The sequence below is a fragment of the Tenrec ecaudatus genome, chromosome 1, assembly GCF_050624435.1.
Source record: "Tenrec ecaudatus isolate mTenEca1 chromosome 1, mTenEca1.hap1, whole genome shotgun sequence".
NCBI lineage: Eukaryota > Metazoa > Chordata > Mammalia > Afrosoricida > Tenrecidae > Tenrec > Tenrec ecaudatus.
The window spans coordinates 27,214,634-27,284,864 of NC_134530.1; the positions used below are offsets into that span (position 1 = coordinate 27,214,634).

The 70,231-nt window shown below is 53.4% G+C and overlaps 2 protein-coding genes across 2 annotated transcripts; one reads left to right on the forward strand and one right to left on the reverse strand.

The window, feature by feature from the left end:
* Positions 1-21,088: 21,088 nt before the first annotated feature.
* TPRG1L (tumor protein p63 regulated 1 like) lies at positions 21,089-24,128 on the forward strand. Its single transcript, XM_075550347.1, has 5 exons — positions 21,089-21,372; positions 21,492-21,583; positions 21,955-22,131; positions 22,758-22,911; positions 23,697-24,128. Exons 1-5 carry the CDS (start codon positions 21,181-21,183, stop codon positions 23,889-23,891), a joined length of 810 nt encoding a protein of 269 aa, XP_075406462.1. The 5' UTR covers positions 21,089-21,180; the 3' UTR covers positions 23,892-24,128.
* Positions 24,129-25,272: 1,144 nt separating this feature from the next.
* WRAP73 (WD repeat containing, antisense to TP73) lies at positions 25,273-40,579 on the reverse strand. Its single transcript, XM_075550336.1, has 12 exons — positions 40,288-40,579; positions 37,788-37,940; positions 37,121-37,237; positions 31,147-31,219; positions 29,216-29,319; positions 28,421-28,507; positions 27,977-28,111; positions 27,788-27,865; positions 27,416-27,521; positions 26,418-26,543; positions 25,671-25,862; positions 25,273-25,536 (listed from the first exon to the last, which is right to left on the reverse strand). The coding sequence occupies exons 1-12, from the start codon at positions 40,354-40,356 to the stop codon at positions 25,424-25,426; spliced, it is 1,353 nt and encodes a 450-aa protein (XP_075406451.1). The 5' UTR covers positions 40,357-40,579; the 3' UTR covers positions 25,273-25,423.
* Between the last annotated feature and the right edge of the window lie 29,652 nt (positions 40,580-70,231).

Genomic DNA, 70,231 nt, shown 5'->3' on the forward strand with positions numbered 1-70,231 from the left:
AAACTCCTGCCTAGAGCTTACTTCTCAATGCTATCCTGCTCCCGCCCACGCTCAGTCTGTGTCTGCACAGGCTGAAGTCATAGGGAGAGGCCAAGAATGATTGTCTAGAATCTGAAATGTGTCTGCTGCACAGGTGACCCACGTGTCACCAAGCAGGGCTGAGACTTCAATCCAGATAACAATGAATACAAGAAAGAAGAAAGGGTTCTAAAATTGACTGTGGTAACGATTATACAACTATGGTGGTCACATAATCTGTCAACTTGCGAAGGGGTGGAGTCTAGCCTGTCAGTCAGGTCATAGTCAATGAGGCCTCTGTGTGGGTATGGCCTTCTCCTGAGGATTCTGGGAACTCCTATCTTCCTCCCTTGGGGTGGGACACACCCTCTCTCTGCTTCACCTTCCTGCTGACAAGACACATGGAGCTACACTGATGGAGCCAGAGCCTTGGAGTTGAAGGACCCTCGGGGAGACTCACACCAGTGCTGAAATGCTTCCACCGCCACTGGATCCACAAGACTTTCCACTCACTGATCTGTAATCTTCCTGCATTCGGCTTCATTGCATGTGTTGCGTGAGTCTAAAGAGGAATTTACAGACTTATATTAGGACATATGGGTTAATATTAGACTTACAGACTTGATCTGGAGTAGGCTTGGATGTTTCTTAATATACAATTTCTCTTTATATAAAGCTCTTTCTTATATGCATATGAGTGTCCATGAATTTGTTTCTCCTGTTCACCTGGACGAGCTCAACAACTCTTCTGGATGTGATTGAACTATTGACTTCTAAGATATGTGTAGCATGTGCCAATAAACTGTTTTTTTAAATAAAATAAATATGTACCAAGAAACAAGCCACCAAAGGTTCTATGTATGTATGCATACATGTGTATGTATAATACACTTTAAGAATTGCATTTAATTCACAGCAAACAGGGTTTCTTTTATAATCAAACTATCAGGAATACAATAACTCATATCTGAAATCCAGGATAGGTCAATCTTAGAGACAGTAACTGGATGAAGAATTGCTTGGGGGTCTAGAAGGGAATGTTGGGAGGAAAGGGTGAGCTAATAGCAATGATTGCAAGAAAGGAGAAAATGTTCTAAAATCAATTGGGGTGGTGACTGTACAGCTCTTCTTGATATGACTGAACTGTTGACTTGTATGATGTGTGGCTGACGGGCCAGTCAAACTGTCTTATAAAAAGGTTCTGAAAGAATACAAGAAATTTTTCTGAGACTTGTCTAGTTTTGTCCATTTTTATAACGAAATAAGTGGAGGCGACAGGGGCGTGCTCATGTCTCCAGTGTGAAATCTCAGTTTTAGTACTGGTCATGATACTTTTTGATTATGTATGTTTCTTTTTTTTTCTAAATCATTTTATTGGGGGCTCATACAATTCCCATCACAATCCATACATACATCCATTGTGTCAAGAACATATATACATTTGCTGCCATCGTCATTCTCAAAACACTTGCCTTCCACTTGAGCCCTTAATATCTGCTGCTCATTTTCCCCCTCCCTCCCCACTCCCCCCTACCTCATGAACCCTTCATCATTCACAAATTATTATTATTCTCTCATATGTTACTCTGTCCGACGTCTCCCCCTTCCCTCCTCCCTATCGTCCATCCCCCAGGGAGGAGGCCATACCTTGATTCCTGTAATCAGTTCCCCCTTTCTACCCCACATTCCCTCCACCCTCCAGGCATCGCCACTCTCACCACTGGTCCTGAAGGAGTCCTCTGTCCTGGATTCCCTGCGTTTCCAGTTGCCATCTGTACCTATGTACATCCTCTGGTCTAGCCAGACTTGCAAAGTAGAACTGGGATCATGATAGTGGGGGGACTAAAGGAAAGTTACATGCTTCATCGTTGCTACCCTGCACCCTGACTGGCTCATCTCCTCTCCACAACCCCTCAGTAAGGGGGTGTCAGGGTGGCCACCAAAGGGCCCTGAGTCTCCACTCCACACTCACCCACATCCACAATGACATGATTCTTTGTTCCTTGATGCTTGATACCTGATCCCTTTGACAGCTTGTGGTCACACAGGCTGGTGTGTTTCTTTCATGTAGGCCTTGTTGCTTCTGAACCAGATGGCCACTTGTCTATCTTCGAGCCTTTAAGATCTCAGACCCTATATCCTTTGATAGCCGGGCACCATTCAGCTTTCTTCACCACATTTGCCCATGCACACGTTTGTCTTCATTGATCATATCAGGGAAGTGGGCACCCATTGATATGATGTTTAGTTCTTTGATGGCTGATAACTGGTCCCTTCTGCACCTTGTGGTCAGACAGGCTGGTGTGCTTCTTCCATGTGGGCTTTGAGGCTTCTCAGTTAGATGGCCTCTTGTTTATCTTCAAACCTTTAATACTCCAGACGTAATATCTTTTGATAGCCAGGCACCATCAGCTTTCTTCACCACATTTGCCCAGGCACGCATTTTTCTTCAGCAATCATGTCGGGAAGGTGTGCATCCTGGAATGCCAATGTAATAGAACAATGTGTTCTTGCATTGAGTAAGTGCTTGAGTGGAGGCCCAATGTCCATCTGCTGCACTAATACAAAACCTACAAATATATGCACATAGATCTGTTTCCCCATAATCATATTAACATATTTACATATGTACATTCCAGTCTTTAGACTTCTATAAATACCCTTTGTCACCTAGTTCTTTCCTTTATTTCCTTTTACTCTCTTTTTGTCCCACTATCAAGCTCAGCCTTCATTTGGGTTTCAGCAATTTCTCTCAGTTACCTTGCCCTTGCTGAATCCCTACCAGGCCTCTCACACCCTCCGTGCTACTGATTTTGGATCACTTGTTGCTCCCCTGTCCCTGGGTTGGTCAGCTCCACCTCCTTGCCCCCTCCTCCCCCTCTCCCGCGTCCCCCCGGAACCATTGGTCCCGTTGTTTTCTCCTCCAGACTATTCATCCAGCCTATCTTATCTGGAGAGATCTGGAGAGATAACAATCTACACCAAAAATCAAGTCACAGCAAGATAGGCGATGAGTGAGAACACAGCGATGACAACAAAAAAGGAAACCAATCACCAATCACTGTATTAGTTTCTAATTTTACATACTCAAACATATATGGTTTTTCACTCTGCAGTTTCCACCCTGGCTTGGAAACACATAAACGCTTAGCTTGGACAGACGGTGAATAGTTTGTTTTTTGTACTGTTGTTGGGGTTCTGTTTTTTTGTTTGCATCTATTTATCTCCCGTGACAGTGACCCTGCAAAGATGTCACTTGCATGCCTGGCCCGAAACACAGTCTTTCCAATGGCCTCCTGTGCACGGGCGAGGAGACAAGAAGACCTGATGCGCGTGGGCCGCCGGTGGTGATCAAGGATCCTGCGTGCGCTGCGGGCTCCCGGACCAACGAGCAGCTCCATCCTAGGAGAAATAGGATTGCTTAGAGGAAAGGCGACGGACGGCTCCGTAGACGTGAGGGTGACAGAGCTGTAGCTTGCGTGCTTTGGACAGGCCACACGTGAGAGCTGAAATTCTGAGCACCCTGGTTGCAGAAGGCTGTGGTGACAGTAAAAACCCAAACTCCATTAGCAGAGTCCCTGCATGCATTCAGCCTCCTCTGAGTTCCATCTGACAGTGGTCAGGATGCGAATAGTCTTGCCCGTAAGCTAAGTGCATTGGGAACAGATTGCCTCCAGTCCTGCGCCAGCAAGCTCAGGGAGGGGCAGACTCCCTTAGGGGCTTGATGGAGATCACCACTGGGGGTGCTACTGGGGTCACACAGCCGTCTCACTGCCTTAGTGGAAAAGCCCTGGACCGATCATGAAAGCTCGTCAGCCTAACATAATGATCATGGCCCCATCTAGCACCCACCTGTCATCGTGATGGTTGATGTCCTGCTGCCAATCATGAATGCGCGAGCTTCCTTTGTGTCCCCCGCTTTGTCTAAGTGACGGTGTGACCGAGAGTCCTTGGACATCATTATGACCTCGGGCTCATCATTTCCCTCATCCAGTTATGTGTCTTTGTCCTGTTTTAAGACTGAATCGATGTTGCCCTTAAATTCTACTGGAGACCAGGGCCTCTTCTGTACCCGGAAACAGCCACCACAGGAGACCAGTCACTTCAAAGTGGGGACCAGGATTGGTGACATTGACAATAGCCCCACCACGGAGCTTACCCGGACACCAGCAGCCCTGAGGATGGCACAGGGGCGCGGGAACCTCTCGGAGCTGCCCATCCGTGTCCTTGAGTGCCATCAAGTCAGCTCTGACTCACAACCACCTCGTGTGGAGGAGAAGGAAGCCTGGCTCGGTCCTGCACCCGCCGCCTTCGCCACCTGGGCTGTGTATGAGCCCATTGCTGCAGGTGCGCGTCAGTCCACATCGGAGAGTCTCTCCCGTCCTTGCTGATTTTACCAGCCATGATGTGAGCGGAGACTCGTACTCACCTTTCTTTTTTTTTTTAAGAGAAGTTATGAATTTTAATTTCATTTTTCAGAAGTAATTAGAATGTTTTCTCTATTTCTTTTTTTACATTTTATTAAGAGCTCATGCAACTCTTATCACAATCCATACATATACATACATCAATTGTATAAAGCACATCTGCACATTCTTTGCCCTAATCATTTTCAAAGCATTTGCTCTCCACTTAAGCCCTTTGCATCAGGTCCTCTTTTTTTTAACCCCTCCCTCCCCACTTCCCCTCCCTCATGAGCCCTTGATAATTTATAGATTGTTATTTTGTCATATCTTGCCCTATCCGGAGTCTCCCTTCTCTGCCCCCCCCCCCCCTTCTCTGCCGTCCGTCTCCCAGGGAGGAGGTCACATGTGGATCCTTGTAATCGGTTCCCCCTTTCCAACCCACTCACCCTCTACTCTCCCAGTATCGACCCTCATACCCCTGGTCCTGAAGGTATCATCCACACTGGATTCCCTGTGCCTCCAGCTCCCATATGCACCAGTGTACAACCTCTGCCCTATCCAGTCCTGCAAGGTAGAATTCGGATCATGGTAGTTGTGGGGAGGAAGGATCCAGTATCTGGGGTGGGGGAAAGCTGTGTTCTTCATCTGTACTACCTCGCACCCTGACTGACCCATCTCCTCTCCTAAAACCCCTCTGTGAGGGGATCTCCAGTGGCCGACAAATGGGCTTTGGGTCTCCACTCTGCACTTCCCCCTTCATTCACTATGGTATATATAGCATTTTTTTTTGCATGATGCCTTATACCTGGTCCCTTTGGCACCTTGTGATCACACAGGCTGGTGTGCTTCTTCCATGTGGGCTTTGTTGCTTCTGAGCTTGTTTACCTTCAAACCTTTAAGACCCCAGACACTATCTCTTTTGATAGCTGGGCACCATCAGCTTTCTTCACCACATTTGCTTATGCACCCGTTAGTCCTTGGCGATCGTATCATGGAGGTGTGCACCCAATGATAAGATATTTTGTTCTTTGATGCCTGAAAACTGATCCCTTCGGGACCACGTGATCACACAGGCTGGTGTGTTCTTCCATGTGGGCTTTGTTGCTTCTGGTCTAGATGGCCGCTTGTTTATCTTCAAGCCTTTAAGACCCCAGACGCTATCTTTTTTGATAGCCAGGCACCATCAGCTTTCTTCACCACATTTACTTGTTCACCCACTTTGGCTTCAGCAGTTGTGTCGGGAGGGTGAGCATCGTAGAGTGCCAATTTAATAAAAGAAAGTATTCGTGCATTGAGGGAGTGCTTGTCATACTCACCTTTCTAGAGAACTCACCAGTTGACCAGATCTCTGTTTGCCAGACCTTTGCTGACCGCATCCCCACCCTGAACTAACCACCAATGGGATGCGTCTCTGGGCACTCCCACCATCTGTTGCTCCAGCCCCTCACAGGTCTACCTCTGAGCCCGGCCCCTCTGGCCCACTGTGAGGGCTGGATCCGCATATATGCCTTTATTCCTGTGTCGGGCTTAGAAGAAAAACGATGGCGTCAATGAAGCAAGAAGGCTTGCCTAGCACAGTGTCTGTCCTACAAGCAGGGCTGCAAAAAGCGTTGGCCCTGGCTGTTCTATGAGAGCTTGTTGCTAACCTGCTTAAATGGCTGTAAAGCCAATCCCCCCCACCCTTTTTTTTGCTTCTTCCCCTCAGGCTGCGCTGGTCTGTCTCCCCTGATCATTCTCCCAGATGAATTTCACCTTTCATCCACTTTTGTCAAAGGTGCGCCGCCAGGCTTTTGATTGGTCTCGCCTCCCACTCCGACTTGGACCTGAATTTAAGGACAGACATCTTCACAAAAATCCAACTTTGAAAAATAAACCAAATCAAATGGATAAAGCTTCACTTTCAGGTTGGTGAAGGAAGGGAGGAAGGAGGTCAGGTGAAGTGGCTTGCGGTTGTCAGGCTTGTTGGGACAGACTGCCCCCTGGTGTGGGCTGGAGGTATTAAGACCAGGTATCCACGCTGACGAATCCATTGTGGTTGGGTGCTGTGGCATCAAGTGGATTCCAACTCATAGAGACCATAGAAACAACCGAACCAAACGCCGTCTGATCCTGCACCATCCTCACAATTGCTCTTACGTCAGAGCCCATTGCTGCAGCCACTGTGTCCATCCATCGTGTCGAAGGTCTGGCTCCTTTTTGCTGCCCCTCCACTTTACCAAGCATGATGTCCTTCTCCAGGGACCAGCCTCTCCTAATAACATGTCCAATGAACGCGAGACCCAGTCTCAACATCCTTGCTTCTAAGGGCCATCCTAGCTGTGTGTCTTCCAAGACGAATTTATCTGCTCTTTTGGCAGTCCCTGGTACTTTCAATATTCGTCACCAACACATCATTAAAATGCATCAATTCTTCTTCGGTCTTCCTTATTCAAAACCCAACTTCCACATGCCGATGAGGCCATGGAAAATACCATGGCTTGGGCCAGAGGCTCTTTAGACCTCAAAGTGGCAATCTTACTTGTTAACCCATTGAAGAGACCTTATGCAATAGATTTTTCCCAATGTGATGTGTCGCCTGAGCTCTTGACTTCTGCTTCCATAAACACTGATGGTGGATCCAAGAAAGATAAAACACTTGACAACTTCATCCCCACCCCCATTTATCACGATGTTACCTACTGGTCCAGGAGGTTCAGTAACAGATTCCGGCTCACAGGGCCCTTACAGGACAGCATGTAACTGCCCCTGTGGGATTTTGAGACTGTCCATCTTCACAGGAGTAGAAAGCCTCATCTTTCTCCTGCAGAGTGGCAGGTGGTTTCAAACTGCTGACCTTGCGATTTATGCCCGGGGCATTACCCATGATGCTTCCTCTGGGCGTCATCCTACAGGAGTCCTGGTGGTGTAGTGGTTACACATTGGCTGCGATCCATGTGATTGGCCATTTGAGACCACTGGCAACTTCATGGGAGAGAGACGGCTTTCTATCCTGTCAATGTTGACGGTCACTGTGACTCAGCGCTGTCTCGGTGGCCGTGAGCGTAGTTTGACTTTAGGTGTCGACATGAGGAGTCCAGTGGGCCTCCAGATTGTCCTCTTTCAACATGGTGGTTCTCCGTGACTTCAAGACACCCACTGAGTCAGAGCTGGACTCAAGGGGGATTGTCCGTGTCTGGTCTTAGATCCTAGCCTGAATTGCTACCCCCAAAGCCTAAAGTGAAACTATAGTCACTCATCTTCATTCCACCTTTGATGTCGAACCAAAACCCAAACTCCAAAATCCATGCCGACTCATCGCCATCCTCCAAGACAGGTAGAGCTGCCCCAGTGAGGTTCCGAGGAAACTGTCATTTTATGGAAATCGAAGGCCCCGTCTCTCTCCCAGGGAGCGGCTGACGGCTTGGGGCTGCTAGGCTTACAGGCAGAAGCCCAATTCATAACGACTGTGTCTGTCCGGGTAGACGAGAGAAACAAACCCAGAGCCACTCCTATGTGGATAAGAAAGAGCTTTATATCAAAGAGTAATTGTCTATTGAGAAATATCCCAGCCCCATCCAGATCAAGTCCATATGCCAGATACCAGTCTGTAAATTCCTCATTAGACTCATGCCGTCATGCAATGATGCCGAATGCAGGAAGATCACAGGCCAGTGGGTGGAAAGTCTTGTGGATCCAATGGTGGTGGAAGCATCTCAGCACTAGTGTGTGTCCCCACGTGGCTCCAAGGTTCTGGCTGCCGTCAGCATAGCTCCACCTGGCTTGTCAGCAGGAAGGTGAAGCAGAGAGGGAGTGTGTGCTCCACCTCCAGGAAGGAAGACAGAGTTCTCAGAATCCTCAGGAGAAGGCCATGCCCACACTGAGGCCTCATTGGCTATGACCTGATTGACGGGCTAGACCCCACCCCTTCCCTCCAGTTGACAGGAGATGATGTAACTGCCACAACTACGATGCCAGTAGGGCTCGCCCACCGGCACAAAGCTAACCAAAAGATTCACCAAATCTGTTTATGTGGCAAGTGTGTTTTGCTCGTGGGGAGAACATGAACTGGGAGGGAAGGCAAATGTGTTATGTCCACAAAGTTTTATGTCCAAGTGCTAACCACTGTACCTGCAGACATAAACCTGATTGCAAATAATAGAGCCATAAGGAACCCTGGTGGCGTCTGACAAGATTAGCAGTTCAAATCCACCAGCCACTCCGTGGAAGAAAGATGAAGCCGACTGTTCCCATAAGGATCTGCAGCCTCGGAAACTGTATGCTGACTGGTCACTGGGTGTGGGAATCAATTCAGCGGCAGTGTCTTTGTTGCTGTCATTGTTTTTAATGGCGGCGTGTCCGAGTAGGATGGATCCTAAACCGAATCACTTCTGAGTCAAGAACAGAGCAGATCCGAGACAGAGACAGCCGTACGGGTGTCAGGATGGCTGGCGGACACCAGCAACAAGCCGGGGGACTGGCAGAAGGAAGGGAGATGGCCAAGACCTGATTTGAGCTATGAGAGAAGACGCGGGTCTGTCCTTTAACGGCATCTGCGCGTGGCCTCTCTGCAACAGCTGCGTTTTCTAACTAAAACGCACGACACAGCCTGGATGTGGTGATCACAGTGCTGCACCCAGCAAGAGGCACCCACACCAGGAAGAGGCCCGTGGACAGCAGGTGTGCAGATAGAGTGCCAGGCGCCCTTCCCCGCAGGCCTGCTCCATACCCTCCTACCTCCTCTCCTCTCACTTCAAAAGCGCCCCAAGTCTGAGAGCCCCTGGCAGTGTGGAGCTTCATCCCAGGAGAGCAGGCTACCAGCTGCAAACGCGCCCGGCTGCCAACTGAAAGGTTGGAGGTCAAGCTCACGCAGAAGTGCCTCGGCAGAAAGGCCTGGTGACTCTGGACAGATCAGCCACCGACAACCTGTGGCATGCCAGTCTGCTGGGGGGCACACAGGATCCCTGAGGAATCGGGTTTGGTTTGCGCTTGAACTCAAGCGCCCTTCTGTCTTGGCGTCTGGCAAGGGAGCCCTCTAGTGTGCGGAGAGCACTTACACACACGCACACACGTGTGCACATGCCTTTTCACTGCCTTTGTCTCCACCCTCTGCTGGAAGTCATACAAATGGCCCTGGGCCCAGAAAGCACATGGAAGGAGCAGCATCCATGCACTTGGTTGAAAACACCTGGTGTTCAGTCCCAAAGCCAACCACCTCCCCGCTTCCCTGGGGCCTGGGGCCCACTGGCGGGAGCAGCAGGCTGTGTCTTCCCTGCCATCTTGCTCTTATCTCCCAGAGATTCGTGAGCTACTGTCCCAGGGTCGCACAGAGCAGGTTCCAAGCAGTCCTTTAAAATCCTCCTGAACTGAACGGCAACAGTTTGTCCACCCAAGAAAATTCCACAGCTGGCGTCTTCCTGGCATTCTCCCAAGCACTGCTCTTATCCAGCCTGAGAGCAGGCCCATTGACCAACACCAACGTCTCAGACCCTCCTGGAGACGGGCAACCTAAGGCCACCGGCACGGGGGCCGGGGTGTCCCCCACATCAGTCCCCAGATGCCGGCATCCTCCTTAGCAAGGGCCAGAGAGAGGGGAGCCACTGGCTAAGAGAACCATCAGAAACACTGAGCAAATTCTCTCAGGGAGCTGATTCTGGAAGTTCGTCGGTGAACCTCTTAATGTGCCGGTGGCCCTCGAATCTAAAACCAAAGCACCAGTCTCTGCTCCAGACCCCTGGTGGCACAGCATTGGCGCACTCGATCCTAAGCAGAAGATCACGGCTTAGAACAGACTTGGCATTCCAGGGGAGACAGACCTAGAGCTGCGTCCACAGATCCTAAGCCGTCAAACGGGGAAACGTGGAAAGAACTCAAGATCCTAAAAGCAGCCCGGCTGACAAGTCAGCTAGAGACGGGTAGGACCCCCCCATGGCTGTGGCCCTTCGTCACCTTCAGGTCTAGAATGGAGCTCACCCCGGAGTGAGGCTCATCGCCTCTGTAAGAGGCCAAGGGCAGCATTTGCCCAAGGACAACACTCAGAGGGTTAACCACAGGCATGAAGGGGGCTCCGTGCTGGCACACGCGGAGGAGCGTAATGGAAGAGTTGGAATAAAACGCATAGGGAGTTTGGTCTATAAAACCCGCGATCTGCTCTGGAAACTTAACCTAATTCACAGTATAAAGTTTAAACCAAACTGTCGCAGCCGACAGAAATTCAAGTTGCATTCAGAGGAGTGCATGAAACAAGGGACATCCCTTCTGCTGGCGTGTGTGTTACTGCGTCCGCTCCGATGGTGTGGATCGTAACAAACCACGGATGACACTGTCGAACACGGCAACTGGGGACATTTCACGGCGCTCACGCGGAACCCGTACACAGGGGGGGGGGGGTTGTTTGAACAGAACGAGGAAGTGCCGCATGATTTAGAATCCAGAAAAGTGTCTGTCGAGCCTGCGTCCTTTCAACAAGTGTGTTCAGTCTGTATCCTGAACAGATGCACTCTGCAGAAGAGGCATCGGGATTGGAGGAAAGGCCCGCCGACGACCTGCAATGTGCAGACAGCACAGCCTGGCGGTTGGAAGCCGGCTCGAAGCGCTTGCTGGAGAAGACCAGTTACTACGGCCTTCAGCGTGGATCGCAGCTCAACGTGAGGAAAGCACGAGTCTTCACAACCGGACCAACCGACACCACCAAGATGAACGGAGGGAAGAGTAACGCCGGCCGGGATTCCGTGTGACTCCGTTCCCCAAATCAGGCTCATGGAAAGAGCCGCCAAAGAGTCAACCCGCATTGCATTGGGCGAGTCTGCTGCACAAGACCTCTTTCACGAGCGAAAGAACAAAGGTGTCTTTCTGAGGACTCAGGTGCCCCTGCCCCAGGTACCGGTATGGTTAACTACCTGGTGGTGTGTGTGTGTGCATGTGCACGCGTGTGTAAACTGTACCAGGAGTCGGGAGGAGAGAAGAACAACTGATGCCTTTATGATGCTGGCAAAACAATATATTGACTATTATCCTGCTGAGAGAATGAATACATCAGTCTTGGAAGTGAATGAGGGGAGGGCAGAGTGGAGACCCAAAGCCCATCTGTAGGCAATTGGACATCCCCTTACAGAAGGGTCTCAGGGAATTAACAAGCCAGTCAGGGTGCACTATAGCACCGATGAAATATCCAACTTTCCTCTAGTTCTTGAATGCTTGATCTCAATTCTACCTTACAAATCGGCTAGATCAGAGCATGTACAGGGTATAGGTAAGAGCTGGAAACACAGGGAATCTGGGGCAGATAAAGCCCTCAGAGCCAGAGTTGAGAGTAGCCATACCAGGAGGGGAAGGGGAAGGTAGAGGGGAGAAAGGGGAAACCGATCACAATGATCTACACATAACCCCCTCCCTGGGGGATGGACAACAGAAAAGTGGGTGAAGGGAGACATTGGTCAGTGTAAGACATGAAAAAACAATCCTAATTTATAATTTATCAAGAGTTCATGAGGAAGGGAGGGAGGGGAAAATGAGGAGCTGCTATCAAGGGCTCCAGTAGAAAGAAAATGTTTTGAAAATGATGATGGCAACAAATGTACAAATGTGTTTGACCCAATGGATGGCTGGATGGACTGTGATGAGTTGTACGAGCCCCCAGTAAAATAATTTAAAAATTTTTAAAAAATCAGTCTTTGGAGAACATACAGGTGGATGGCTGGTCGGGAGGGAGGGTGTTGAGACTTCGTCTCATGTACATGGGACATGCTGTCAGGAGGGACCAGTCCCTGGAGAAGGACATCATCGTTGGTAAAGTCGAGGGGCAGTGTCAAAGAGGAAGACCCTCTATGAGATGGCTTGGCACAGTGGCTGCGACAGTGGGCTCAAGACACAGCAAAGGCTGAGAGGATGGAGCAGGAGGGGGCAGTGTTTGGTTCTGAGTCGGGATTCTGAGTAGGAATCAATCCAAGGACCAAAATCAAAAGCGATAAGGAAAGAGACATCCAAACCCCATCTCCGTGTGCTCAGGACTCCGACCTTCTTTGGGAACAGGGTCTTGGCAGATGTAATCAAGCGGAGGGTCTTGCGAGCAGATTGTCCTGCTTGTGGGGGACAATGACTGGCATCTTTATCAGAGAAAGAGGAGGGAGATTTGAGACACTTCTGCGTAGAGAGAGGGGAAAGTCATGTGAAAAGAGAGGCAGAGATTGAAGGAACGCGTGGTGAAGGGACACTCTAGATGACAGGTAGCCTGGAGAAGCGGCGGAAGAGGCCTGCATCAGACGCTCTCAGAGTCTCCAGGAAGAACCATCCCAGGATGCACCTTGAGTTTAGACTTCTGACCTGCAGAAGGTGAAGGAATGCTATTTTAAGTCACTGGTTTGTGGCAATTTCGTATAGCAGCCCCAAGAATCTCATACAAGGGGAGAACCAGCCTTGTATGGGGACCTCCCTGGGCCTTCTCAGCAACACCAACTTGGGGACCAGAAAGAGGTTTCCCAAGAGGGAGTCTGGGAAATGCAGAATTCTATCACTGCAGGGTTGGCTTTGAGCAATTCCCCAACAGAGCCAGTCCTGCGGAACGCATTGTGCCAACATGGCTGGACTAGCATTCCCATTTGTTTGTTCAAACACTTGACAGTTGCTAGAATATATGTCTGATTAAATTGATTTGCCTTGGGTTGAGCAGACTGCCTTCTGTCATGCCAGGTGACATGTTGTTGCTGTTGTTGTGTGTTGTCGAGTCGTTTCTGACTCCTAGCAGCCCCTTGGACCACAGACCGAAACACTGCCCAGTGCTGCACCAATCTCATAATTGTTCTGCATGAACAATTGTGTTGCAGCGATTGTGTCCATCCATCTTATCGAGGGCTTTCCTCTTTGTCCCTGGCCCTCTACTTTACCAACCATGATGTCCTTCTCCAGGGACTGGTCTCTCCTGACACACGCCCAAAGTCTGTGAGACCAAGTCTCACCCTCCTAGCTTCAAAGGAGCGCTCTGGCTGGACATCCATACTATAATTTAAATATAATATCATATAATCACGTTTCATAATCAAATCTAGCCTGAAGTAATCATCAATTAGTGGTCATACCAACGTACTGTGGGTCCCAAACCTAATCACTTCTGAGCTATAAGAAGACCAGACTCAACGCAGAGACATTGACAGGGGGAAGACAGATGCCACATGAGGGCCCCTCTGTGAGTGAAACACCCCTGAGGGACCCATAGAAGGAAGCACTGGGGCCCTGACGTCAGCTCTCAACCTCAAGTGTCAGGAAGAAAAGGCTTCCTCTTTCTGGAAACACATGGACACCTGGACTCCCACAAGACATCCCACCCTCTGCCCCGCCCCCAGATGATGTTCTCTCCAAGACCCCTTCACCCCTAAACTGAAGCTAGTGGCCTGAACACCCTCCTGGTCCTACTGGTTGCAGGGAGGCACACCAACTTCCCCACTGGATCACCCCATTGTATCTGTAGCCCTGGTGCAGTCCCTGGGACAGGGAGGGCACCTTGGGGAGGCCAGCCCACCGTGAGCCCCCTTAGTCGGTCCAGAAAGTGAGGGGAATCAGCAGAGAACCATCTGTCTTGAAAACCGCTGATACTCCTGAATCCTGCTCCCTGCTCTTGAGCCTGAAAGCAGAGAGGGAGAGGGAGAACAGGAGAGAGAGGGGGAGAGAGAGGAAGAAAGCAGACTGCCTGCTTGTCCAAGATAAACAGCCCCCCTGTCTCTTTCTGGGAGCTGTCTCTGTTGGAGTTGCCTCTACTTCTGCCTTGACTTGCCGAAGTCAACTTGTGAAGCTTAGCACCAGGTTGTCACCCACAGGGGAACTAGCAAACTCCAGACCTGTGCTGGCAAAAAGCTAAGCCGCAGTTTATTAAAGCACAGCATTGCTTTAGAAGCAATGAAGCAGGTGCCCCTCACTTCCCAGGGGAGGGTGCGCGGCTCTGTAGAGGGCCAAACAGCTTGCCCTGCGTCTCTTCATTTCCTCTTGCACCCCCCTGTCCCCCCCCACTCTGGGTCACCCTGCTTTCAGGTTTCTATCCAGCGACAGTCCTGTGTCGGGATGTTCATTCGGGCCTGGCTTTAAGGTTAACACGTCTGCCAAGCCTGTTCTCCCCAGGCCCCCTTCCAGCCCCTGGTAGCAGGCAGGGCAGCCACCCCTGCTCTGTCCCCTGCTTCAGGGGGACAAAGTGGGCACTTTAGCGGTGCCATTAATGGCTCCCCACACCACCCACCACAGCCCAGCCTCGCTCCTAGAGCAGACCAAGGCCCAGAAGCAGCCTCTGACATCATCTCTGGGAGGCCAGCCTCACCCCTGGACCCAGAGGCGAAACAGATTCAGTCACCTTCTAACCTAGGCAACCATCCCCAGAGGGGCTCCCATTCGGCATGTACCCCACCCTGTGACATTGCATGGCAGTGACCGCTGCCTCGGTCTGCTCACAACACATCGGCCCCGAGGAACAGAAACGTACTTCTCTTCCTGCCACGAGTCCATGCTGATTCAGGGCAGCTCCGTGCCCGCAGGGCAGATGGCTCCCGAGGGTCCCAGGGAGGCTGTGTGGCCTTCCGACAGCAGAACGCCAGGTCTGCCTTCTGAAGGGTCTCTGGGTGGGTTTGAACTGCTAACCTTGCAACTTACGGTCAAGTGCTTAACTGCTTACACTGTAACAGCAAAACTGTGACTTGGGAATCACCAGGCGGCACTCTAGGAGAACTTGAAAATTTTATTAGCCGGCAACCCAGAGGAACTAGTATTCAGGAAGATGTGGACACCGAATGGCGGGCGGGCATAGCTCTGTCTGCACGAGCGAGGTCCGGAAGCGGAATCGGCCGGGATTTCTAGTGCAGATGGGGTCGTCAGTAAAGGAGGTAGCGGGCCCGGGGCTGGGTGCGGTCCAGGGACGAGGACGTGCGTGGCGTGAGACAGTGCACCGGGTTTCCTTTCCAAGGGTGAAAAGTCCCTGTTAGGGTTCCCCGTACAACATCATCTGGATACTGCCAAACAAAACGACTCTCACTGCCGTTGAGTCGATCCCAACTTATAACCACCCTGTAGGACAGAGTCCAACTAACGGCCTCTAACTATGTATGGCGCTAGAAAGCCTCATCTTTCTCCCATGGGGCAGCTCATAGCTTCGAACTGCTGACCTTGTGGTTAGCAATTCGATGAGTAACCACTCCGCCACCAAGACTCCTCTGGGGCACTGTAGTGGTGGCTGAATGTATGCGTGTGTTTCCTCACAGCTTTGCAGGTTAGACATCTAAATGCAGGGGGAGGCTCTAGGGGGTGGTCCTTCTTTGCCTATGTCAGCTCCTCTGAGCTGCCAGCAAGCCTTGGTGTTCCTGAGCTTGTAGATGTCTCTGTCTGCATCCTCAGATAGCATCTGTCCTAATCTAATCATGCTGATATAGATGGCCTCATTTGCATAGCAAAGAAAGTTCTCAGTTGCCCTTATACCTAACACACCATTTGGAGGCACATACTCTAACCCCTAGCACTCCCCAGCCATCCCACCATTCCTCAGGGGGGTCAGATGTCAACAGCTGGGACACATTGATTTCTGTAACAGGAGAGAAAGCACAACATCTGCAAGTTAAGATAAGAGCCCCGCTGAGATTTCCCCTGTCTGCCCCAGGAAGAGAAGATAAAGAATAATGACTTCATCGTCTTGTGCTTAAAGAGGCCCTTCTTTAAGCATGGCCTGGGGCTTGGAAGGCCTGTTGGTGGAGGGAGGAAGGTGAGCGCTGCTGCCCCCTGATGGGCATGAATGGAAATAGCCTTGTAAACCAGGCTCGGGAGAATGCACGGCTCACGAAGAGTCCCTGTCACAAACCCTCACAAGCAAGGGGTGTGTGTGGAGAGCAATACTTCCAGCCTTTTTTGTGTCGCACGCACTTACTACTTCTCATCTGCTAGTTGTGTGTCATCTAGGGACCCGGGCAGCACCGTGCAAACCCACTGGCGACTCGGCAGGCAGGCGGCTCCCTCTCCGTCCCTCGCTTGGCAATTCCCCAGCTTGTGGAGCCCAGGGGGGTCTCTCCTGCACCCCCACAGAAGGGTCTGCATAACCATGCCTCCTCTTGCCAGTATCCGAGGGACCTCAGCCCCCGCCCCCCCACTCCCATGTACACAGACAGCTCTGGGCGCCCTCTTGCCTCAAACTCTTCCTTCTGCTCACTGGACACCGTTCCAAGACCTCAGCTCCGTCGAGGGAACACCATCTCCAGAGTGAAACAGTGAGGAGAAAACACAACTTTACCTCTCCGGCGTTTGCCTCGGAGAAAAGAGATGGACTGACACACAGGTGTGTTCCCTTTATTCGGAGTTGGTTAGTGATCAGTTACTGACAACAGAGGAAATGACATAAGCAGTAGTTCCTGCAAACCTTTGGCAAAGTGGGTAAGCGTTGGGCTGCTATCCACCAGGTCGACAGTTCAAAACCACCAGGTGGGGCTAACAGTTACAGTCTCAGAGTCAGCATTGACTGGAGGCAGGGAGGGAGGGAGTTATGAAGAAGAGTCAGGAGAGGTCTCTGTTGATCCATCAGGTCAGAATTGGAGAAGGGAAAGTCTCCGTCCAGGCATGGGCTCTGCTTTTGTGCCTCGCCCCTCTCCGTGTAGGGGACAAGGGCACAGGCTGTTGGACTTCAGGAAGGCCCAGGTGCACAGTGTTGACACCAACCTTCAGGACTCACTTCTCTCCTCCCCAGAAGGCAGGAGTGCAGGCGAGGGGATACAGAGCGCTTCCCAGGGGCTCAGTTAATAGCATTGATGGAGCCTGCACTGGTGGCAATGTGACACTGGGCGTAAATCCCTGCAGAGCCAGAAGCATGTCAAAAAGCACGGCTGCAAGACCCAAGGACCCTCCATGCAACAGACGCGAAGGCCCTAGTTCTCAGCATAGCTTCCACCGCGGCGCATATCCTTCTGAAGGCGAGGTCTCCACCTCTCTAGTCCCCAAATTCGAAATCACCAGCCGATCCTCAAGAGAAAGATGAGGCTGTCTACTGCTGTGGAGAGTTACAGTCTTGGAACCCACAGGGGCAGCTCCACTCTGTCCTGGAGGGTGGCTCTGTGTCGGCGTTGATGGCAGTGACTGCTTCATTCTGGGGTTTGGCGTTGACCCCTCCCCCAAAGTATCCTGTGTTCTTCCATAGCTGCCACATCAGCAGGGCAGTTTGAACTTAAGTCATCTTCCTTTGAAAAGTCCTTTGAGTTCTAGGAGCAAAAAGAAGGCAGGAGGGTCAGAGCAGAGCTGTAAGGTGGAGCAGGTGAGGTTTCCCAGTAAACTCAGAGGCTAGCCCAGGCTCCTCTCAAAAGACCGAGCAGGTGCATGGTCGTGGTGAGAAGAAAACTAAGTCAATAAATCCCTCAGCACAGCTTCCCTGGCTTTTCCTCGCCAGTAAAGTTTTCAAGGTTATTAAAATTTTCTTCATAATAAATAGCCCCCCATGATCATACTGTGTCCAAGAAAACCTATCAATGTTCTCCCCTGTAGTCCCCCCCACCCAAAGCAGTCACTGTAGCCTTCTGAGTTGGCCTCTCTGCCTTGAATTTAACTGGCCTGGCCAGCAGATCCCTTGGAAGTCACTGTTTAGAGCAGACTTTTTAAAGGTATCCGACTATGTGAAAAAGCCCAGACGTGTGCCTGAGGTGATGGCCAAATATATCCTGAAGCACATTTTAGACAGTGTTGAAGGAAGGGTCCAGGAGCGTGGAGGCAGGAAAGCTTTGGGGGCGGTGGGGAAGCTGGGATGGGGCATGCCTGACTACAAGATGCAGAATTCAGAGACCCAGCTGGGCGAGGGTAGGGTGGGGGGAGGTCACAGGAAGTGACTGCAGGGTTTTGAGCACCATCCACTCAATGAGGTGACCCCGGTAAGCTGAGGCACCTGGCAAGGAAAGCCAGGACCCACAGGAGCATCCAGTGCCTGAGAGGAGGCCACTGGCCTGGGGAAGCTCAGACGAAATTTCCGTGCCCCTGAGGACAAGGAGCTGGGGAGCTGCTATAGAATGACTCCCCCTCATTGGGCCCTTACTAGTGTGACTTTGGCAAGTGACTGGACCCCCAGAGCCTCAGTTTCTTCAGCTGGGAAGGAAGGTCCTGAGAGCAGGGCTTCTGAGGTTGACCCAGAGCCACCACACTGCTACATAAAGTGAAACCCTGCTGTTATCATTCAGGTACAAGGGCTGGGTCCATCCAAGGGTGTCCCTGGGCTCCATCCATGAATCTACATCACTTGGGGGGAGGCTAAGCATGTTTAGCTCACCTAAGGAAGCACGTATGGAGCAAGTCGCATCCCATCACCTCAGGACCTCACAGGAAATCGCCCTCCGCCCCAGTGGATGTGTTGCGGGTTCGAATAAATGACAGCCGCTCTTAATGTCTTGATAATTTCGAAGAGTATTCGGTTATAACCGGACTGCTAGGATCTAAAAGCGATTCTTTGATTGCCGTCCCAACCCAAGTCCATATTTCAGTTCATCTTTAAAGGGGAAAAACTCATTTGGGTTGAAGCAAGCATGGACAGAAGCAGAAAGCAAAATTAATGTTATTGTTCTTTAGGGTTGGGAAGCATTACAGGTACAGCAGTGATCACAACATTCTAGTAACTTCAGGAAGAGCAAGCATGCCTTACAAGGTACATGTCTAATCATAAAAGAAACAAAACCAAAATTGACTATAACATCCTGGCTACCATACATAACAAGATTAACGATGCCAGAGTATAACTTCAAAAGGAACAATATTAAAACAAACGATATATTGAAGAATAGTCAATACTAATTGCAGTGTCCAGAACCTGGGTACATGAGAGTACATTCTAAAATCAATCACTAATGGGACTTTCCAAGATGGGAGGGGAACGGAGGCAGGTCATTCAGCAGCTGAAAAATGGGAGTTTCTTTTGCTCCTCTGCTTCAGATGGCGCTGCCCCTTCCATAGTCTGGGCTGCAGGATTTTCCTCAAAGTACCCAGGCCCTGGACATCACCATCGCCTTAGTCATCACCCACGACCCCCACCAGTTATGATTGGGGGGGGGGGTGTTCCAAGGCGCACACACTGTACATGCACACATATGCATGCACCCCTGTGGTAGTCACCTAACCTGGTGTCAATTTAAGGATTAAGAGTGTAGGGGTGGAGTCTAGGTTGTCAATCTGGAGATAGCCAATGAGACTCCTGTGTGGGCCTGGCCTTTCCTAAGAATTCCGGGAAATCTGGGACTTCCTCCTTAGAGGCAGGAGACTTCTCTCTCAGCTACTCCCTGAGAGACATTGTAGAAGACAAGCCACATGGATACAACCAGACCTCTGAAGCCAGAGAAGCCACAGAGAGACCCCTGCCAGCGCAGAGATGCTTACAACAGCACTGGACCCAAAGGCTTTCTACCCACTGGCCTGTGATTGTCCTGCATTTGGCGTCATTGCATGTGTTTCGTGAGTCTGAAGAGGATTTTATAGATTAGTATGGGACATATGGGCTAATATTGGACTTATGGACTTGATCTGGACTGCGTTGGGATGGTTTTCTCAGTGTTCAATTCCTCTTGTATATAAAACTCTTTCTTAGACACATATGTGTGTCCATGGATTTGTTTCTCTAGTCTATCCAGATTAACACAACTCCCAATACATACATGCATGCACACACTCAACCCACACAGTCCCAACTGGAATAGCTGCACGCACTCCCCACGTCCCCGACCCACACACGTCCACACTCATTCCATTTCACACACCCATTAATAATGGGGCATGACCAAATGAGCAGGTGGGGGGGGCGGAGAGCGGAGTCAGATGTCAGGGCGGCGTTCACCCAGGTCGGGTAGAGGGGAGCTGCCTTGAAGGGTGCTTTTCGGAAAAGACACTTTGAGGCCGAAACCGCTGCAGGAGATGCGTTTTAACTTGCTGAACGACCTCTCTTAGCTGGCCACGGAAGCCGCGAGGGCCAATAGAGAGTGTCCGCCGGCGGCCCCTCAAGCGGCGTCCAAGCCCAGTTCCATTCCAGCCGCCCCCCCCCCATCCGCCCCAGCCTCTGGAGGGACGGTGACTGCGGTCATATCTGTCCATGACGGGACGCGACGTGCAGGCAAAACGGGACTACTCAGGAAACGTTCGCCAATTCACAATGAAAACTGCTTGAAAATCCACCCAGAGTCCGTCTTTCGTCCGTTTACTGCACTTGCCCACGCTCGGGAAAAGGTCGTGCGACGAGAAGCGACCGCGGGAGTCGGGGAGAGGCGCGTCGCTGCTCCCGACCTCGGCCCCTGTCCCAGGCCGCCCCCGGGCGCGCCCGCGGAGGCCCGGCGCTCCTTTTCCCCAGGTGCAGAGCCTGGATCCGGCTCCGGGCCGGGGACTCCGGAGCAACGCCCCGAACCCTTCTAGCCCCGCTCCATCTTCTTGGCAACACCCCTTCCTTCTCAGCTCCGCCTTTCCCCGGCTCATAAACAGGAAGTGGACCCGAGCCTGGGGGCCCGTTTCCGGCCCGGCGAGGAGCCGGAGTGGTAGCGAACAGTGGAGGAGCGCAGCCAATCGCGGAAGACTGCTGGGGAAGAGCCAATCCCGAGGGGTGGTGGGAGGGGCCGGGCGCGGAGGCTGGGGCGGAGCGGACTGAGTTTAACCAATCGGAGAGGTCCTCAGGGCGGGGACGGGACGGGGCGGGGCGGTCCATGGGGAGGGGAGGGGCCGGGCCAGCCTCCTGGAGCCGCTGACGGCCGGGTGGGAGGTGGCGACGGCGACGGCTACAGCGACGGCGGCCGGTTTAGGGCCGCGGACGGGTGCGGCGATGCTGCAGTTGCGGGACTCGGTGGACTCGGGGGGCACGAGCCCCACGGCGGTGCTCGCAGCCGATGAGGACGGCGGGGGAGGCGGCGCCGTCCGGGCGGGGGCAGGCACACCGCTGCGCCAGACGCTGTGGCCTCTCAGCGTCCATGATCCCACGCGCCGCGCGCGCGTCAAGGAGTACTTCGTGTTCCGGGTGAGGCCGGGGCCCTGCGGGCGCGAGGAGGACTTGGGGGCTAGGACCCCGGGGGAGGAAAAGTGCCTTGGGCATGGCCCCCGCGGAAGCGTGACCCCTGCGCCTTGCCCTGTGCCCAGCCCGGGACCATTGAGCAGGCGGTGGAGGAGATCCGCGTGGTGGTCCGGCCTGTGGAGGACGGCGAGATCCAGGGGGTGTGGCTGCTGACCGAGTAAGCCTGGCCGCCTGCCCGCCTGGTGGGGGGACGGGGAGGCCGCCCTGGGAGCCGAACTCCACGCCCAGGTGCTGGCGCAGGAGGGGCCGCCTTGCAACCGGATAGCAGCTGCGCCTCCGTATGTGGGACGACCTGCAGGCAGCAGGAAAGCTGGCTGGGACTTCCCGAGTTGAAAACAACTCCAGGAAGGTCTCGCCTGCCTCCGGAAGCCCACTAGGCTCTCCTGAGCGGGGAAGGGCCTTGGCAGTGCCTACTTGCCCTTACTGGAGAAGAGGCCGACGCCCTGGCTTGAAGGGTGGGCTGGGGCGCAGGTCTAGCCCTAGCACCCTCTGGGAAGAGTGTGGCAAACTTCTCCCATCGGCCTACAGGGTTGACCACTGGAACAATGAGAAGGAGCGCCTGGTGCTTATCACGGATCAGTCCCTGCTCATCTGTAAATACGACTTCATCAACCTCCAGTGCCAGCAGGTGGTCAGAATAGCCCTGAATGCCGTGGACACCATCTCCCATGGAGAGTTCCACTTCCCCCCAAAGTCCCTGAACAAGTAAGTCAGCTCAGGGAAGCCAGTGCGCACAACTGTATCTGGAGAGAAGTTTGTAGCAACTGTCCTCCCATCCCACCCCCACCAGCCCCTTCACAACCCCTTCGCCCCAGTGCTTTCTTTGCCCGTGAATCAGGTAGCATACATGCACACACAGCCACAAGGGCTGGGGCTTCAAAACGCAGTGGGGAGTTCTCCAGACCAGAAGCCTGTGATGCCAGTACCCCACAAGGCGTGTAGGCACAACACACGGTTGTTGTGAGGCCTGTCTCTTAATCAGCAATCTGAATCAGCATCCAAGAACGGAACTGCAGAGCCGCTTGTTTGGCTAGGTCTTCTCTGAGGGATTTTTCTTCCCGGAATAGTTTCATAAAATTTCAAACCGCGCTGAATCAAAAGAACGTGTTTTGTCCGTCTCCTTACTGTCTTTTACGTGCAGACCCATTGGAATGGGGAGGGGAGTTCTGCCGGCTGTGGCTGTGAGTTCCCTGACCGTTCCAGCCACCAGTCAGTTTACCAGTGTGGCTCTTCTAGGTCCTTAAACATGGGCGGTTGTTTATAACATCCCCTCGTGGCTGACTAGCGAGGCTGTCTTAAAGCTGAGTGGCTGGTTTCTTCTGACCCCTCAGGCGAGAAGGTTTGGGGCTGCGCATCCAGTGGGACAAGCAGAGTCGCCCGTCCTTCATCAACAGGTGGAACCCGTGGTCCACCAACATGCCTTACGCCACCTTCATCGAGCACCCGATGGCCGATGCCGATGAGAAGACTGCATCCCTGTGCCAGGTATAGGACAGACCGTGTGTCCTTAGAACATATTGCAGCGGTGGGATCCCAGTTAGAGCCGCACTATCCAGGACTAGCTACTGTAGCCTGTGACCCGTGTGGGGTTTTACTGGATTACATTTAAATGGTCCCATGTGGCCAACGGCTTCTGGTCAGCGGCGCTCTACCACGGTGCTTTGTCACGTCAAAGGGCCCAGAGAGGCACTGGGCCCCAGGCCTCTGCTGGAAGCCTTGCAGTGTGGGAGCGCAGGCTGTGTGTGCTGGTGGTTAGAAGCGGCTGGCACCAGGGGTCCACCACTTGCTGGTAGACACTGTAGACAGTGCCCTCAGACAGATGAGCAGTGGCAGCTCTGCAGGAAGGTCTGTGTCCTGTCCCTTGGCTCGAGGGTGATCTTCCTTGTGCATGGGCCCTGCTTCCTGCCGTCTCTGGTGACTCCTCTGGCTTAATGTGCCCTTTTTCTCCCGGGAAGGTGATGGGCTGAGGCATGCTCCACACTGCTCTGGCCTCTTAACCTAACTAGGAGAACTCCTCTCCAAAGGGGCTGAGGACCAAAGGTTGGGATTCACAACAAGAGCTTTGGGGGACAGAGGGGAGGGAGATACATCTTATAACAGACCCCCACAGTGGACCTGCCAATGAAGCGCATACCAGTGAGGGTACTTGGGGGCTGCAGCAAAGACTGGGAGAGTCTGAATATCGAAAGGTCCCCAGAGACGAATCTGTCGTTGATATGGATGCGCTCATCCAGTCGGTTAAAGCTTGATGTTTTTCTGTCTTTGAAAAGTTGGAGAGCTTCAAGGCCCTGTTAATCCAAGCGGTCAAAAAGGCCCAGAAAGAGTGTCCTGCCCCCGGGAAAGCAAACGCGGTGCTGGTGCTGGAGCGCCCCCTCCTGATCGAGACCTACGTGGGCCTGATGTCTTTCATCAACAACGAGGCCAAGCTCGGCTACTCCATGACCAGAGGCAGGATCGGCTTCTAGGCAAGATCGGCGTTGGGGAGCACCTCTCGAGAGGCCACCAGCCATGCCTGCCGACTCAGCCAGAGCCGGTTATGGCAAAGGGCGTGTGCGAGCTGGGTGTGGACACTGGTTACCTGAGCAGCTGGACAAAGGCAAATGGATTCTGGGTCGGGACTTCCCTTCCCCTCCGTGTATCTCTGGCTGTCTGTGGTCACTCCACCCCAGCCACTGTTGCATGTTAATAAACGTCCGTGAGCCGAGCGGCACGCTGCATGTCTGCTGTGTGGGTGGCATGCCCAGGGAGGACGCAGTGCCATCCGAGGAGGGGCTGTCACTGCAGACAGGCTTATGAAGCCACTTTGTATTTTGAAATGGGGCCTCTCCTTTTTGAGCAAGACATTAAAGAAGCCAGCAGCAGCTCGGTCCTGCCAGCCTGCCTGCCCGAGCCTCTCAGCTGCAGGGTAGAGTCCCTCCTGTTTTGCGAGCGTTTTCTCAAGTTTAAACATGGGACTGCCTCCTTGCTAGCCCAGAAAGGCTTACAGAACACTCGGCTTAAAGAGCAGCAGTCTGTGGGATGGTCCCCTGGCTGGCTCTGCAGTTGAACTGGCCTCATCCTTCATACCTTGCCCACTCCTGGGAGTCTGCACATCACCTGGGGCCCGCCCCTGTTACTGGCTTGCATGCAGACTCCCAGCTCTGGCCCTGGCCCCCCAGGCCCCTGCACAGCTAGCTGGAGCCGCTGAAGCCCCATGTTCTCTGGCATTCCGATCCCCAGCCTGGGCTGCTGCCTGGCTCTGCGTCAAGTGAGTGGATGTGCCTTTGTTTTTTTGAAGTTGTTATTAAAATAGATGCAAGAACCAAGAACACGCCTTATGTGATGAGTGACAGGCAGGCCTGGGCAGTTTTCTGTGGGTGCTGTGTGAACCTGCTTGCTTGCTAGGCACTGGGCACTTCCCAGTTCAGAGGGCGGCACCTACTTACTGGACAGCGAAGCCTAGCCTGGACCCTCAGTCCCCTGGTGGAACCGTTCACCTTGGTGGCCTGGCAGAAACACCAGAATGGATAAGAGGTCAGGGAGGGAGCTGCTTGGGCTATGGCTGGGTGCAAGTTCCCACGAGCTCTGGAGATGCCACCCAGCTGAAGCAGCAACCGGGGGTGCTGGACCCCTCTCTAGCCCCGATGAACACACACGTCCCGGGGAACTGACTCAACAGGGACCCACATTTGGCGCCACGCTTGTGAGGAGTGGCCAACAGCTCAGGTCCAGCCTGCATCCCAGCGCTCCCCGCTCCCCCACCCCTCCAAGGCAGCCCCAGGCAGAGATTTCAGCGGACTGTTTGCCTTTGAACCAGAAACAATAGCTAAACCGGGAAAAACATTCCGAGATGAAAACAAGTGTCATGTTATGAGCTACAAATATTTATTTCAAGCAATAAAAATCCATTTCTTTCCATACATATTTACAAAATGTCTCCCTATAGAAAAATAATTTAACATAGTCTATCAAGGTTGGAAGCCAGGGTCCTGTCCTGAGAGGTCACCAGGCCTTCAGGTTATACAGGCCCCTCCTGCGTCTCCAGGAAACACAAACAGAAGTGGTCCTTGCTGAGAAGGGCCAGGGAATCCCCGCTCAGATGCCAGCACAGGGCGAGCACGTGGAAGTCACCTGCAGAGACACAGAGTCGGGAAGCCACTGAGCGCCCTGGGCAGCCCTTCCCTGGGGGTGAGCAGGTGACCAGTGGGGACCTAATACCAGGCAGGGCCAGTGAGCCCAAAGCTGCCCAGTCTGAGCCAACTCACCTTCCACAGGCACCTGCACTGACATGCAGCCTGCCGGTGACCACAGGTAGACGTGGCCCCCTCCTGTACCGATGGCCAGGCGGGTCTGCTGGGGGTCCCACTGGAAGGTGCGCACAGGGGCCAGCTGCTCCAGCACCACGAAGAGCCGTAGCTTTTGGACGTCCCAGATCCACACAGCATTTGGGATGTTGTCTGACAAAACGGACAGGGCCGCTACCATTCCAGCCTGCCCGTGCCCTCCCCCACCTCCCTGGCATGTGGCCTACACTCAGTGGAAGAACCGAGCTGGAACGGAGCTGCGGCCTTGCAGGGAGAATGAGCAGAGGCCCTGACGCCACATGGCTGAGCTGCAGCTGCCACTCCTCGGACGGGACAGGGACAGGGACAGCCTGCTCCTCTGAGGAATGGGCTCTCCCAAGGGTGGGGTGTGAAGCCTGCACATCTGCTTCCCTGTCCGTGTCTGGGAATGAGCGCGTCTCTGAGCCCTGCATCCCACCCCACCCCACTGGTTTGTTCAGCCTCCCCCAGGTCTCAGGAAAGTGACTCCTGGCAAGCTCTCCCTACCCGCCTTATCAGAACAAATGGGACTGTAAGCACAGGCCGGGATTTACTGCACACTGTGTGTGTGTGTGGGGGGGAGGGCCCAACCACTACTATATCGTCATGGGATTCTTGTCCAAGTGGAGTGTGCGCCTGGCACCATGGGCACCAATGACCAGCCCTGAGGTATGCAGCCCACACACTGACCATTCTTCGTGGCCAGGAAGTAGTTGTCGGGGCTGAAGGCCATGGTGCCCACGCCGATCCTGGGGTTTGCCCTGTCGGTGACTGGCTTCAGGGTCTGCAGGGAGACCGGCATGGAAGCGACCTCATCTGGAGAGTGAAGAGGAGTCACTGTTGGTGCCACCCAGAGCCCTTCTGCTGTGGGACAAGCTGGCCGATGCAGTCTGCTTAGCAGTCAGCCAGACAGGGAGCCTGGCATAGAGGCCTGCCCACCCTCCCCCAAACCTAGAGTCAGAGCTGGGAAGGGTGCCCCCAGTGCCCACAACAGCCTGGCTCTAATGGCTTTCGAGAGCCAGACTGAGTCACTCTGGTGCTTGGCTCCTCTCTCCTCCTCTGACCCCTTAGTGCACAGTCTGCCTCAACCTCCCTTCACCTGTCTGATTTCAGGCCTTCCCAACGTAGACAGGCCCGTCCGACGGGAAGTGCAGGCTCTGGTAAGATCTGATGCTGGTTCCGGGAGGCATGCAGCAGTGCTCCAGAGCCTCTCCTGCCCTCGGAGGTGGCCAGGGGCCCAGGAAGGCCAGCTGCTGTTCCAGGTGCTCCCTATCGAGCCCCTTGCCCCCAGCGTGTTCTGGGGCAGGTCTCCTGTCAGGCCCCCTTTCCAAACGGGGAAGCAGACTCCAGCATCTGGGCAAGGCCACACAGCCCAGTCTGACCCTGCACCCCTGGTGGCTTCCTGACCTCTCCCCAGCTCTCCCAGAAAATCCTGTTCTGCATTGAAAAGCAGCTCCCACGGGTCAGCTAGCAAATCTGAGTTTCCAGAGCTTACATTCAGCCAACAAAACAGTGCCCCGGGGGTCTATTGGGTCCTTCAAATGCCACAGAGTCTCAAGGTGAATAGAGTGAGGCACCTGCGAGAGGTGACACAGGACAACAACACTGTGTGCTTAAATAAAGCCCCTTGGACTGTCCCTGGACAAGGACTCATGTACCTACACACAGCCCCTCCCTCTGCTGCTTACATTTGGTCTCTGTGGTGGAGAGAGGCCTGGCCGCTGCTCTTGGGGCTGCGAGGGGAAGGCCCCCCAGCCCTAGCTTCGGACTCTTCTCTGCCTCCTTATAGACAATCTGAAAGACAGAGCGCAGCCAAGCTTGGCGCCTGGCAGATGACAGTGCCTGCAGAAGCACCCGGCAAACCGCCACCCCACGAGATGCTGAGCCCACCCTATTTTAACTTCCAGGCCGCCACCACTGCTCAGAGAGGGGGCCCGGGCCTGAACCCTCACAGGGAAGCTGGACTGTGTCCATCCAGACGCACAGAGACGGCAGGTGCCTTTCATGGCTCCTACCTCCAGGTGATGAATACAACCAGGAGCGGACTGCGCCTCACTTACGATCTTTGGGTTGTTGATGGTGGCAGGATGTGCAAGCTCTGTGATCATCTTCCAGGTCACGTGGTTCAGAATGCGCACCTGGTGAGGGAACAGCACCAGGGAGGCTTAGCGCCAGGTGGCAGTTGTCCCCCCCGCTCGTGTGGCCAGTCCTGAGGGGCAGGTATGAACCGGGAGCACAGCTGGGCCCACCTTTCCGTCGTAGCTTCCGACGGCCAGGAACTGGCTGCTGGGGCTCCAGGCCACAGACTTGACGCCCAGGGACCACTCGTACGCACAGTAGCTTGCCAGCAAGCGGCCATCCAGGGAGTAGAGCAGGATCTTGTACTAGATGAGACAATCCAGTCATTATTGAAACGTCACGTGACCTGAGGCGGGCAGGAGGCTGCCCCGAGAGCGAGGCCGCCTGGACAGCCATGCTGTCCTCTTGCGCATGTGTACGGGCACTTGGCCAGGGCACTGCCCTTTGGTAGCAAATCAAAGCCAGCAGGCTCTGTGGAAAGGAGCACGGCTGACCACAGGTCTCCCAAGCAGCATGTGGGAGACAAAGTATCCAAATGGCAGCGTGCCAAAAGCATTAGCTAAACAAGGCGCGGTATCGCGCTGAGAGCATGTGCTTACTGGGCTGTCTCCTACCTCCAGGCAGGTGTCCCACACAGCCAGCACACAGCCGTTGGGCGCCCACTCGATCCCGACGAGGTCCTGGGTGTCGGCCTCAAAGTGCTTGCAAAGAAGAGGAGGGCAGGTTACAACCCGGCCTCTCTCAGGCAGACTACGGCACCTACTTCATAGCTGTGGTTTCAACACATCTGGCCTCTGGCTTTCCTACACAGGAAGGGACAATGACACCGACAGATCTGGCCAGCCGGGGCCAGCTGCCCCGACTCTGCCCTGCTGGCCACCAGCCTGGCTGACTGAGCTGTCTTCCTCCCGAGGGCCCAGCTCAGGCCAGGTGCCCTCTAGGAAGACCTCTCTAGACCCGGGTGGGTGGGGGACCCCTTCTGTGCACCTGCAGCTGTCCAGAAGTCTCTGGAGTGGGCCACTGCCCTCCCTTCAGATTACAAGTCCCTCAGGACGTGGGACTGTGTCCAGCACACAGTGGACACTCAGTCGAGGTCAGTTCAGCTTTGCCCCTTTGAACAGGGCATGCATGCTTGCAAATGCCAATGTAAACTCATTGGAACATGGGAATGGCTCAGATCTGATGCCACCTGAACTTGTGAAGGCACCTGCGTACCCCATTTCCACCATGTCCTACAAACCCTGGGTCAGCAGCAGGTGTTTGAGCAGAGGTTAGGCACTGCACTCTTGTCCTCAGGAAACAGGAGAGCATGCTGTCCCAGTGATGCCAAGCTCCCCTGGCATCTTAAAGACACACCCCCACCCCCACCCCGAGCTCCTCCCCAGATCGCAGGAGCCCCTGGCCCTCACCCTCAGGAGCTGCCAGTCACTGCAAACGAAGACGCTGATGTAGTCCTTGCAGTCCCGCCTCTCGGCCAGCGCCATGTAGCGACCATCCCTGGTGAAGGTGATTCCTGGCGGAGATGAAGATGTGCTGAGCTCAAGCAGCAGCTAATCCCAGGAGTCGCTTTCAAAAGGAGTGAGGAGGGCAAGCAGAGGCCGAGGCAGAGCAGATGCAGAGCCGAGAGACAGTGTTTCCAGAGAGACCACTGAGGCAGCTGTGGACTCGCTTTTACAAGACGGGAGAGCGGGAATGTTCTAGTCCATTACACATTCACATTACACTATGAGACAATGCTGAGTAATGTTAATACCGGCTCATCAAATCCCTGAGGAGTCCTAAAATATCACCCCAAGTACAAAGTTTTGGGACCCCGCTGCCATCAAGTCGGTTGTGACCCACAGTGCTCCCTCAGGACAGAGCAGAACTGTCCCCGAGGGTCTCCGGACTGTAAAACCCCAGTGAGCCGAAGAGCCGCATCTTTCTCCCGCCGAGTGGTTACTGGGTTTGAACTGTTGACCTTGCAGTTAGCAGCCCGATGCATAACCCACTCTGCCACCAGATGAAGGATCCCATTTTCAGAGAAGTGGCAGGAAACCAAGCACTATTTTCAGCTAATGAAAAGCTAGCTGGTGAATAATGTTCCTATTTTTGACTGGGGATTTAACTCTTGGGACCAAATCCATTTGGGACCAGAGTTTGGAAGTAAACTGGTTAAAAAGGCAGATCCCTGGGTTTTGTTTCTGTATAAGCATAGACTGCACACTGCCAGGTGCGGAGAGAGCCACACAGCAGCACCACTGTGTGAGCTGTCGCCCGAGGGCCACTAGGGTCAGAGGGTAACAACGCACCCCTACAACTGCCTTTCACCCCAGTGCAGTTTTCCAGAGGAAAATGGAAATGTGCCTCGTGTTGGCGATGTGCCCTCGGATGGTTACAGGAGAGACTGCTGTTTCAGGATTCCCAGTGGGACAGCCAATCAGCTCCAAACTGGCCAGCACATCTCGCGCAGGCATGCTCTGTCCCAGCGCACCTTCCTTCCGAGGGCTCGCAGACTAGACTACGCTTATGTTCCCCTGGGATGCTCGCAAGCGATAGGTTGACGATGCAAACTCTGGCTGGGTCCTCTGGACAGACACCAAGAAGAGATGTGTCCAACGGCTCAAGCAGAAAGAAAATGTTTTGGAAATGATGATGACAACACATGTACCAATGTGCCTGACACAACTGATGTATGGATTGTCTTAAGAGCCCCCACTAAAATGATTTCAAAAAGGGATGGAAGCACCCACATCTGCAACCCAAAGTCAACATGACTGCCTGCCCGCCTGCTCACGCCACTCTCCTTTGGTGTCAGGGACAAAATAGCCTCTCTAGTTCTGTGGTGATGTTTGACACCGGGGTCCTTGTCACTGGGAGATGCAAAAGACATTCACAGGTCTGCAAGCTCAACTCACCCATGCAGTGTGCAGTCTAAGCTCAAGGAGCCCTGGGGAAGAGTGGTTAGAAATTTGAGGCTGCTAACCCAAAGGTCGGGGGCTCGAAACCCGCCCACCCCCCACCCCCAGCTGCTGCAAGGGAAACCATGTGGCAGTCTGGTTTCCTGCCATCACGAGATTACAGCCTGGGACACTGCGGGACGGTTCGATGGGACAGTCCTCTGTCTACAGGCATAATCACTAGACAGCAACAGGTTTGGTGTTCTGCTTGTTTGTTTTGGGGGGAGGATATACTTAACCTAAGGGGTGACACAGATCTAGGGGTTAAAAAAAGATGGTATGTGAGCTAGTAAGTAAACAAACTGTCCAAGCTCCTTTTGCATGTGCCTGAAATTTCGATGATAAAAAGGTTAGGAAAACGGGTTTTTAAAATTGCTTTATAATAGGTGTGATGTACTCACCCTGCTGACAAGCTTTGGGATACTTGATGTAAGACACAGATTTTGTGCACAAGGACCAGACAGTTATCCGAAGCTGTTGGGGAGAAGTGAGAAACGGAAAAGGAGCAAGTTTAGATTGAACATCTCAGTGCCTCGGCCCCCACGTGATAGATTTCTCGCGACCTGGAAACAGTGGCCCGGCTGCTTTTGCCCTGAGAGGGTCCCATAGCACGGCTGGGTGTTGCATCTTCACTTGAGCACACTGCTGGGTGAGTGACTCACAGTCGGGGTGGGGCGTTCCACGCCAAGGTCGGGGGTTTGAGACCCTCCGCCTCTCCAGGGAGGGAGATGAGGCTCTCCCCGCCTGTACAGATGGGCAGCCTGACACCCAGAGAGCCCGTTCTAAGGGTTGCTGGGTCGGAGCTGACTGGATGGCAGGTCCGTTTGCCTGCCCTCGTGGGCCCACAGGAAGGTGACTCAGCCCGAGAAGACTCTGAAGCATTGCGGTGCATGTCCTCTGTGCTCGCATGAGCGAGACAGGCTTGTAGCTCCCAGGGGGGCCCTCAACACCCAGCAGGGAGAGCAACCGCCTGGTCCTGAGGCCGTGCTGGCTGCTCCTACAGGAGGACCACCACGCCCACACGAAAGCCCTGAAAGAAGGCAACATGGTCCCGTGGCCCAGAGCCGGCCACAGTGGAGACACACGCAGGGCGCTTCAGGGAGAAGCACCAGATGGAAGCGCCCATTATATACAGTTGATCCGTATGATGCAGACGTGAAGGCTAAAACAGGGGTGGTAAGCAGGGACTATCAACCACAAGTCCTGGCTTCTTTCGAAAGCCATCTAACCGAGACCAAATGGCTCGAGAGCAAGGAGAGGTCAGTGGGGAGTGAAACAACCTGAACCGAAACGATGAAACCGCTGACACGCTAGGGAGCACATACCCCAAAGCCACTGCCCACGTGGCTGGTGTAGAAACCGTTCACTGCGCAGCGCAGGGTTGCTTTTCTGTGGCCTTTCTCACCACGGTCTCGGAATCCCCACTCAATGACTGGGCTGTGGGTATCATTAGGTGCCAGTTTATAGGGCCCTGTGTGCACCAGAAGGAAACACTGCCCCAACCTAGCCATCCTTCACAGTCGCTGTCACAGCCAAACCCATTGCTGTCGCCACGGTCAGTCCAGCTCACTGGGTCTCCCTCCCTTGGCTAGCCGGCCGTCCCTCTGTCCTTCTCCTGTACTGGTCCATCCCGATAACGTGTCTATGTATGTGAAACGAAGTCTGACCGCCCTGACTCAAAGGAGCATTCCGGCTGTACTTCGAAGACCAAATTGATGTGCTGGGTCTAGGCAAATAAAGTGCTTGTGGCTCACCCAGGAGACTGGATGACTTGCAAGAAATGCAAACAAGGTGCATGACACCCTTGCGGGGGTGGAACCATGCAGCTAAGTACATGGAACCCTGAAGAGGACACTGTGGTCAGTGTTACAGGGCATGAGATGTAAATGGAGCCGTCTCAGAGGGGGAAGGTATTCGGTATAACCCCGAGAAGAAGGAGTGCACCGCATGCTGCCGAGCCGGGAAGCTTGCCCGAGAATCCTAGACCAGGACACAGAAAGAGCGCGCGAGTTTAACACCGAGACACAGAGCACGGTGGCAAGCAGCAGTGGAGGGAAGAGGCAGGGAGGCACTGTGAGCTTCTTGGCCCCAGGAGCCAGAGACCGGAAATCTTCAGCAAGGAGGCTTCCTAGCAGAGCACAGTCCGGGCTCTTGCTGGGGGAACTAGGCTTACATTTGCACTGAGTGAGAAAGCTGAGGGCCTTCGGGCAGGATCCTTCCTGGAGAAGTGGGTGTCCCGGCACTTCCTGACAGGGTCTAAACCAGCTGGGCTCAACCTGGGGGTCGCGACCCCTTTGAGGGGCAAACAATCCTTTCACAGGGTCACCTGATTCATCACAGTAGCAAAATGACAGTTATGAAGTAGCAGTGAAAATAATTTTATGGGGGGGGGTCACAATATGAGGAACTGTGTGAGAGTCACGGCATTAGGAAGGCTGAGAACCACGGGTTAAAATGTTTGTAACACTTGCCTGACAAGGGCAGAGGTCAGGCCAAGTGGGGAACTGAGTAACGGAGAGAGAGGCTAAGGGCCAGAGCGAAGCCCACCTATGGGCACAGCGGAGAAGAGGCTGTCCTGATCGAAAACCTGTGTCCTAAGTCCTTTCTGGCCCGGAACTGTAACCTATTGCTTCCCAAATAAAGTCCGTAGCTGAGTGTGGTCCCGAGTCTGTGGGGCCATGACCGTGAAGTACTGCCCCCAGAGAGAGTACACAGTGCCCCTGAGGGACACCTGGTGTGGAGTTGGGATAAAGAGCGAAGGCGAGAGACACGTCTGACCTCACCTCAGAGGACTCAGCCTTGGGCTGATGCTGATTCTCCCTTCCCTTCGCGAAGGTCGAAGAATTTAGTCGTCTCGGTCACCCCATTTTTACAATTTTCTGTGTATGCTTTCACCCAACACACAGTAAAACATCATTAAAAACAAAAACAAAACGACCAGGCAAAGTGGCTGCCCTGGCAAATTCTACCAAGCAAACCACCTACCACTCAAACTGTCCCAGAACACAAAGACGGAGGGCTGGGGTGCCCTTCTAGTCACATCCCTAACTGCCACCCAGCGATGGGGGAGAGCATGCAAACAAGGTGGGTGAGACACGAATAGAGGGAGCTGGTCAGCAGGGGTTGCCGCTCCCCTGTGTACAAGACAGTCATCTCAGGAGTCGAGCAGAGAGAACCCCAGCACCAGCAACAAAGAGGCGCCAGCGGAGCCTGTTCAAAGCCCTGCCTGAAGTGACAGACAGAGGTCAAGGCAAGGAGACCGTGAGGCAGAGGGGCAGCGGGAAGACGGGGCAGTGAACCCCTGAGACAGAGCAGCAGGCACGGGATCACACTGCGGCGAAGTCGAGAAAGCTCGGGGGCGGGCTGAGCTGAGGCTGTGCGGCTATCAGCCACAGGCCAGATATATCCCTCATGTTTTGTTTTTGTTCTTTGAATACTTGCATTGGGGGCTCTTACATCACTTATCACAATCCATACATTCATCCAGTGGGTCAAGTACATTTGCACATATGCCGCCATCATCATTTTCAACACATTCGCTTCCCACTTGAGCCCCTGATATCAGCTCCCCATTTCTTCCCACTCCCTTCCCCAGCTCGCCCACCCTCAGGAACCCTTGACACGATATAGATTATTATTTTCATGATCTTACGTTGTCCTCTGTCGCCCTCACCCACTTTTCCGTTAGTCGTATCCCTGGGAGGGGTTCTAGGTTGATCCTATCCTTCATGCTTTATGGTCCTGCCTTGTGGAGGCCTCCTAACATTCCTCGTAAGCCCCGGAGTTGTGAGTTGTGTGTGGCCATTATGGCGAATTCTCGAAACCCAGCCAAAGAGGGGAGTGCTGGGGCAGAACCGTTGATCTGTGCCTTGTGGCAGCCGGCCGTGGGCTGGTGTGGTGGTGGGTCCTCCTCCTCCCTTGTATAGCCAGAGAAGGTGAGGTGACCCCCCATGGATTTACGCAAGGGAATGCTTCCAACTTCACTCTATGACGTCAGCATAACCCTGGTACCAAAACCAGGCACACACCACTAAAACAGAAGATTAAGGCCAATATCCCTGAGGAAAATGATGCAAATTTTCTTTACACATACTTCTCAGTAGAATCCAAGAGTACATCAACTAAATCATACATCACAACCACATAGGAGTCTACCAGGTATGCAAAGTCGGTCCAACATTAGAAAACAATCAATGGAATCCACTTAAATAAAACAAAGGAAAATCACCACACAATCTCATCCAGCAATACAGAAAAGATATTTGCCAAAAGCCAACACCAATTCCTGACAAAACTGCTGAACAAATAGGGACAGAAATGAAATCCCTGCATGTAACTAGGGCATCCAGGCAAAGCCAATGGTCAGCATTAGTCTCCCTGGAGAGAGACCAGTCTTCCCCTGGTGAAAAGGTCCTTTGTCCCACTCTCACTCAGGATCAACCCGGCAGCCTCAGCCAGAGCCGGAGGCAAGAAGGGGAGACTGAAGGCGAGACTGAAGCCATGCCCACTGGCAAGGAAGCACTCCCACTCCATTTGCAGATGACATGACCCTGTACTCAGAAACTCCCAAAGACCCGATCAGGAAATTGTTGGAAAGTCACAGGGCACAAAATCAACATACTAAAACCAGTGGGAATCCTGTGGTAGTTACATAATGTCGTCAATTTGGGAGGATTAAGAGTGAAGGGGTGGGGGTTCGCCTGTCAATCAGCTTGCAGCTTGATGACCTCATTTGGAGGTGCTAAGGAGATAACTAGCTCACTGGAGGCGGGGCACACACTGACTCCCTGGGAGACATTGCAGCTGACAAGACACATGGAGCTACCCTAGTGCCCTGAACTGGAGGAGACCCCTGCCAGCGTTGAGATGCTTACAATGCCACTGGATCCACAAGACTTCTCACCCACTGGCTTGTGATCATCCTGCATTCGACATCATGTGAGTCTGAAGAGGGCTAATATTGGACTTATGGACTTGATCTGCACTAGGCTGGGATGTTTTCTCAATATTCAACTGCCCTTGTACAGAAAGCTTTTTCTTATGAACATGAGTCTCCCTGGATTTGTTTCTCTAGTCTACCTGGAATAACACAGTTCCCTTTACATTAATAAATAAAACTCTGAATAGGAGATCAGGAAAACAAAACTATGCACAACAGATACACCAAATATTAAATAAATCAAACTCGCTGCCATGGAGTTGACTCTGACTCAGAGACCCTATAGGACAGGGCAGAATGGCGCCTGTGGGTTTCCAAGGCTGCAACTCTTTACAGGAGCAGAAAGACTGGTCTTTGTCTCAGAGTGGCTGGTGGCTGCAAACTGATCTTGCTGTTAACAGCCTAACATGTAAACACTCTGGCACCACCTGATACTTAAAAAGCCTCCACACTGAAACCTAGAAATAAACTCTATTACAAGAAACCATGAGACCTGCATATGTAGAAGAATGTACCATGCTCAGAGAGGAAGACTCAACGTGAAAAATTTCAATTCTCACCAAAGTAATCTATAAATATCATGCAATCCAGATACATATTCAAAATCATTCTTTAAGGAGATAGAAAAACTAATCACTAATTTTATATGAAAAAGAAAGAGACCCCAGATAAGTGAAACTCAAACTCATTGCTACTAAGTTGATACTGACCGGTAGTGACCCTATAGGACAGGGCAGAACTGCCCGTGAGTTTCTGAAGCTGTAGCCCTTTACAGGAGTAGACAGCCCCATCTTTCTTCCAAGGAGTGGCTAGTGGTTTTGAATGGCTAACCTTGTAGTTAGCAACCAACATGTAACCACTACGCCATCGGGCACTACTAAAGAAAAGGAACAAATTAGGAGGCCCCTTACTCCCCAATCTCCAAATCTACTTACAGGTTAATACTAGTACAAGGATACACACTCACCACATGGAACCGCATTGAGAACCCAGAGGTAAACCCACCCACCTATGGTCAGCTGACCTTTGACAAAGGGCCAAAGCACCTTAAATGGGGAAGAGACGGTTTCTTTAACAAATGGTGCGAGCAAAATGGGATCTCCATTGACAGAAGAAAGAAGCAGGACCCACCTTACACCAGACCCAAAAATGAGCTCAAGATGAATCAGAGACCTACATGTAAAACCTACAATTACAAAGATCAATGAAAAAATAGGGACAAACTTAGGGGCACTCACGTATGACTCTACACACGCTACCGGACATCACTAAGACACACGAACAGCAGAAGACAAACCAGATGACTGGGATCCCCCACACATTAGACTCTTGGGCATCAAAAGATTTCACCAAGCGAAAACAAAGAGAGCCACCAGCCGACTGGATCCTTGCAAAAGACGTTTTAGGGGAAGTGACGCAGAGTGAGTCGTACTTACGTGGAACTCGGTGGTGTTCAGAATGTGGCGACCGTCTGGGCTCCAGCACGAAGCCACCAGCCCTGCTGAGCCCTCGTCTATCTTGCAGTGCCAATCTGGCTGTTCCAGGGACCACACCTGGATGCGTGAGAGAGCAGCACAGGATGGCACAGTAAGCAGGATACCTCTCCAGGTGTCAGCACTGAGGTTTGAAGGCCTGAGTGGACACCAACTGTGTCCAGTCATAGTCACGACTCAGGGTATCTGTGGAAGTGTCGCTGCGAAGGACACGGGGCCAGGGGCTACCCGGTGGGCCCGGTGACTTCACTTTGTTGTGGCTGCTGTAGTCTTATCCGGCTTACTCACTTTGCCATCGCGGGGACCTCACTGAGTTAAGCTTCGGGCCCACAGCAAAACTGGACATCTTAAAATTTCCTCACACACACAGTGTCCAAGTACCTAGCTAGACAGCCATCTGCGAGCACCTCTAGTCACTGACAAAGAATGTCATAGAGCTTCCTTGTTGAAAAAGCACTCGAGCGATGAGAGCTCTGGTCCTTTTCAAAGAAGCAGGCTTTGAATTTTGTTGTCCTTTTCTCTTTCATTGGAAGTGTGCAAACCCTGCCCTCCTGGTAACGTTCTTGGGCAGGCTAAGCTTACCATTCCCACCAGGACGGGCAGCACTGACCTGCACCAGGCCCCGCTTGTACATGGCGCACAGGATAAAGAGGGAGTCCGCCGACCACGCTATGTGCTGGATCTGGTCCAGGCACGTGTACAGCTGCAGGATCTGGAGAGTGCTCACCTCTCGGACCACCAGACGGTACTGGACACATGAAGCCTAGAAAGGAAAACACAGTTCCACATGGTCTGTAACCTGAAGTGAGGTTTCTGGGTGGGAAAATGCCCCTGCGTGCAGGAGCTGCCTCCTCCCCAACCTTCGGGCATGCTTTCTACCTACATACTTGTATGTCTACTGATGTCATTCATTCTAGAGAGAAGAGTTCATCAAGGTTGCGTTGAAACCTGCAGACTAGGTTTAAAACATTTTTTAAGCTCTCTACTTAATTTTCTAGCGTCCTCAGGCGGTGCAGTTACCCTTTCAGCTGCTAACCAAAGGACGGTTGGTTCTAGTCCCCTCTGGGGAGGAATGCTCAGAGGAAAGGGCTGGCAATCTACTTCCACAGGACATCACTATGGAGGCTGATCCACACGGGGCTGCCCAAAGTCAGCCTCACCTCAACAGGGACTGGAATCGCATTTCTACTCCCTTCTTCATTATAGGTTTAAAGTAGAACTCCAATAGAAAACAGTTCAGGGTAAAAGAGCTACTTGTACCCTAATCACCAACTCTTCTTTAGTTTTGTGTATTTTAGACCATTTCCCAGAATTTATAAAGGGCTAGAATAGAGGCCTCACGGTTACCAATTAGAATGACAAAAATGCCATTTGATGTGTCTTAACTCAGAACCAAGACAATCGGAGGTCCACATGTGCTAGTACAATACATAAGCTAAACAAATACATTTTATGTCTGTAGATACCCATCTGCTAATGCAATAGTTTTCTACAAGAGGAGGAAAGGGACCCAGCCCCAGCAGGCAGCAGCAAAGGATAAAGATCTGCCACCAGACCTATTTTGTTCATACTGGAGAACTCTGAGGTTGTGGTGAGCTACCTCTACCTTCCTTATGAAATGGATGTTTCTTTTTTTTTTAAATTAATTAATTAATTTTTTTTTTACATTTTATTAGGGGCTCATACAACTCTTATCACAATCCATACATATACATATACATACATCAATTGTATAAAGCACATCCGTACATTCTTTGCCCTAATCATTTTCTTTTTTTAAAAATCTTTTTATTGGGGCTCATAAGGCTCTTATCACAATCTGTACATACATCAAATGAGCAAAGCATCCTTATACATTCGTTGCACTCGTCACTCTCATAATTCACCTTCCACTTGGGTTCCTGGAATCAGCTCAGTTTCCGGATGTTTCTTTTTAAAAACCAACACCTGCAAAGAAAGCCGCTGTGGATTTTAAAAGATGGCACCAAGGGCTTTATGTAGCAAGGAGGCCACGGCTTTAAAGAACAGGATTCCAGCATCAGGTTACTTCCTATCAAGTTTCTCACCCTATTGTCATCTGGTTGTAAAAGCCAAAGGGGGCCCCAGAGCAGGCCTGCAAACATAATCTTTCTCTCTGTAATTTACTAGAAGTTTCATAAATGGCATAAACCAAAACAAAACCAACTAATTTACAGGTGGGTACCTCAAGAACACACAAAAGGTTGTGAGATGCCATTGTAAGCTACTGACATTGTCTACTTTGTAACTGAATGATGCTTTTTTATGTGATTTATCACACCTTAGAACAAGGAAGATACAAATGTAACTTGAGGGTGACATTCAGAACTCTTAACCCAGGCTCCACCAGAACAAGGTGTGACAAATAAACCAAGCCAACTGTCTAACAGGCAGGGCTGGCCAGCTGGCTTTTCCAATGCCACTTACACTCCCTTCCTCTCGACGCTGCGGGTAAGCATATGATCATAATGTTCTATTTCCAAACTTAAAGTTTGCATTCACAACAGCTTGGGTGACTTAAGCATGATTCTAACAGCCCCCACCACTGTTTGCGTCTGGAGAGAGGCTATTGACAGGGTTGTTGTTAGGTGCCGCCTAAGATTCTAACGAACGGCCACGGTGTTTCAGGGCACAAGAGCTGCGCAGGCCTTTCTAGGCTGTAGGGCAAACAGATCGCCAGGCCTTTCTCCCGCAGCGCCCCTCGGTGTGTTTCCAAGGCCGATCTTCTGGCTCCGGGGCTAGACAGGCAGCAGCACCACTTAGTAGCTTACAAGCTAAGGGAATCAGCAGTTTGATTTTCCAGGATAACCGAGCAACAAGGTGTCGCTGCGCCACTGGCTACACCGGCGCTCTTTCACTCAACGCCCCGCGAAGCCCCCCTGGAGGCAGGCACTGCTTCTACCCGCCGTCCTTAAGCGGGCTCCCGGCGCGATCTGTATGGAGATTCCGGAACCCTCCACCCCGGGGGCGGACGCCGCCCCAGCGAGCAGCTCCGAGCCTGTGCGGGGCGCCCGCCAGCGCACCCCACCACCCCTGGGCCCGCATTCTGCGCGCCCCGGCTGGGCCTCCCGGGCAGGGCTCCTGGCTCTCACCAGGTACTTCCCGTCCGGGGAGAACTTGCTGAGCAGCCCGGACAGCTTGAAGACCTCGGAGAAGTTCATGGCAGCCGCCGCCCCGGGGACCGGGTCCCGGCTCAGCAGACCCCGGCCACGGGACGGGCTCCTCCGGAGGGCGACCGGCGGGCCGACGCCGTGCCCGGGCCGGCCCCGCGCCTGCAAGCCCGCCGGCCCCCTCTGGTCTCGCTCAGGAGCTCGGGGTCAGTCTGCGCCGCCAAGTCCACTTGGGCCGTCCCTAACCGTCGCCCGCCAGACCCCACAGCCGGAAACCCGGGGAAGGCAGGAAGAGAGCGCAGCTTATCAGAACCCCGGGTTGCCGCACGGCATTGTGGGCCTTGTAGTTCGCGGCCTGGCTGAGCCTTAAAGGAGCCTTCTCTCATTTCTCCCCATCCGGACTTGCTCAGACTTTAATTGATGGAAGGCCTCCTGGGGCGCGGTGGGGGTGGGGCTCCAGTTGAGTGGGTCAACTAACGCCTAAGACGCCCAGTTCGATTGGAATTTTAGATAAACAACAAATAATTTCATAGTATGTCTGCCTGACCCGCAGGAAAAAAACGAATTGCAGTCTCAGAAACCCACAGGGGGCAATTCTACCCTGTCCTATGAGTCGCAATTGACTCGATGGCAGTGAGTTTGGTTTTGCATACAAGCCCGGACCCTCCTGCAATAAGTAGATTCTGAATCATAGCGACCCTCCGGAGGATTTTTGAGGTTGTAAGTCTTCACCTGACCGCATGACCTCCTCTTTCTCCTTCGGAGTTTCTGTGTACCCTGCAGTGAGCAGCCTGGCGCATCGCCAGCTCCGCCCTATATTTTTTAGTATAAGCACATTCACATATATTGCAATGAAAAATATTCGTTTCTCTGAAACTCAAATTTAACTGCCCATCCAACAGATAGGTGAGAGAGAGAGAGAGAAAGAGAGAGAGAATGTCCAAACTCCTTAGAGTTTATTCTAAAGCAAAGCAACGCCCCAGGACTGAGTAGAACTGCCCTGGAACCTTTCCAGGCTCTGGATGGTTATGTGTTGGGCTGCAAACCACATGGTCAGGAATTGGAGAGCGTTGCGGTCTCTGGAACGCACAGGGCCAGTCCTACCCTGTCCTGTAGAGCTACAGTCTCCTGTGGCAGTGAGTTTGGTTTGGGGTTTGTCTTTCCCAAACACTCTACTGGGGAGTGGCTGCAAATACTGACCTTTTTGGTAAAGAGTGCTCTAAATAATGGATCACCAGCGTCCCCGTTTGTAATTTGTGTGCTCGCAAACATACATGTATGCACGTATACATGTGTTGTTTTTCACATGTTGAGTCCATTCCAACTCATGCAAAGAGAAAGCTCACTGCCAACCAATTGATTTCAACTCGGAGCGACCCTACAGGACAAAGTGGCTTGCCCCCAAAAGGTTTCTGATCGGTATTCTGATATTGAGGTTGTTGGTGGTGGTTGAGTGCTGTCCTGTCCCTGCCCATTCCCTCATCCTCTGTCGCCCTCGTTTTCGATGACCTACTGTTCCAAGCATGATAATATCTGATATGTATTTCTGATCTGTCTCATAAATAACCAATACGCATGTTTATTTGAGGAATGCTGGTGGTGTCGTGGTTACAAGTGGGGCTGTGATCCGCATGGCCGGTAGTTCGAAACTACCTCAGGAGAAAGAATGGGCTTTCTACTCCCGTAAACAGTTACAACCTCAGAAACCCACAGGGGTGGTGATAAGTAGGCACTGCCTCAATGCCAGGGAGAGATTTCTTTTTGGTGAAATCTGGAGCTATATGCGCTGCTTCGCCCTTATCACTCGCTGGCCCCTGCTCGGATCCCCACTCACTACTATTGAGTTGATTCTCAGTCTTAGCGTCCAGAAACCCTGGAAGAAACAAGCTCCCCCCAGGCTCCGCCCCGCGCGATGGCAGACAGCAAACGAATCCTTGGCCCCCAAGTCTTTCCCCAGCGCCCCTGCCTGCTTTGTGAACCCTCGCCCGCTCTGAGGCTGCTTGAAGCAACCACCCTCCCCGACACGTTCACCCACTCGGTCGTCGGTCTCGTGGCCCGGCAGCCCACCACGTTGCTCATGCGCTCGACCCCTAACACTCATCACTGGATCCTGCGCTCCCAAAAGGCAAGAGCTAGCCTGGGTGTTCCTCACGGCGAGCCCGGAGTCTGCTCGCCACTGAGGATGCGCCCCGCAGTGCCCCTGGGATGGATGAGCAGACATCGGCGGGGCGCTGTGAGGAGTGGCCAAGGTGAACGTGCAAAAGGTTCCGCTCAGAACTGGAGGGCTTTGACCCCGACTGGAGGCAACCAGGCTCTTTCCACCACCCCGCCTTCCTCCGCACGCATGCATCTTTAAGCCTAGGAAGCAGTTATTGTGTTGTGCTTAGGGACCCTGAGTCAGTGCCAACCAAGGACGATCCTAGGAGGCCTGGCGCTGCAGGTAAGCGCTGGATTGCTAACAGCAAGGTTAACAGTTCAAACCCACCAGCTGCTCCCAGCCAGAAAGGCGAGACTTTTGACAAAGATCCACAGCCCTGGAAACCCTAGATAAGGTGCCACTGTGAGTCAGCATCTTACGGTGGGTGGGGCAGCAACATTAAACACTGCCCACACCGCCCATCGTGGCTGTTTGAACCCATTGTTACAGCAAGTGTGTCCATCCATCTCTCTGAGGGTCTTCCTCTTTTATTTTTTATTTTTTGGCAAACCCTCTACCAAGCATGATGTCCTTTCCCACAGACCGACCTCTCCATCCGAAGTCCGTGAGGCAAAGTCTCCCCACCACCCTCTCTTCCAAGGAGCCTTCCGACTGCCCTTGTGAAGCAGAGTTGTTACTTCTGTCCAAACCCAATTCCGACTTGGAGCAGCTCTATAAAGGGTGTGCCAGACTGTATGTACATGTTCACAGGCGTGGAGAGCAGAGAGAGCCTCCTCTTCCACAAAGCGGCTGGTGGGGTTTGAATCCTCCACCCAGTCTTTAGTTAGCTGCACCCGGGGAACTAGAGAGTGCCCCCAGGGCCGCCTGGCCCCATTGTTCACCAACACAATTCAAATGCATCCACCTCCTTCTTCCCGGCCCAGCTTTTCCCCTGCTTATGAGACTGTGGCAATGACCGGAGCTGGAGTGTCGCACACTTCAGCCTTCCGGATTGTGAGTTTGCCTTTTAACACCTCCATTGGCGCTGTGGTGGATTACCTGTTGGGCTGTCCTGTAGGTTAACCGGGAGTTGGAATCCAGGGCAGTGCATTTGGTTTTTTATTTTCCTCAAGGCAGTAATATGTCGTTTGATTTCTCCATCCTGCTTCCACAGGGAGCGGTGATTGTGGATCCAAGTGAAAGGGAATCCCTGACACCTTCCATCTTTCCTCCCTTTCATCCTGTCGAAGCAAATGGGCTCCTTTCTGTAGGTTGAAGTGTAATCCAGATTGAAGGCTGTGATCTTTGATCTTCATGGATCTTTGATCTTCATTAATCAAGGCTTCAAGTCCTCTTTATTTTTGGCCAGCCACCTGTGTCATCTGCACATCACAGATCGTTAAGGAGCTTGCCTCTGATCGTGATGCCTGGGTAGTCATCCAAAGAAGCTGGAAGGGACATGAATCACAGTTAACAGAAAGGTTGGCCTCTTCAGGAAGTAGCACCTATCCCCAAACCAATAGCATTGAAGGATGACGTTCAAGCCGCCCTGAAGACATCGGTGGAAAATAAGGGTCCGGAAATTATCCGAATGCCCTTGGAGATATTTCAACAAACGATCGCAACGCCGGGGGCACTCACTCATCTATACCAAGAAACTTGCAAGACAGCGATTGTCTGGAAAAGAGCTCTATACACACATTGTGAGTAAGCCTAGGAAAGGTGATGTAACAGAATGCAGAAATGGTCCAACTCTATCATTCGTATTACACACAAGCAAACTTTTGCTGCAGACAATTAAAAAAAAAAGATGGCAACCATGCACCAACCGGGAACCTCCTAAAATTCATGCCAGATTCAGAAGAGGACTTGCAATAAGGGTGATCATTGCTGATGCCTGGTGATCTCACCAGGGAATACCAGAAAGGATTATTTGCTGCCAGTACAGGGCATGGTGTGACTGTTGAGCATAAACTATGGATAAGAGGGTGAAGAATAGGAATCCAGACATTTCCTTGTGCTCCCTGGAAAGGGTCTGTAGTCCCAGACAGTCCTAGGAACAGAGCAAGGGTCTGTTTCCTGCCTTACAATCGGGAAAGGTGTGTGGAGGGTATCTTCGCACGGTACTTATTCAATGTGTATGCTTAGCAAATAGTCTGAGGAGCGAATAGTAGGTGTACAAGAAAGGCGTTCGTTCGAAAGTTGCGCAGGTGGGGTTCCTAGGCCAAAGCCTGGTGGACAAAGCGGGCTGGCTCTCCGCACCACGGGGCGGGGTAACAGCACAGCCCTTCCCTGTATGACGGTCAGCCTAGGAGACCTCAAATCGAGGCGAACAGGGGAGTGCGCGGAAGGTAGGATCCCAAGGTTGCGAGCCGAGCCGCTCCGAGCTCGCCGAGTTAACAGGTGCCTGTGGGAATGGCAGATGGAGATGGGGGGTGGCGGGGCGGCCCCCGGACGCCGCGGGTCCCACCGAGCCGCAGGTGTCGCCAGCCCGAGAGTTCCCCCGCCTGCGTGAAGGTGGGTCTTTTCCAAGGGAACGTTCTCAGACACTCGTGCGCCCCCATTCAAACCCAGAGCCGAATCCAACCCCTGGTCCCTGGTAGCAGTGTTCCGGGAATGGAGCAAGGTGCGGGAGTGACCCGAGTGCTCGCATCTGGAGCCATTCTCTCGGGAGTAGTCGCACCCAAGGCACCCCCACCCACCACCCCAGATCCGCCAGGCCGGGCGGGGCTCGGGTGCGGCGCGCTCGGTGCCCGGTCCTGGGCGGAGGAGCGCCGTTAGCGCCTTCAGATGCCAGCGGCTCCAGGGCCTCCCGCCCAGTGCAGGAGTCCAGCCTTATACCCCGAGTTCTGGTCCAGCGGGCACCCCGGGTGGGTCTGTGGCGGGGGCACAGGGGGGGCACTTCCCTACCCTTCCCTTCCGGGCCCAGTGCCCCCAAGGCAGGGCTAGGGCTGGCACAATGGGGGACATGAGGCGTCGGCGCAGGTGGGCGTCCTGGAGGCGGATCGTCACCCAACTGAGCCCAAGGCCTCCGGAGGCTTCGGTCGCCCGGGCGCTGAGTGGGCGTCCCTGTCCCTGTCCGGTCCTGGGCCCGGCGCGCACTCTGGCCCACTCGCGGGAGGCCCCGTCCCGGGCCCGGAGTGCGCAGGGCACCCGGCCGAGGCTCGGCTGGGCAGTGCGCGCCAGCCGCGGCGGGAAAGGGGCGGCCCGGCGCCGGAACCCCACTTGGCAGAGGCCAGCTGCGGGGGCGGGGCGCGAGGAGGGAGCCGGGGCCCGGGCTCCGCCGCCGCCCGATCCCGCCTCCCGCGCGACCAAGCCCGCGCCGCCTTCCCGCCGGCAGCCTCGAAAGGCGCTAAGGCCGCGCCGCCCCGCCCGCGCCCCCTCCCGGTGCCCATATAACCCGCGCGCCCGCCGCCCTGCCTCCCGTCCGCCGGCGCGCGCCCGCCGCTCGCGCCCGAGCCTCCCGCCCGCAGGCCGGCACCCAGGCGGGAGCCGAACCGGCCCACGCCAGGCCGCTGGGCGCTGAGCCCTCGGCTCCGGCTCCGGCTCCGACTGCACCAGGTAGGCACCGCAGGGCCGCTGGGCGGCGGCGGGGCTCGCGCCTCCGCAGCCGGGGAAGGGGCGCGGGAGCCCGGGCTCGAGCTGGGAGAGCAGGTGTCTCGGGGCCCTTGAGGGAGTGGGCCAGAGCCGAACCCCGAGTTGGCGGGCAGAAGCGGCCCTCCTGGCACCCTTTTCCAGCTCAGCCTCCAAGGGGTGGCCTGCGTGCGGTCCCCAGCAGAGGTCACTTGGGGTGGGTCGAGGATGGGGCTGGAAGTTCGGCGCTGAGCCCATCATAGGCAAACTCCTCCCTGCCCGGCGCCCTCTCCCTCTGCCCCAAGAGAGCTGTGCCAATCTGGAGCCGCGCCTCCACTCTCTCCCCCGCCCCCCCCCAGACCGAGGAGACTTAGGTCATCTCTGGATGGGGAGAGCATCAGGGCTTGGACCACTTAGCTGGACCAGTGGTGCCGGTTGCCATAGAGGTGGCTAGCTGCTGCAATTCCAGGTTTGCTTGTAGTCGCCTGATTTAGAGTCACTTCCACAGATTCTGTTCAGCATGCAGGCCAGGTGGAGGAAGAGGGGCAGAGCCCACCCTGGCTTGCCTGGAGATACTTTCTGGCCCTGCACCCATTCCTCCTGCCCTCTGGGATGTTCCTTTTTTCATTTGGGCCCCTGGGAGCTATTCTTACCTTCTTCCTCAGCTTGCATTTTTGTCTGGCCATTAAGGAGATATACATGTCCACTGCGTACATGTCAACACAAATGGATTGATGACAGGTAGATAGACCTTGAATTCTTCAACTAGCAAAGTTTCCGGGGAGACCAGGGCCTGGGGAACTTCTGATTCAGGGCTCTTCTGCCTTTCTAATGTGATGTGGTCTCTTTATTCAATACCTGGGCATTTGGATGGTTGGGCAGCCCAAAGGGTTTGTGTGCGCCACTGATAACCTGAAGGTGGGTGGTTCAAAGCCACCCTCAGCAGCTGGAATTCAGAAAGGCCTGTTGATTTGGACCTGCTTCCCTTAGGATGGAAGCCCAGAGGAGTTCCACTCTGTGGCACCCCCAGGGGTTGTCCTGAGCTGAAATCTACTCAATGCTTGAAATGTGCTTGGTTTTTTGCGGGGGAGGTGTCGGTGGGTGGGCCAAGGGGAGGCACCCACCAAGTGGGGACAGTTTGCACTCATTAAAGGGTGTTAACCCACAGTGTTTTGTTTGTTGTTGTCTCTGCTACGCTATTGTTGTGAGCCTATTTAGCCTTCATAATTAGCGGTGGTGGGGGGAGGGGTACAAGGAAACCAATTACATCCCACTTTGGTGTCTTCACTCAAGAAAAGCCACCAACTTTTGGTTTATCCAGGACACGGTTTCCAAAAAGAGACCAAAAAAATTTAAGACATTGCATCCAAACCCAAAGGGAAGGAAGTTCTGTGACATACACATTTGGGGATTGTGCACGCCGTTGGAAACATACAATAAAACCTGAGATGTCAGAGCACAGGGCGCTCTGATACAGGGCACCAGAGACTGTGGAGCAGATGCTCAGGAGCTTCAGCAGTGGACTTCGGGTCGATGCTGAAGGCAAGCCCGAGGAGCCTGAGTGTAAAGACTGAGCTGCCAGCAGGGAATATCTGTGCAATGGATACAGGGCCCTTGCCCCTTGCCTTGTGACCCAGCTGCTGAAGTCTACAGAGGAGAGGCTAAAAAGAGTAACATAAACCAAACTCCCAGCCATTGAGTCAATTCCAACTCCTAGTGACCCTAGAGGGCAGAGTAGAACTTGCCCAGGTAGGTTTCCTACATATAGCAGACAGCCTCGTCTTTCTTTCTTGGAATAGCTGGTGGTTTCGAACTGCCGCCCTTTGTGATTAGCACCCCAATGTGTACCCTATGGAGGCACAGGCCCAAGGAGAAGTCAGTCTGGCTCACCAGGTAGATGTGGAAGCCAGAGGGCTGGATTCAAGTTCCTTCTCTGCTGACTAACCACACTACAAGTTACGAACCCACTCTGAGCCGCAGTTTAGCTCTCTGTAAAGTGTGGGTCCTGTGATTGAGGAATGGGAGAGCAGTTCTGAAGGTGGGATATGCCAAGTGCTGACTGGGGTGTCTGTATCCACTGAGCTGTCTAAAAAGTGGCAAGGACCACTGATGTCCCTAGGTGCTGATCCAGACACAAGAATGGGCATGTTCCCCTGTAGGGAAGGTGACATTCCCTGGTACCAATAACCTCCTCAAATGGGGAGAAGGGGAGTGGCACAGGCAGAAGCTGCTGGCATCTGTTTGGGGGCCAGAGTGAGTAGCTGGGCCCTGTGGCCTCTGCTTTGACTTTATTTATAGAGCATGGCCTACCCGTGCCCCAGAATGCACCTCTAACCTGGAGCACATGGGAAGAAGCTGGGTCAGTACTGAGAGGACAGAGAGAGGCTGAGGACTTAGAGCAGCAAGACAGATCCTGCCTCTGGGGAGGTCCTTCCAAGGACAGGGTCATCCACCCTGCAAAGCCCAACCCCCAATGCCGAGACCCTTTAGTACAGTTCTTCATGTTGTGGTGAGCCCCCAACCATAATATTATTTTCGTTGCCACTTCATCACTGTAATTTTGCTACAGTTATGAATTGGGGGACCCCCGTGAAAGAGACGGTCGACCCTCCCATAGGGTGAGACCCACAGGTTGAGAACCACTGCCTCAAGTCAAGCCACCGCAGGCTGCCATGGGCCGACCAAAAAGAAGCTGCATGTTCAGGAACAGTCCCGGGCCACTCACTTCAAGGGAAATGTAACATTTAATTACAGAAATGACACTGCATAGCTAATGCACCGCATGCAAAACACCCCAAACAGCCTTCACCTGGCACTTATTCCAATGAGTCACCCCAAAAGTGGGTGGGGAGAAGAGAGCGTTTCTATGTGAGCTCTAAGCTCAAATTGTACCCGTACGCCATTTTCAAATGATCCCGCTTCAGACAGCAAACAGCAACCAACAGAGAGAAAGAGAATGAACAGGAGGAGACGGGCAGAAGCTGGGTGGAGTGACCTCAGACCTTCCAGTGTCCCTTTAATGTGAATGTTTAAAAATTTTTAATCATGTTATTGAGGGCTCTTGCAATTCTTATTAGAATCCATACATCAGTTGCATCCGGCATATTTGTTCCTGTGTTGCCATCATTCTTTTCTGGACAGTTACTTTCTAGGGAGCCCTTCTGGGGCTGCGATGAAGACTTTATGGCGGGCCAGTTTGACCAGCAACACGTTGAGGAATAACCTAGCCCGTCTGAATAACCCAACGTCCCACTCCAGTTTCCTTCAAAGAAATATACGGAGGACGGCTGCCGCTAGCAAGATCCATTTGTGTGTAACTAAAACAAGCACTTGTGTGTTGCCGAGTGGGGGGGGGGCACATCTTTCATCGATTAAATAGGACTCCTGGATTATGCAGAGGAATTTTATCTCGATTTATGTACAAACCTCTGGAGCTCTTGGGGGTCTAAGTGAAGGAGGGGTGACTCCAAGGTCGGCTCTGAGCGGAACTCTTTCCTGGAGGAGGCTGACACCTCAGAACTTCGTTGACATTGTCGCAGAGTCTAAGTCCCTCCAGGATTTCTCCGCAGAGGCTCGAGCAGCAAGGACCTAACTGTCATGCAAATTTTGTTTTAAACGATTGTTGGTAAGAGCCACGGAGTTGGTGCCTACTGGCAGCAACCTTAGGTGGACCGGAAGGAACACCGCCGGTCCCGGTCCTGTCCCGGTCCTGTACCATCCCCACAGTTGTCCTGTCGTCCGTTGGCTGTAGTGTGGTGACTTGCGCTGGGAGCCCTGTTGCTGGTGCCAGCAGGGTCACCCAAAGCGAGCAGCTTCAGGTGCTTTCAGACCAAGAACAGACAACGACAAAGGGCATGAGCCGCCCACCTCTGAGGAATTAGTCGCTGGAAACCTTACGGTTTTTTTTAAAGGATTATGCAAACCGTGTACCAACATAATTGATTTTCTCTGTAATCTTATTGTGTAGGTTCAGGGAAGCTCCGTAGGTGACCCCCTGGGGTCACGATTTCCCCTCTTTTTCAACCGAGGGAAAACAGCAAACTGAAGTGGCCCTATTTGGAGAGCTGGGGGGAGACGGCTCACCCGGCGGCTTAATGCGCTCCCCTCCCCCCCACCTCACATTCACACTTGCAGTATCCTGGGGAACTGGTGCCCCCCACCCCCGCCAAAAAAAACAGATTCTGAAATTTCCATTCCTGTGCTCGCTTGGATCCTCAGCTCCCATCCTCAGAATTTGGGGGAGCCCCAGGGAGGACCAGTCCAAAGGATGATGGAAATCTGCTCTCCACACTGCTGAGTGTGGAGGCTGCAGCCTGGTGGGAGGGGGTGGGCTGGGCAGAGGGACACGAAAGCTCCAGAGGCAATGCCAGGGAGCCGGAGAGTGCTGCTGGGATGGAGAGGGAGGGGCACAGGGGCGGGCACTGGAGGGACTCAGCGGCCAACTCCCCAAAGAGAGAGCTCTGTCGGTGGTAAGGCTGCTTGGAGTTGCTTGGGAGCAGGCATGGCAGAGAGGCTGACTTCCCACCGCCTCCTCCTGCCCCTCCCTCTGTAGTTTGGCTGCAAGGACCCGTCATAGCCCCGCTGGCAGTAGTAGCTTTGTACCCATGGGGAGGTGTCTGTGCTCAGCAGATGGGGACACAGCCAGTGGGCTTTGGAATACACTCAGCGTGGGGCCCTAAGGGTTATACACTCTGTATACTTGGGCAGAGAGAGGATTGAGCTGGGGCAGGGGGCTGTAGGCTGAGACCTGGGCGGGCAGTCCTGGACTTCCTTATCTGTGACATGTCCCCTGGGAGTTAGGAGACCTTGTCACCGCTGGCCACTTGGGTGAGCTCACACGTGAAGACTCCCTCTCGGAGGAGCAGTGGGGAAAGACGCTGGGAAGGCTGATGTCACCCCACCTCCCTCCCCCTATCCTCCCACCAGGGTGCAGGTGCCTGAGGTCCTCTTACCTTTGTGACCTGCCTCTGTCTTGCGGGAAAGGATGCCAGCCCCTCCCCCACACGCAGACAGCTGGCCCCTAACTCCCCGGGGCTCTGCCGCTGGCCCCTGGGGCTGTGGTAGGGGCGGGGCTCTAAATGCTCACCTGCTGCTGCGAGGTGCCAGGCTGGGTGGCAGCCCCACTTGAGGGAGTTCTGGCTGGAGGCAGAGGAGCTCCGAGGTGGGTGAGGAGGTCCCCCCTCTCACTCCACCCACACATGGCTTCTGGGGTTCAGAGGAACTTTGTGGGGACACATCCTTCGGAACTCAGGAGGGCTCCCTTTTGCAGCTACTTGGCTACTGCGCTCACCGCACCCCTCAGGGGTTGCCCAGGCAGGTGGGCTGGGAGTGGTTGGGATGGGGAGAGAAGCAGCCACAGGTTCCAGCGAAGGTCCTGCACCCTGAGAGATGGGGTGGGGGGCAGGCAACAGGGGGTCTTGCTCCTGCAAAGGGACTGCAGTCCTCGCTGGCTGCAGCCTGGCCGTCTAAGAGCAAGGGCTGAGTGGGCCACTAGGCGCGTGTGTTCCCTGGCCCAGGCGAGGACCGACTGGGCCCGGCTGCTCCAATCAAAGAATCAAACCCAATGGGTCATCTTCCCGGGCAGCTGGGTCTGCTATTCAGATGCGAATTGAGAAGCTGGCTGGGAGCTTTCTAATCTGCTGAGACCCACTGACCTCCCCTCAGAGCCAGGCCTCTCCCTTTGCTTCTCAGGGCGGCCAGCAGGCGTGCGGGCCGCGGTCAGTGGCTGTCAACAAAACCTCATAATTAGATGAGTCTGCCGTCACTTTTCTGTAGGCGTGAGGCATGCTCAGGCTTGCTTCTGCTTCTTAATTTTTGAGTAGGGCTGGCTCCTGGGCTAATTACTTGGCAGTAATGAGGGAGGAGGGAGCACATCGCGAACGCTTTCCAGAGCCTTGCGTTGGAAACTGCAAATTAAAAACAATACGGGAGGCCTCCGCAAACAGGAAGCTGATGGGCGACCAAGATGGAAATAATGAATTCGGATAAAAATAGCAAAATCGGCGGCTGGCAGACGGAGGCCAATGTCATCCCAAGAGCATCGCTGCATCCCTGCTTGGTCACCTGCTTGTTTGCAACGATGTTGGGAAAATGAGAGCTGGTCGGGTCTTGACCCTTTCCCTGTGGTGGATTCCCATCTGCTCCCAGTGGACCTGCTGGACAGTGTAGATGCCCGTGGGTAGCCTGTCCAGGGATGCCAACCTCGCCTTTCTCCACCAGCCTTAAAAAAAGAAACCATTTTATTAGGGCTCATACAACTCTTTTTACAATCCGTACATACATCATTTGTGTCCAGCAAGTTTGTACATATGTTGCCATCATCATTCTCAAAACACCCACTCTCCACCTGAGCCCCTGGCATCAGCTCCTCATTTTCTCCTCCCTCCCCGCTCCCCACTCCCCTCCACCACCCTTTTCCTTAGTGATTGAGTGCTTAACCACTGAGCAGCCTGGCCTCCTCGGGTAGATTAAGTCATTTATATAAAATGCATTAAAAAAAAGACCCTGCTGGAATTATATGATCCCACAGTCGTTTATCCTCAATCAAAATGTACCCCATCCCTACTCTGTCTTGGCTTTGTTCTAATTAAGACCCATTGTATTTTGTTTATCCTCGATTTAAAAAATACTCCCTCAAGTGACCCACCATCACAGGTACCTCTGGGGGTGGGGGAGGACTGGGGGGTGGGGGTGACACAGCCCTCCCTTGCTGAAGGGGTCTGCCCTCTTGAAATGCAGTATCAACCCTGCCTGAGAGACCCAAGCCCAAACTCCCTGACTGAGTGGGACCTGAATCAGTTCCAATTCATAGCCCTGGTCATCGCACTGCATCACGATCCTCTAGCACAGGACAGCACCGCCTCTGTGGGTTGGCAAGACAGTCAGTCTTTGCAGGAGAAGCAGGCCGCTCCCTGGAAGAGGGCTGAGGGGCAGACCTAGAAGTTAGCAGCCCAGGACGTAATCCAGTCCGCACCCGGGTTGCTACGGCACGCACAGGTTTATTCCTCACAGAGTGGCTGCGGACGGATTCTCTCAGAAGCCCACCTGGCTTCATCCTGTTAAGGTGCCTTCAAAAACGGGGTCCCATCAAAAGGACTTCCGAGGGGATCTGCTGGGCCAGGTCAATTCACGGCAGAAAGACCCACTCAGAAGGTTATAAGCCAGACTCGCAGCCATTGAGTGGATGCTGACTCATATCAACCCCCTGGGGGCTACCCAGACCATAACTATTTATGGGAGTAGAAAGCCCAGTCTTTTCCCATGGAGTTGCTGGTGGTTTTGAACTGCTGATCATGAGGATAGCAGCCCAGCGTGTGACCGCTAGGCTACTCTCAGAAGGTGATGGTGTTCTGTAGAATCCCAGGATTAAGGACAATCAGCAGGGCTCCTTAGGAAGAAGTTGGAAGACAATGGGAGAAGGCATTGATGAGGAAATGGTCGGGAAAGTTTCACTGAGGAATTTTGTCCATGTCCCCTCCCCCATAACAAGGCAGCTGCTCTTTCTTAGAGGGGAGTAAGGGCCCGCAGTCTGGTGAGATTTCTGCTGGGAAACCTGACCATCCACCCCCTTCACCAGATAGCCCCGAGCCTGCCCTTTTCAGACGGGTTTTTGTTTTCCAAATTCAAAAGTCTGAAGAGCAAGACTTGAATCCCTGAAGGATTCCAGAGCACCTTGTGGACGGTCAAGTGCACAGTCAGACTTCTTTGGGGAAGGGTGACCCTCCACTGACCTACTGCCAGTGAGACAATTCTGACCCATGATGACCCTGCAGGGCAGAGTAGCCCGCCCCTCGGGGTCTCTGCGGCTGTAGACCCATCATGTCAGGGGTGAAGGTCTCGCCTTTCTCCTGCAGAGCTGTGGTTAGCAGCCCGACGCTGAGTGCACAGACCTAGATGGAGGACAGGCCCAGGAACAATAGCTTCGTTTTGTTTGTTTTCCTTCAGAAGTTGATCGCCAGGCCTTTCTTCCAAGGCACCTCTCGGTAGACTCTAATGTCCAATCTTTCAGTGAACACTGGGTGTATTCACTGTGTGCATCACCAGGGGCCTGGCTCCAAATGGGCAGCAGGGATCCTAAAGAGCCTCGTGTTGGCACTCAACACAGGGGAAAACTTCTGCTGGTTTTGGCGATTCTTTTGCATTTTAAATTTCAGGAATGGAAGCCTTTCCTTCACTACCTTTTTCAGTACTGAGTGTCTGCAGGAGACCAGGCCTGTGCTGGGGGCTGGAGAAGCAGATGGTCCCGGACCCAGTCCCTGCCCTGCAGCCTAAGCTTCTAGCCATCATGTCCCCACTGACCCCACTGGTCATTCAGAGGCAATGCTTGTCAGAGCAGGGCAGCCTAAGACCCCCTGGTTCATGCCTGCTCAAGGGAGGGTGGGTGTGGGCATGCTCCCGTGATGAAGGGCCCCCCCACGCTGACTTTCAAGGATGAGAAAGGGACTGCATGGGGCCGAGATAAGGGGCTAGGTGTGAGCAGGGCATCCACAGGCAGCTTTGGGGCCCCTGCCCACTTTCCTTCCGGCATCCAAGCAGCCAGGTGCCACAGCTGGGCAAGGAGGCCTGGTCAGAGCACAAGCACTGCAGTTGGACTGCCTGGTTCATTAGCACTTTCCTTTGCCTCCCTGTGCCTCGACTTCCTCTTCTGGAAAACGTTGAGTCGGGATATGACCAAGCCATCAGGGCCGTGGTGGGAAGTAGTTCGCTTAGGCTGGTGACACTGGGTAAGTGCTTGGTGTAGGGTAACTGCTGGTCTCACTGTTGGTCACTGAGGGCAGGGTGGCCAGCGGGGGCTGCAGTGCTGCTCCGCAGCCAATATCTTGTGTGCCCAAGGCCCGGTGTCATGGAGGGGTGCTGTGAGCTGGCTCTGAGTGCAATTCTGCCCGTACCCATGGCCTTGAGCCAGACAGGCATACCTATCTCTTCACCAGTGTCTATGCTGGCAGTGTGAGGGGATTCAAGAGACCTTAGTGGGGAGCAGGTACCGAGGGGCAAGACAGCCAGGGCTGGCCAAGGGGCCCAGTGCGCAGTTTGTCTGGTGACCTTGGCCTGGTGGTGCACTGCCCTGGTTGCATTTTATTGACAAGTGGGACCAGGTGCAGAGAGAAAGAGAAGTAAAGGAGGGGAGTGTGGCCCAGAAAGCCTGCCTGGAGGGATGAGAGCTTTCTTGGGGCCTGAGCTGGGTAGGGTTGGGCATCTCCGAGCCCTGGACTGTCCTTGAAGCTGGCACGCTTGAGCTGCTCTTGGCTTCCCTATGTTATTGTTCTGAAGGTGTGTTGGGGAGTCCAGGGTCCAACCCCAGAAAGCCCTGCAGAAGAGGAGGGAGGACCTGCATCCACGGGGGTGGGGGCTGCCCGGGACCAGGTGTCAGGGCTGGTTGGCAGGCCCAGGAGGGCAGGAGAGAGACGGGCAGGCCCTGTTTCTGCTGAGTGTGATCGGAGGCAGGGCCATTAGGATCCATGGAGCAGAGATAGAGCTGGGAGAGGACTGGGTGGTGCCCTTCGTTGGGGAGTCCCCAGACAACGGTTGTTTGGGGAGCTCCCAGTGATTCAATACAAAGGATCCCTGTCCTCCCAGCCACCAGCCCAGTGCAGATGGACAAGCTTCACTCCCAGCATTTGACTGTCACAACCAGCCCTGCTGGGCAGCACCCAGCCCCAGAGTGTCTTCCCTGGGCCAAGGGCAGCTTCTGAGTATATATATACTTCTGAGTATATATTTATATATATATGATGGTCTAGTGTGCCGTCCAAGCCTTGCTCCTGAGTGGTGGCCACTCCAAGCATGATAGGGTTGATTTTCCCCAGTGGGTTTATTTATTTATATTGTTTTATTCTATTTTAAACCATTTCATTGGCCAACAATCCACATAGCACACAATTCAATCGTTCAGTTACATCAAGAAGAGTTGGATGGTCATTATCTGGCTGGTTTTATGAAGTAGCTCACCAGGCTTTTCTTCCTAGACCATCTTAGCCAGGAAGTTCCCCTGAAAGCTCTTCAGCATCCCAGCGACACACACTAGCCTCTAAGAGATGGATGGGGACTGGAGCCGTGCATGAGGTGCAGCGGCTGGTGATCAGACTCAGCCCCACCCCAGGAAGAGGATGGCGTCGTTGCAAATGGTGTTTCCCCAGCTGGGGTTCAGTGAGGGCTGTCTTGGTCTCCTGCTGCTTGTCCTACCACACCCTGCATGTCCTCAAGCCACATACATTTGTTCTCCAGTGTTTCTGGGAATCTAAAGTGCTAACAGTAAGGTGTTGGCAGGGTGGTTCTCCTGGAGAGGTGTGGTAATTACATAATCCTTTGTCAATGTGAGAGGAGTCAGAGTGAAGGGGTGGAGTCTAGCCTGTCCATCAGGTCATAGCCAATGAGGCCTCTGTGTGGGCATGGTCTTCTCCTGAGGATTCAGGGAACTCTGGTTTTCCTCCTTGGAGGTGGGAGACAGTCTCTCTCGGCTCACTCGCTGGGAAACATTGCAGCTGACAAGACACATGGAGCTACACTAGTGTACTGAGTGGGAGGAACCATGTGGAGACCTCCTGCCAGTGCTGAGACGCCACTGGATCCACAAGATTTCCCACCCACTGGCCTGTGATCTTCCTGCATTCAGCGTCATTGCAGGTGTTTTGTGAGTCTGAAGAGGAATTTATAGATTGGTATCAGACATATGAACTAATACTGGTACATTTCTTTTTTTAAAATCATTTTATTGGGGGCTCATATAACTCATCAATATCCGTACATACAGATATTGTATGTCAAGCACATTTGGATTGCACATTTCTTAATGAACAACTACTCTTTAGATAAAGCTCTTTCTTATACACATATGAGTGTCTATGAATTTGTTTATCTAGTCCAAGACTAACACAAGAGGGGAGGAGAGAATCAATCCATTTCCCTGCCTTTCCCACTTCATGCTTGATAGACTAGCTTCAATGCCAAATGCACTGCCATAGAGTCAGTCGATGCCGACTCATAATGACCCTGTAGGAGAGGGTAGAACTGCCCCGGAGAGTTTCCTAGATGGTAACTATTCACGGGAGTAGAAAGCCTCATCTTTCCCCCAGGAGCGAGTGGTGGTTTTGAACTGCTGACCTTACAGTTAGCAGTCATCCACGTCACCACTGTCACCCCGGTATCACCAAGGGGCAACCAAGAAGAGGAAGACCCTGCAGGAGGTGGATTGACTCAGTGGCTGCAGCACGGGACTCGAGCATCACAGGTTGTGAGAGTGGTGCAGGCGGGGCAGGGCTTCCATCCGGTGCCCCTTGGGTCGCTCTGAGTCAGAGCCCCAGCACAGATGCCGCTGTGGCCCTTCACACTAGCCACTTCCTTTGCCCTCAAAGTCACCGCTGTGGCCCCTTTTCTCCGCCTCCATCTTCGCACCGTCTTCTTCTGACCTTGTCCCTCTTATACGGACCCTGTGGTTACAATAAGGAGCCCTGGTCGTGCAGTGGCTTAGAGCTCAGCTGCTAACCAGGAGGTCAGTGGTTTGAGTCCACCAGCCGCTTCATGGGAGAAGAAAAGGTGGCGCTCTCCTTCCCTCAAGACTGCAGCCTGGGAAATGCTGTGCCACACCCACTGCCCCCAAGTCAGTTCCCACTCACAGGGGCTCTCGAGGTCGGAGCAGAATTAACTGCCCCTGAGGGGTCTGAGGCTGAAAATCCCCGTCTTCAAGCCAATCCCAATTCACAGTGACCCTACACTGGTTTGGATAGAACCGCCCCTGCGAGTGTCCGAGACTAACTTTTAAAAGAATTTAACTAATAAATAATTTTACTGGGGGCTCTTACAACTCTTAAAACAATGCAGACAGCCATTGTATCCAACACATTCGTACACATCATCATCATTTTCAAAACATTTTTCTGCTTGAGCCCTTGGTATCAGCGCCTCTTTTTGTCCTCCCTCCCCCACCCTCCCACCCTCGTGGACCCTGATCAATGATAAATGATTATTATTTTCATAGCTTACACCGTCTGCTGTCTCTGCACATTTTTCTGTTGTCCATCCCCAAGGGACAGGTGTTTGTACGTTGGTCACTGTAGTCGGATCCCCGTTTCTCCCCCGTCGTCCCCCACCCTCATGGTCATATCACTACTCTCATTGCTGTTCCTGAGGGGTTTATCTGTCCCGGATTCTGTGTGTCGAGAGCTCTTATCTGTACCACTGTGCATGCTCCAGTCTAGCCATATTTGTAAGGTAGAACTGGGGTCATGATAGTGTGTGTGTGTGTGGGGGAAGCATTAAAGAACTGGAGGAATGTTGTGTGGTCCATCGGTGCTATGCTACACCCTGGATGACTCATCCCTTCCTTGTGACCCTTCTGTGAGGGGATGTCCAATTGTCTATAGATGGACTTTGGGTCTCCACTCCGCCCACCATCATTTGTATTGATATATATGTTTGTTTGGGGTCTCCTGATTCCTGATACCTTATCCTGTCACACCTCATGATCGCACAGGCTGGTGTGCTTCCTCCATGTGGGCTTTGTTGCTTCCCTGCCAGATGGCCTCTTGTTTACCTTCAAGACTTTAAGACCCTTTAAGCCACCATCAGCTTTCTTCACCACATTCCCTTTGCACCCATTTTGTCCTCAGCGATCGTGTCAGGAAGGTGAGCATCACAGAATGCCGGGTTATTAGAACAAAGTGTTCTTGCATCGAGGGAGTACTTGAGTAGTGGCCTAATGCCCATCTGCTATCTTAATATTTAACATTTAAATGTATATACATAGACCTATATCCCTATTATTATATATTAATATATTTACCTATGTGCATGCCCACATTTATGCTCCTATAAATCTGAGACTAATTTCTTGTGAGAAGAGACGGCCTCATCTTTCTCCCAGGAGCAGCGGGTGATTACAAACTGCTGACCTTGAGGTTGGCAGCCCAATATGTCACCACTATGCCACCAGTGCTGCTTGGAAATGCTTTAGGGTTTTGCTTTTTTTTTTTTTTTTGCACTATGGGGTGGCTGTGAGTTGAAATTGACTCCATGACAAATGTATTTGTATTTGACAGGTGATCACATCAGGCCCACCTGAAAAATTCAGCATCATCTCCCATCATCTCAAGACTAGTACCCACATTCCTCCCTTGGTGCCCCTCTTGCTGCGTAAGGTCACACTCACAGGGCTGAGGACATGGGCAGTTTGCGGGGGCCACTCCTCAGCCAGCCACAGGGACAGTAGTCATGGAAGGGGTTTCCTGTGGCAGGGGCCTCTGGTCACTGCATGCCCTCCTGCACTCGGAGGTTCTCAGTGTCCTGTGGGGAGAGGAGAACCGCTGGTCTCTGACTCAGGAGCCCTCCAGCTTACTTGACTTGGCTCCTTTCTGCTGTTGTCTCCACACCCCCTGTCACAGGGTCGCACTCTCCCCCGGGACTGTCTAGGCTGCAGCCTGAAAGGAAGCAGAGCACCGGGGTTTCCCTGTGGAGCTACTGGTGTGTTTGAACTGCTGACCTTCTGGTGGGCAGCACAGCAACAATCCGCTGCTCCACCAGGGCTCCACCAGGGCTGTGACCAGAGCCAGGGACACTGCGATACAAGTTCCATCCCAGGGCATCAAGGGAAGGCTCATGGCCCCTCCCCCAGGCCGAGGGCTGCTGCTGAACAGTGTGGTGCCCTGAACTGCTCAGTCTGACCCTTCCACCCAGAGTTGGCCATCGAAAGGTGTGTGATAGAGCCTAGTCTCCATGCCTCTGGTTAGGGTCCCTTCTGGAGTGAATGGGTAGGATTAGGGTGTGCTACACCTTGGAATCACCACCTTACTACAGGATGTGATTCAGGGCACTGCCCTTTCCCCAGTTATCAGCCCGATTACCCTCATACCACCAGAGTTCCCTATGTGTAGGATCTACATGCAATATGGAGGAAGGGTCTGCATGCAGGATATATAATCCCCTGGCCAAATTGTCTCCTCTGCTCTGGTGCACCATCCCCTGACCTGCTGAATGGGGGATTTGTCAGGAGCCCTAGTGGTGTAGTGGGCTACGAATTGAGCTGCTAATCTATAAGGTCAGCGGTTCAAATCTGCCACTGGCTCCACAGGAGAAAGAGGAGCCTCTCCACTCTGGTGAAAATGTAGAATCTCAGTTCCCACAGGGGCCAGTTCTACGCTGTCCTACACGATTGCTAGGAGCTGGGATTGACTCGAGGACAGTGTTTTTAGAGTTCACTCCTCTGTCAGCCAGCAGCTTATCCTCTGACCTGACCTGCCAGCTGCCACGCAGCCCTGCGGGCCGGCAAACTTGCATCTGCCCTACCTTAGGACTTTGTCGTGTCCCGCAATCACACGAGCCAGGAGACGCTTTCAGACTGACCCCTGAGCCTCAGGTTTGGGTCTTGCTGGCCTCTGCCACTTGCATTTCTGTGATGGTGAAAGTTCACAGCCAATCACAGAGCCCAGAGCTGGAAGGGGGCAGAGTGGGAGTGGCTCATGCTAGAGACGTGCGTGTGGGAGTGGCACGGAAGTTGGGGGAAAGCTGGGCATTTGCGACACTTTCTTCTCCACCTCATCGGAGCTGGTTGTGTGCTTGCCATTCTGTCTGGAAGAAAGCGTTCGTGCAGTTGGGGTCAGACTCCAGATCCATGGCAATGACCCTGACTCATGGGAGTATGTGATTTGGAGGGGAGGGGTGGGGGTACATGAGAGCCCATGAAACTTTTGGTGTCTGGATGGCATAAACAGAAGCGCCCATGGATTGAGGCAGCCATTACATTGCAGTTACCGAAGGCATGAGCTCTTTTTGGGAGGTCGGAGTGGTGGGCCTCATCCCGCAGAATTGGGTGCATATGGAAATGCAGAGTGATAAGGGAAGAGGCGACACCCACAATTCCCTGGATTCTGTGAGCAGTGACTGCTCGGTGGCAGGGAAAGGTCATGGAGGGTCTATGGTAGCGCGGGACTAAGCCCAGGTCTGGTCTGGGGCTAAGGGTCCTTAGTCTCGGGACTGACCTAGAAAGGGCAAGCTGTGTCAACAACAGGAAGAGTGCCTGCAGCCATGGTCACCAAGAAGGTAGTCTGGAAGATGGACGGACAAAACCGAGAGACGACGGGAAACGGGAGAACGTAGCATCAAAGAACTGCTTTAGCTTGTAGTTAGTTCAGTGGTGTCAGGAACCCTTACGAAAGTGCCCTGTGAGCGTGACTGATGTACGGGCAGTGTCTCTGATGTCAGGAGTCCTGGTATGCAGTGGGCTGCTCATTGGACTGCTAGCCACAAGGGCAGTCGTTCGAAACCACCAGCTGCTCCGCAGGAGAAAGACGAGGCGTTGTACCCCCATAAAGAGTTACACGCTCTGAAACCCACAGAGGCCGCTCTACACAGCCCTTTCTCCCAGGAGGATGTCCAGCCCGGTAGACTGGGTCAAACGGTTTGGGTTTTGAATGGTGGCTTGGGTGTGCGTTTACAGAGAGGGACAGTTTTCCATTCAACAGCAGACATGCGTTTTGTTTGTAGCCCTGGAAGCGTTTCCCTCTGTGGGACAGCGTTCCTGCTGCGTCCCCCCTGCATCCCCCAGATCCATGATCTCCTGCCCCTTCCTGCCTCCTGAGCTTTGTCAGGGGACAAAGCTGCCCTTTTGGTGGGATCCGGTCAAATGTTCTGAAGAGTTCCTTGTTCACTTTATAGGCTTGTGTGTTGTGTGGCTGCAAGGCGATTTTGAGGGGTGAGTTCCGCCTCGGGGTTCCCATCAGTTTCTATCAGACCAGGAAGTCTGACCACCTTCATGATTCTGACTTGGGCTGTATGTTTTCTTCCCGTTCTGCTCAGGACCATCTGTGGTCCCAGTCAGAGGTCAGTAGTGGTGGACAGCCACCATCTAGCTCTTACAGTCTCGAGCTAGTGGAGGCTCACATTGGCGAAGTCTTTTTGTTCGTTGGGCGACTTATTTTCTGAGTAAGATTGGCAGAGAGTTGGTTTATTCAGAGGAAGCAGCGGATGTGTGACTTAGGCAGGCCATGATGGACTGGCTCTTTGGTGCCCAGCCTCTCCGTCCTTGAACATGTTCCTTACACAGGCCATGGCAAATAGGGGCACCAATGGAGGATCTCTATGTGGGCACCCCAAGCAGCCTTGCCAGTGTGCAACACGGCAACAATCCGAGAAGCCGGGTCGGGTCTGTTGGCGTAGCTCTTTCCGTGGGTCTGACCGATGCAAGAAGCACAGGACGACATATTGACAAATAGGAGGAGGCAAAGGGGGAAGAACGTCCCCAGCAGGACAGAGATGTTTCAGGCGGTTACTGCGCAATCGACGAACAGGGTGGATATTGCTGGAGTCGAGACAAAGGCTCTGGTGCAGCACGGCAGGCGTTTGCATGGACCGATCAAGACTCCTGTTGGCCCCTCGGATGTTCAAGAGGCCTATCCACGTCTATTCTGTTCGCTCTGGGTGGAGGAATTGAAGGACGGGAGGTTCCAACCGGGCTCACGAGAAGGTAGCCTGAGTTTGTTGTATTTGTCAGCAGATACAGCAGGCAAAAGGAGCCTGAACTCATGATGGGTGGGTCCTGCTGATGCCCCTTTCTTGACCCCCGCAGTTTGGCTTCACCTGGGGATGGACCCCCGTATACCTTTGGTATCTTGCTCTGGGTCACTTGATTTCACCAACTGACTGGTGAGGAGAGACCCGGACTTGGTACAGGTCTCCAAAAGAACAGCTCGTGCCTCGGATGCCATTCTGTGACTATCAGACACCGCAGAACAGGCTGCTTCCTCGCGGTGGCATTCGTGGGAGGACCCACCTGTGACCTTCTCAAAGCAGGAAGCACCCCAGCACCCCATCAGGTCCTCCCAGTGGAGGGCTCCTCCTAGCTCAGGAGCCAGCCACCTGATTCGAGGTCCAGGCAGTTTGGAGATGGGAGGTTAGAGGGAGGTGGGTGGACGCTTGCCACCCACGCAGGAGACTGACTTCCGTTTCCAGCCACCCATCCGTGTACAGCCACCCGTCTGTCCCTGAGGGGATGGTGTTGAACAGGTTTTAGGGGAGCTTCCAGCTAAGATGGACTAGGAGGGAAACACTGAAGACCTCCCGTAGGTCAGCCTCGTGGGTCACAACCGGACTGACCGACAGCTGATGATGGGCGCCAAGTGACAATTTGTTCCTTGGTGAGTGGACCTGTGCGTCAGGCAGCTGTCATCCACAGGTGAAGGAATTGTGGCTCCTTCTCTGTATCCACTGTTTTCGTGCCCCCACGGGGAGTACACAGTGCAGGCCCCAAACCAGCCACCCAAAGGCCCTGTGTCTTTCCCCGTGGCTTCCCGCCGACTGAGTGGTCCCGAGCCTCTCTGCTGCTGCCTGTGCTGGTGGCAGGGAGGACGGGGCACAGAGTAGGCAGGTGTCCCTCCAGGCTTCCCAAGCCCGGGGTGTCGCCTCCCTAGCCTAGGGAGGGGTCCTTCCACAAAGCTCCTGCTCGTGAGTGTATGTGTGGGAGTGTGGGAGAAAATGGGTGTGCATCAGTGTGTGAGTATGTGTAAGAATCCATGGGTCAGCGTGTGTAAGAATCTATACACAGAGTGTGCGAGTGAGTATGTGCAGGTACGAGGGGCCTTCAAAAAGTTCACGGGGAGTGGATCTGAAAGATGGTGGAATTTTTCCATAAACTTGTTAGAGCCCACGTGTCTATGTGAGTGTGTGAGAGTGAGGGTGCATCTGAGTGTGTAGGTGTATGTGTTTCAATGTGTGTGTGTGAACGTGTATATGTATATGCATGTGTGTGAATGTGTGTATGTATATGTGTGTGAGTGTGTGTGAATGTGTATATGTATGTGTGTGCATGTGTGTATGTATGTGTGTGAATGTGTATGTGTGAGTGTGTGTGAATATGTATGTGAATATATGAAAGAACACGAGCGTCTTAGTGTATGTGTGTGTCAGCATATGTATGTGTGTATGTGAGTGTGAGACTGTGCATAGGGGTCGGAGTGTGCGAGTAAATGTATACATGCTGGTGAGTGTATGTGTATATGTGAGTGTGTGTCTGAGTATATATGTTTTTTTAAAATCATATTATTGGGGGCTCGTACAACTCGTAGCACAATCTATACATCCATTGTGTCAAGCACATTTGTGCATTTGTTGCCATCATCATTCTCAAAACATCTGCTTTCTACTTGAGCCCTTGGTATCAGCTCCTCATTTTTCTACCTCCCTTCCTGCTACCCCCTCCCTAATGAACCCTTGATATTATAAATTATTATTTTGTCATAACCTATACCGTCCGTCTGATGTCTCCCTTCACCCACTTTTTTTGTTGTATGTCCCCCAGGGAGGAGGTTGCATGCAGATCCTTGCAATCAGTTTCCCTTTTCCACCCCACCCTCCCTCCACCCTCCCCATATCTTCACTCTCAGCACTGGTCCTGAAGGGATCCTCTGTCCTGGATTCCCTGTGTTTCCAGTTCCTATCTGTACCAGTGTACATGCTCTGGTCTTGCTGGATTTGTAAGGTAGAACTGGGATCGTGATAGTTGGTGGGAGCAAACATTTAGGAACTAGAGGAAAATTGCATGTTTCATCGCTACTACACTGCATCCTGACTGGCTTGTCTCTTCCCCAAGACCCTTCTGTAAGTGGATGTCCAGTTGCCTACAGGTGGGTCTTGGGTCCCCAATCTGTACTCCCCCCATTCACAATTATTTGATTTTTTGTTCTTTGATGCCTGATAACTGATCCCTTCGACAACTTGTGATCATACAGGCTGGTGTGCTTCTTCCATGTGGGCTTTGTTGATTCTGAGCTAGATGGCCGCTTGTTTACCTTCAAGCCTTTAAGACCCCAGACGCTATATCTTTTGATAGCCGGGCACCATCAACTTTCTTCACCACATTTGCTTATTTACCAGCTTTCTCTTCAGCGATTGTGTCGGGAAGGTGACTATCATGGAATGCCAGTTTAATAGAACAACATGTTCTTGCATCGAGGGAGTACTTGAGTGGAGGTCCAATGTCCATCTGCTACCTTAATACTAAACCTATAAATATATGCATATAGATCTATTTCCCCATCCTCATATATAAATATATTTACATATGCCTTTATTTAGAACTCTATAAATGCGCTCTGCCTCCTAATTCTTTCCTCTATTTCCTTCTACTTTCCTCTTGTCCCACTATCATGTTCAGCCTTCATTTGGGTTACAGTAATTCCTCTCGGTTACATTACCCTTGATCAAGCCCTACCAGGCCTTCTACACCCTCCTCACCACTGATTTGGATCACTTGCTCCCTTGTCCCTGCATTTGTTAACACCACTTCCTTTCCCTCCCCTCCCCCCCTCCCATGTCCCCCTGGAACCATCAGTCCCCTTGTTTTCTCCTCCAGATTGTCCATCCAGCCTATCTTATTTAGACAGACCTGAGGAGATAATAACATGCACAAAACCAAGACAGAGCAAAACCAAGCAACAAAAGAAAACAACAACAAAAGCAATGACAAAAAGAAAATAAAAGCTTGTAGTTAGTTCAAGGACTGTTTGTTGGCCTTTAGGAGTGTTTTCTGGCTGAGTCTGATAGGGTACCACGTCCTGGCCCCATAGTCTATATTTCGTATTCCCTGGGGACTTTGTTGCTCTGCTCCCCTTGCTGTTCTGTTTCACACCCTTAGTGCTTTGCTTGGGTGTGGTTGGGTCAGATCAGGCACAATTCCCACACCGTGTCTCCAGTGTTGTCCCCTGTAGGGCTATGGGTCAGCGAGGGATGTCGTGTCTCATAGTGGGGCTGGCCATATGGTCTTCTCTGTGGATTGGCTGCTTTGAGTGGGGATATCGTCCTCGAAGCTTGGTGGACCAGGTTGTTGTATACTGTTTTAAGGGAACAAAAGAGACTCCAAATCTCAAATATAACTTAAGGACATTTATGAAGCCTTAAGTAGAACAAAGACCTAGCACTGAGATGACGGAGACCTTTGCACACAGGCGGAATAACGCCCACGGGTTTGCTGAGATTCTTGGACTTGAAAGGCTATAAGGGCAGGAGGTGGGGTGCGGGCAGGAAGCGTGGTTGTTGCGGTCGGAGGTTGGGTGACAGGAGCAGGAAGGGGACCATGACTGGGACCCATACATTATGTCAGACAGGAGAGCTTACAAGATTGGTCCTGGGCCCGCCCATTAGATGACTGTGGGACCCCAGCATGCTGGTTTCCATCAAGGCCACTCCCAGGCAAGCCCCTAAGGGGGACAGCCCCTCCTTGGGCTGGTCAGGCTTCCCAGTGCACTCTGCCTGAGGGCCAGTCTGCTCCCAGCCCTAGTGAGTGACCAGAAGGAATTCAGCGGAGGCTTAATCCACAGGGGGACTGCAAATGGATTTGGGGACTTCACGGTCATAGCCTTCCGCACACCTGGTGCTCAGAATTTCAGCTCCTACACTGCATCTGTGTCTGTCAGTCTGTGTGAGAGAAAGTGCGTGTGTGAGTATGTGAATCTGTTAGTGTGAGTGTGTGTTGTTTGCTGGCATGTGCGAGTCCTGCGTGGAAGGACAGTGTGTGCATGCATGCACGTGTGAATGTGTGTATGTATGTATACATGTGCATGATTGTCAGAGTGCTGTGAGTGGTCTAGGTGTGTATATGGGACAGTTTGTGTTAGATAGGTGTGTGGGTGTGAGTATGCGTATGTGTGAGGGTGAGTGTATGTACGAACCTGTTTTAGGGTGTGAGTGTGGGGGGGGCAGTTGGCAGGACAAACACAACGGACAACCGGCCACCTCATTGTGAGCTAAGATTAAAGCTGAGCAAAGGACTCCAAGGGACGGCAGTCAAGTGATGTCCTGTGTAGGCGTGGCTTGAAAACACTCTTGTAAGAAAGGCAGGAGCTGGGCAGGGTCAGACTGACTGGTGCTGAGCTGGGCGGGCAGACTTCTGGGGGCACCACGCTGACTTCTGCATTCTGTGCCAACCTTTAGAGATTGCCTCAGGTGGGAGTGAATGGAGGACAGGCAGGTAGACACGGCTGAGATGCCGGTGGCTTGAGGCCAGCCCCTCCCTGCCTCCAGAGCTCTGCTGCCTGCCTACTGGGTAGGAGACAGTAGCTGGTCATGGCCAGCCGGGCATGTGGCAGGGGAGGTGGGACACTTGGTGCCAGCTCTAGGGTTCCCAGCCATGCTCCGCCCCCAGCTGGCCAGCCATGCAGCCTGCCGCCAACTTCCAAGGCTCCAATGTCATCTCCTAGGCAACAGGGACGCTGCCACCGCCCGTCAGCCCGCCGAGCCGAGGCCTCCACTGGCCACACCGACCCTTCTGGGCCCCGCTTGACCCAGGTAGGCTGGGGCTTGGCTTCGCCCCCTCTTTTGGGCAGGGGCATGGCCCCTCTCTGTCCCCTAAATGTGGCTTCATGGAGACCTCCCCTGTGCAGGAACTCAGCTCCTACTGTCCCCTCTGCCACCCAGGATCAAGAGTGCTTGGGCAAGGGTAGTGGGCAGGCTGGCCAGGTGGTGGAGTGGTCAGTTTAGGGGTCCTGTCCTAAACTTAAGGGACATGAGTGAGGAGGAGCCAGAGTCACGTGCCCGTGTGCATTGGCAAGGGCTTCTTGTGACATGTTGGGCCAGGGTTACTTCTGGCCTGAGAGGCAGACACACTCTTGTGCCCCAAATTCAGCTATCCATCCGCTGGGCATCTCGTCACACCCTGCCAGGGGGCACTGAGCAGCCACCCAGTCTGCTTAGGAGGCCCATCTATGGCTGGCCCACTGGGCTCAGACACTGGGCCTGCCCATCCACTGAGTCCCTGCTCAGTCCCTACACACGGCTTCAGAGCCCGTGCTGGCACCCTATGCTGTGGCTTTCCTGCCAGCAGACCCCAAGCTGGTTCCCTGGCCTGGCCCACTGCTGGCCAGTCTGCTGCCCTCTGCCTACTCAGACTCTCTGGACCTGGGGTGGTCAGAGCCCACCCAAACTGGAGGCTGGGCAGGAACAGGTACTTGCTCTTGTGTAGGGCAGGTTCAGCCCTTATAAGCAGTCAGTCACCAGTGGGCATGTCCGACAAGGCACCAGCCCGGAAGTAGCCCTCTCAGGACCGGAGAGTGTTCCAGGAAAGGGGTGAGCGGCTGGTTGAGACGTGGACATGTCACCCATGTAGAGATGGGCAGGGCAGCCCAGCAATCGGCCCAATTTTGTGAGGTGCGTGTGGACAGAGTAATCCTGCAGGGAGGGGTGGCGTCCTATTTTACGGACCTGTCCAGAGAGACTCCAAACGCCTGCTGCTGGGAGGTAGCCTATGGGGCTGACTCTGGAGGCCGGGTGTGACTGGCAGGTGTGTGGGATTGGGTGTATACTCCCCACCCTTTCCTGCCCTGCGGTGACCCACTGCCACCTCTCTGTCCCATCCCCCTGCCCTGGGATTTCAGGCCCGTTTTGGTCTGATGACCTCCAGTCCTATGACACCCCTCCTTCTCATTCCCGGACCCTCAGCTTGGAACCAGAGCCCAGGGCAGCTGACAAAGCTACACCATCTTCTGCCTCATCTGGGCAGTCCAGGCTGGCCTGGAGGTAATCGCCGGGTTCGTCCCTTGAGCCGACTCCCCTTCTTTGGTGCTGTCCCTTGTCTGGCTCTCGGGACACTCTGATAGCGTCCCCCATGGGCTCCTGGTTGGCTCTAGGGGATAGAGGCTGGCCCACCTGTCTGTCCTTTGGTCGGTGGGCTCTCCTGAAGGCAGTGGTTACCTTATGCCCTCCACTGGAGAACTTGGCTGCCTCTGGTTGGGCAGCGGCTACAAGTTGGGCCCAAAGTCAGCCTAGCACTGGTGGCGTGGCCCTGAGCAGCGTGTGTGTGCTCCTGGCTCTGCCATAAGAAATATTAGCTGTCGCTGACCCCAAGGACGACAGAATGGCCACCGCCCTGCTCCTGCATGCCCTGCAGGGCCCCTGATCTCACACGGGGATCACTGTGTCTTCCAACTCAGGGGAGCACCGTCCAGCAGGAAATCGGGCTGCGTTCAGTGACTGCAGCTGCTTCCTCGGGCTAGTTTTCAGGAGCAATTTGCCAGGCCTGTCTTCCGACTTTGCCGTAGTCTGGAAGTTCTGCTGAAATCTGCCCTCCGCCGGTCACCTCTCTGCCAGCAGGGTGCCTGACATCCGCCCTTCCAGCATCACGGCAGCACCCGGCCACCACACCTGGCAGACAGACCACAGACGGGGGTGGGGGGAGAGGGTTTCTGTAGGGAGGGACCCGTGAACAGGAGGGCTCCGCAGAATGTTGCCCTTGCTTCCCGGCTCAGAGGACAAGCGAGCTAACAAGTACTCAGGACTCCGGGAGGTCTGGGGCCCCATGATCACTGTGTCAGCCAGCCCCCTTGTCAGAAAGATCAGGGGGAGTGGTGCCTAGGAGGGGACAGGGAAGGCATCTGCAGGGAAGGGGACCCCCTTGGGGTCCGGAGGAGACAACCCAAAAGGATGGGTGTCCCGGCAACCTGATGGGAGAGAGGCCAGGTGCGGTCAGGATGAGGCCGCACCTGTCCTGGCACCTGCACCCGCAGGTGTGTTCTGAGCATGTGCTGCGCACCAGGCCCCCTTCTCGGTCTGTCCTCGGGGAGCAGACGCCGCCGCCAGTGAAGGGAGACAGACAGGAAGCGGGGGAGCAAGAGCGAGTCTGCTGGGGTGAGAGAGGAAGAAGAGAGAATTGGGCTTAACTCGGGGGAGGGGGCTGGGAGAAACCCCCACCTCTGCCAAGGAGACCGAGCCCTGACGGTTCTGATGGTTGTACAAGTCCAGGTTCGGAGATCTGCTGGCGTGCATGCTCCGTAGAGAGGCAGATGTGGAGCAGGGCAAGGGTGGGGAGTGCTGAGAGTGGAGTGTGGGTGGACCCCAGGCCAGGAAAACTTGGGGCTTCTGAGGTGTGCTCCTACCCTGTGTTGGGACTACTCCCTGAGACAGGGTGGACTCTGAGCACAGTGTCCAGGCGGAGCCCCTGGGAGGAAGAGGATATCAGGCAGCGTGGCATTACACTCGGTGACCCTTGGGCACCCTTCACAATTCCAGTCCTTGTCCTTCTCAGCCCAGTGGCCTGCTGTATGCAGCTCCTCGGCACTCTCATGCCACACCCAGGCTCTAACTGGCGGGGTCCAGGCAGAAATTGTAAACGGGAGCACCCACTCTGACCAAAGGCTTCTCTTGGTCTCGCTCTCCAGCTGCGGGGGCTCCCAGCCCGCAGGACCTGCTACTGCTCCCTGCTTCGCTCCTCTGTTGACCAAGCCCCACCTCCCAACTCAGATC

Bases quoted from the DNA above. Each gene is read 5' to 3' on its own strand.
- WRAP73 (XM_075550336.1), bottom strand. From the start codon at position 40,356: ATGAACTTCTCCGAGGTCTTCAAGCTGTCCGGGCTGCTCAGCAAGTTC. The intron at 28,508-29,215 runs GTGAGGGCCAGG...CTTCTTTGCAAG, and splicing joins GTGACTGGCAGCTCCTGAGG to CACTTTGAGGCCGACACCCA. The intron at 25,537-25,670 runs GTGAGTTGGCTC...GTGTCTCTGCAG, and splicing joins AGTGCAGGTGCCTGTGGAAG to GTGACTTCCACGTGCTCGCC.
- TPRG1L (XM_075550347.1), top strand. From the start codon at position 21,181: ATGCTGCAGTTGCGGGACTCGGTGGACTCGGGGGGCACGAGCCCCACG. The intron at 21,373-21,491 runs GTGAGGCCGGGG...CCCTGTGCCCAG, and splicing joins AGGAGTACTTCGTGTTCCGG to CCCGGGACCATTGAGCAGGC. The intron at 21,584-21,954 runs GTAAGCCTGGCC...ATCGGCCTACAG, and splicing joins GGGGTGTGGCTGCTGACCGA to GGTTGACCACTGGAACAATG.